This window comes from Gymnoscopelus braueri, assembly GCF_963280865.1.
Source record: "Gymnoscopelus braueri genome assembly, chromosome: 17".
Classification (NCBI taxonomy): Eukaryota; Metazoa; Chordata; class Actinopteri; order Myctophiformes; family Myctophidae; genus Gymnoscopelus; species Gymnoscopelus braueri.
The window spans coordinates 40,056,965-40,113,013 of NC_137617.1; the positions used below are offsets into that span (position 1 = coordinate 40,056,965).

Consider the following 56,049-nt stretch of genomic DNA (forward strand, 5'->3'; position numbering starts at 1 on the left):
AAACTATAAGTTAAGCTTCAAGCTGTAACTTTTACGTCCTGCTATCTGGTATTCTAAACTAGGTCTCCGGTATGAAAAGACACATTTCTATCACTTATCCCCAAAAGCAACACTTCCTCACAAGGAGCATGCATTAATTTATCAAAAAATCCTGTTAATGAATGGTGTAGTCACTATGACTCAACCAAAGTTAATACCGTATATCATTAGTTCCACACGTGGTGGGTTTGTAGATCTGCTTTTTTCAGTGGCTCCTATATGCCCAAGATGAGAGCTCATAGGCGGGTAGGAGTAGCGAGGAAATCGTGGTCTCATCCCGGGTATAGAAGCCACTGAAAAAGCAGATCTACAAACCCACCACATGTGGCACTTAAAGAGATATTTCACTTTCAAAAAAATGTTTGGTCATTTTATCGTCTACTCAGGCTTTTGTGAGCACCCCGGACAGTTTATAAGTTGCTTGATTCAGTATTTAGATATTTGATATTCATTTTATCAGACACGCCCCCTTCCTACAAACCCATTGTAACTTCAAACTTTTAACCATGTTAGATTAATCAGAAACACCCGTTCTTGGTTCTGGTGACTGATATTGTCCTTCTAATACGTGAGGAGAGTGTTTTTTCAATTACTTTTTCATTTTGTTTTAATATTTTGGTTTTTTCTTTTTTAATACAATAAAATAATAAAATAAAATAAATGAAAAAAGTTATTAAAAAAAACACGGCCCCTCACGTATTAGGATGGCAGGATGAGTCACCAGAACCAAGGACGGGTGTTTTTGATGAATCTAACATGTTAAAAATGGAGTTTGAAGTTTTAATGGGTTTGTATAGGAAGGGGGCGTGTCTGATGAATATCAAATATATAAATACTGAATCAAGCAACTTAAAAACTGTCTGGGGTCTCACATAAGCCTGAGTAGATGATAAAATGACCCAAATTTGTTTTGAAAGTGAAATATCCCTTAAACTAATGTAGTGACACCAATTAACAGGAATTAATGATGAATTCATGATAAAGTCATGATGAATTGATGAATGAATAGGCCTAAATCATGAATTCATCGTTAATTACGTGTATGAATTTGGAAGTGTTACCAACTTATTATTATTATTCATTTTTTGTGTCACCAACTTAAGAGCTTCAGGCATTAGGCCTATATATGTATTTATTTATTTACCAGGGAGTGGCAGGGACAGTGCACATTAATCAACCTGTCAGTTTTCACATCCATGTAAATGAGCCAGAGTTAGCCGGAAGCTACCAGAAGCTACTGTCAACCAGTAGGCTACTGTAGGTGTCCTACCCGACACATGGGTCTAATTTTCTCAATGGTTACTTTGATTGAATACTTTATTGACAGTTTGCAAAAAAAAAGCACAGAAATTACAGTTCTACACAAAAGGCTGCTAAAATGATTAAACACAAGAAAGAACTATAGGTTATTTCCATTGGGGACCTGTGTGCTCAATTCTTCGAAAAACAGTGTGACCATTGTGGGGGTCGAACCCACGACCTTGGCGTTATTAGCACCACGCTCTAACCAACTGAGCTAAACGGTCGTGAACAAACACGTAGCAAGACGAGGTAAAGTCTCGTCTGGTCTGCAGTAAATGAGTTCCGGATAGCGGCTTTAACTCATTGGTGACGAAACTAAATGTTTTGATTTGGTCGCCTCGTCATCAGGGTCGTGACGAATTGGGAAGTTATGCAAACGGTGGGCGGTGGACAGGCTGTATATAAAAGCCTGAGCGCTTTACCGGCGACATGGCACACTAAGGCACAGCTGCTCAAAAAACGACATCTATTTGTCACCACAAAAAAAAAGAGACATATAAATAGTAAATAAATAGTAAACATAGACTTTTAAAGGCTGCCGAGATGATGAACGGCCACTGCAACGGCAAGGGGAACGACATCGTGGCGGAGTTCCACTGCACCAACGGCGGCTTCGGCGAGCTGTCCATAGAGGCGAAGAAGGCTGCGCTCCTCCAGCAGCGGAAGCACCAGAGCGTGTCCCGCAAGGCGGCGGAGGACGCGAGCCGGCTGCCCGCGCTGGAGGCGGCGTACCGCAGCATCCTGGGGGACCTGGGGGAGGACACGGACCGACAGGGGCTGGTGCGCACGCCGCTGCGCGCCGCCAAGGCCATGCAGTTCCTGACCAAGGGCTACCACGAAAACATCGAGGGTAAATATTATAAACAACAACCTGCTACAACAACTCCATTTGGAACCTCTCCGCTATGTAGCTCCGAGATGAGGTCCCACTGTAGCGGGTGCCGGCAAAGGTAGAGTCCGTTCAAACGTAGTGTGGATCACCTTTTTCGCCACGTCGTATCCAAAAAGTAAAGGTAGTCCCAGACACCTACGGATGTTTGAGGCTTTTCCGGAAAGTGAACTTTTTAGGACGGGGTTGAAAAAAAACGTTTAAATCGCTTATTTAGTCAGCCTGTGCCATGTTTTCCCATTGTAGCCGAATCGGGAGGCAGTACTGGCACCTGGCGTAGGGGGTTGAATGGGAAAACATGGCACAGGCAAAAAAATGATCCTTAAAAACATAAAAGGTATTAGTATACAGGATTTTACAGTGTTTTTCCAAATCTCTCTCTCGCACACTCTCTCTTGCACACTCTCTCTCTCACGCACACACACACACACACACACACACACACACACACACACACACACACACACACACACACACACACACACACACACACACACACACACACACACACACACACATTATTATCAATTCTGTTTAGTACTTCTGGTAATAAATAATGTCACTCAAGTGTTGATTTCCCATGGTCTGATGGTCATGCACACTATACGCGTTGTTATGGGAAACTCAGGAAGAATGTTTTCCTCATGTCATTGCTGAAACAAACATTTACATCTCTTACTGTTAACAGCTTGCCAGACTGTGACTAATTCTCATGAAACCACATCTCTCACTGAAAATAACATACTACTTGTGAAAGCTGCAATAATCCTGGATTCGAACCCCCCTCTCTTGCATGTGAGACAAAACATCTGCCAGTCAAGAGGCAAACCCCCCCTCCCCTCCCAGGGGAGATATTACTCAACCAGGTGTCCAAACCAACACAAGGGTCTACATTTCTCAACGGAAGAGTAGGGAGACCACCTCCAACCACTGCAGATGAACTAGTTGTACCATATTAACATGAAATTGTATTGATTAAAATACGCCCAGGATTACAGCTTTAAGTGCAAAGTTTTCATTTGAAAATGGTCCTACAACAAAGTATTGGATTTAATGCCCCAAACTGAACAGAAATGGGCGTTGTCAGTGAACATGTGTTTATGTGTGTCCAATCCATAGACATCTTGAATGACGCCATATTCGACGAGGACCATGAGGAGATGGTAATAGTGAAGGACATAGATATGTTCTCTCTGTGTGAACATCACCTGGTGCCGTTTTTTGGCAGGGTAAGTGTGTGTGTGTGTGTGTGTGTGTGTGTGTGTGTGTGTGTGTGTGTGTGTGTGTGGCACTTCTACTAACTAATTGTTGCTTCTCCTAGGTCGATTAATTTAGATCACATTAAGCACACTGTATTTCATTGGGTTACTTTAAAGCTGAAAGGTAATTGCAACTGTAACATAGTTATATTGTATTAGCATACTCTACCATTATACAGATGTACTATATTGTATTAGCATAATCTACCATACAGATGTACTAGTTATATTGCATTAACATACTCTACCAAACAGATTCGTTAAAACATTTCATTCATTAAAATAAGTTACGGAATGCAGCTTTAACGTAGCTCGTGCGCACCGAAATGCATTTTCATGACGTCAGTGATGTCATTTTGTATTAGTAGCCTTTGTACATGCTGTGCGACCTTTGACTGAGTGTCCACTGTTATCGCTTCTAGGTACATATTGGGTATCTGCCAAACAAAAAGGTGGTCGGACTGAGCAAGCTGGCAAGGTAAACCACAAACACACACACAAACAAATACACACATACACATACACACACACTCGCACACACACACTCTCTCTCTCTCTCTCTCTCTCTCTCTCACTTCCTCTCTCTCGCTGTGAAAGTGTGAAAGTGGCCACAAATGTCTGGTTGTACGTTGGCGTTATTGCCGACTGGCTGCGTTCTTCTGTTATCTCAGCGCATTGACCTGGAGGCTTAAACTCTAAGCCCTGTGGCCAATATCACGTCCTCTCACCAGCCTGTCAGGCCATGAGAAAATCCTGTCAGACCTGTGGGAATCACTCCGATGTGATCACAGTCTCTGTCTGTCTCCTTCTTGTCCATTTCTAGATCCACAAACAGACAGACAGACAGACAGAGAGACAGACACATTGTCTTATCAAAGCACTGGGCTCTTATGCAAAAAATAAAGGAGGCGGGGTCGCATACAGTAAAAGACACACTGCTTCGTCAGCTTCAGGAACAAGCTGAACCCCTGGGCTCATTTGGGGTCAATGGGGTTCATTTCAGGACATTGGCGGATAGGATATGTCGAAAACAGTCGACCGATAGTGTACCTTTAGTTCTTGCCATTGGAGTGAATGATTTATAGATGTTAAGAGCCCCTGATGTTGTATGTCTGATCACAAACTAACTAGCTCTTTCATTCTGGTTGAAGGATTGTTGAGATCTACAGCCGAAGGCTTCAAGGTAAAACACACATTTTATTACGTTTCATAGACTACATGGTTAGGACATTGAGGTATCAATATTAATATTGCAATCTCCTGTGTGAGAAACCAGAAATCTACTGCTCATCCAAGAGGGAATCCCCACTTGTCAGGGGAGATATTGTTCTCATGAGCTTCAGGCAGTGCTGCATGTCAACCAGTTGGTGGTTGACATGCAGACAACCACGCCTCAGTGGAAGAGTACTAGGTAGACCACCTCCATGTCCAACCACTGCAGATGTACTAGTTATATTGCATTAACGTACTCATACTGATTGACATTTTAAAATGTCATCTCTTGCGTTTTGTCTTGATGGCTCACATTCTGTCTCCCTCAGTTCAAGAGCGACTCACGAAGCAGATTGCCACGGCAATATCAGAAGCTCTGCAGCCAAAGGGGGTTGCTGTGGTGGTCGAGGCAGCGTGAGTACACACAAGCACACACACACACACACACACACACACACACACACACACACACACACACACACACACACACCAGTGTTGACACATTTTGATTTAGTTTTAGTTGGTTGGTTTAGTTGGTGGTGCCTTGATGGCGTCGTAATGCCTGATTTTACACTTGGCACTACTGGATCTCTTCTCCACTAGTCACTCCATAACATACGTCTTTTTCAATTGTTGACGAAATTGTCAATATATTTGGTCTTAGTTTTAGTCATCATAGCTTAGTTTTTATTTAGTTTTTATTTAGTTTTCGTCAGTGAAATAGTTTTAGTCGACGAAATCAACACTGACACACACACACACACACACACACACACACACTCGCGCACCAACACCAGTGTTACAGTCAAAGATGGAATGCGACAAACATTCTAAAGCTGCTCAAAATATTTCAGCAGTACAGAAAGCACATGTTGACCCCATGAGCAGGTCACGCTTGACCCTAACCCGTGTTGAAAGACTTGTGTGTGTGTTTTGTGTGTTGCAGGCACATGTGCATGGTGATGCGTGGCGTCCAGAAGATTAATAGCCGTACAGTAACCAGCGCCATGTTAGGTTTTTTCAGAGAAGACCCCAAAACCAGGGAAGAGTTCCTCTCACTTATAAAGAGCGCTTAGCAACTGGCATGCGTGACTAACTCCTTTATTTATACTCACTGTGGTTGCGTGCCGGTGTGGTGCACTGAAGATAGCAGATCTACAAGGTCACAATGAGCTTGTAGATCGGATATTTTCAGTGTGTGACACGATGCACATTTAAGTATACAACAAGGCAGCTCCACAGCGCTTGTATTTATCATTTCCAGAGGTCAGGAGTTCTGATGGATCCGCATTTTAGCGGCAGATGACTTAAAAAAAGCTGCAATCCATAACTTTATTTTTAGTGAGTAAAATGTTATTTTGACCAATCTGTATGGTAGAATATGTTAATATTCATTTCTGCATTCTCGCTGCAGGGGACCCGAGTTTGAGTCCCGGGTAAGTTGTGAAAGTTGTGGATTGCAGGTTTAAAACCCATGACCAATAATATGCGGTATGAATCTGGATCTATGTAAGCGCTGCCCCTGGCTTATAGAAGGACACACACACACACACACACACACACACACACACACACACACACACACACACACACACACACACACACACACACACACACACACACACACACACACACACACACAATCAGAAAACGGTTTCCTGGATTTCCTCTTTATAGATCTGTTATGGTAATCATGGTCTATCTTGTTACTAGGATCACTGACAATCAGACAGAGACTGTAATCCATGGTGCCTTAAACTCGTCTCTGTTGGAGACCATGCCGTCTTATAGGAGAATATGGTTTTTAGTTAAGAAATTAAAGGGATAGATGACCCCCCCAAAAAAAAATCATCTAACGATTAGTCACCCCATGGAGACTTGAATTCATGGATTCTTTTTAGCTTTTGTCGCATTCCTAAGCCAATAATTTGATGACCAGCGGACCGGTAGGCAGCGGTTCCGGTAGGAGACACAAAGGAGACTCTTTGTGTCTCCTACCGGAACCGCTGCCGGTCATCAAATTGTTGGCTTAGGAATGCGACAAAATCCAAAAGATATCCATGAATTCAAGTCTCCATGGGGTGACTAATAGATAGAAAAAGTCATTTTGGGGGTTAACTATCCGTTTAAGTATAAAGATATAATGTTGCACATGCCTTAGATCGATGGGGATTTTTATATGGATTTCGTTTTTTTTTCTTCTGTTGGGAACATTTCCTATGGTGCTCTTTGTATTTAGTGGTCAGCTCATAGAAAGCGGTAGGCTTCCACACCTCCACAGTTCTTGCTGTATGAACGACCAACAAATGACAATAAGCACAGACTTGAAATACTTGATAGATCCATTTACATTTGTAAATATTTGTATTGTAACAAATTGTGTTTGTTAAACGATGCATTATATGTGGTAAATGTGTTTTATCTGGTTTGTCACCTTTTCAGACAATTTTGCCGCTCTTGTCTAGCATCATTTTAGTTGTATCAGTCAGCATTGTATAGTGTTGCTGTTGTATATTGTTCTCTGGCAAAATAAACTAATATAAATACAACAACGTGTGTGTGTATGTGAACATTACTTGACCTGTTAACCGAGGTAAAAGGTAAATAAAGGCCAGCTTGCTTAATGCTAATTTGGTGTGGAACCAGGCAACATAAGCATAAGTGATGGTGGTGCTATATCTGTCTCGTTCCCCGGCAACAGGGCTTTACCCTTGGTCGTATAACAAAGGTATTACTGGATAATATTGTAATGTAATCGTAACATTCTACTACCAAGGATTCTTGGAACCACAGGACATGAGATTAGCATATTCATCAAGCAGCCACAGTAGCTAGTGGCTTGATTCAGTGTTATGTATCATTATAACAGAATAATTATACACAACTTAACTACCTGTAGGAGTGCAACTGCTAATCAAACTCATTCATTTATATTAATCGATTATAGAAATAATATTTTTTTATCTAATAAATTATATATTTTTTAAACATGAGCAAGAATAGCAGCTCTACAAGCTCACAGCACATCGAACACGTCACATTGAGACGTATTGTGATCTTGTAGATATTTTCACTATTTGTTCGTGACACTGTTGTACAAGTAGGGTTAATCAGGCTATTAATAGATTTTTTTGATTATGTAAAAAATTGATTAGAATTTGTTCACATTGGTTCGTTGATGTATAACAAAATTACATATTAAAATAATCCGCTTCTCAATTATTAGCTTAATTGAAAGAGTGATCATTAGAATAATCACTACGAAAAGGATCCGATAGTTGCAGCCCCAATTAATTACCTGCCAAACATATACCAACATTTGGCTGGAGGCTGATGCCAACTTAACCACTTTAATATGCTTTGTCATAAGACAAATAGCGAAAATAGCCGATCTACAAGTTCACAACGTGTTACATTGCGACGCGAGATTGTAGATCTGCTATTTCTGAACATTACAGAAAATGTTCATTGCTCAAAATAGGGACGTGCATGCAACAATAATACATCATCATTACACACACTTATATTATAAGAACCGAGGCCCCGGGGGAGCGCAGGGCTTTTAAATGTCAGAAGGAGCTTGCTGCTAAGTGCCACCGACAGTCTCCGATCTACAACATCTGACCCCGAGGGAAGGCGGGGCACAACTGACGCTAAAGCCTGCTGCATGCATCATAATCATGGATAATCATCATAACAAGATTATGTAATGGGATCTATTTATCCTGTATGTACGGCCCCATCGTGACTGGTGTGGATTCTATACCAATCACGAAGGCCAAACAGAACAAATATGGATACTATACGGCAGCGTTTCTCTAACTTTCTTCACTAGTGTATCCCTGTTACAATATTTCTTCTGCACAGTACGGACAAAAAAATCTTCCCAATACCGATACATTTTTTTGTGTTTTCAAGGCAGAAGCAAACATTTTACAATGGAAAGTGACCATATTGAATGTTTTAATACACTTGCAATGTCAACACAATATATTACATACAGGTTTTAAAAGCTGAGAACCTGTGTAAGAACAGGCATTAAGTGTAAATGTCAGCCACCACTGTGGCCTAGGCAGGTGGACAATGAGTGATCTACATGAAGATAACAGTGTTGTCCTAAGTATTGTCAGAGATTACGGTGTGGCCACTAGGGTAGCAACAGTTAATCGGACTAATCGATTAAATCAATCGTAAAAAAATAGATTTGAATAGAATTATAGATTTTCAAAAATACAGAAAATAGCAAATACCAGCTCTCAATCAGTTGTGAGCTGGTAGATCGGCTATTCTCTATTTTTACGTGACACTCAGACTGTTGTACAACGAAGTATAAAATAGGGCTTCAGTAGTTAATCAGACTAATCGATTTAGTCAATTATTTAAAAAATCTATACGAATTAAAAATAAAATAATTGTAGATAAATAAATGTAAAAAACACGCTTCTTGATTATTCGAGTAATCTGAAGAGTAATCAAAAGAATGATAGCTACGGAAATAATCGATAGTTGCAGCTATCTAGTGGCCACACTGAAAGTCACTGAATGGTCATAAATGTGGCTGTTGCGGTCCATCGCAGTTTGGTTTAGAATTCTATCGACTTAACTTAACTAGTGTGTAGCCTATTCAAAACACAGCAACATTGATAGCAGCAAAAATACACTTTTAGCTTTTTAGACAGTTTCTGCTTTAATTTCATTAGGTAGGAGAGTGCAGAGAGACAGGAACCAGAGGGTGGAGAGAGGGAAAAGACATACAACATGTTACATCGGCAGGAATTGAACCGGAGACGGTGCAACCACAAGGACGGCACAGCACTACCCATTCCCCCAACAGTGCGGCCCAAAATTTTAGCTGTTTAACCACTGATTTATATTTCGTCATGCGACAGTGTCTCATTGCGAAAACAGACAACCTAAAAGCTCACAATACGTCGCACCACAACATGTTGTAAGCTTGTAGATCAGGTGTTTTTGCATGTGGCATAGGCTATTTTATATTTATTGTTTTGCCTATAAATAGGGACACCATGGTTTCTTGTGAGAGTGAGAAAAGAACCCAGGTTCAAATCAGACTCCTGTCTTGTCTCGCAAGTCTCTGAACTGTCTGCCCTTGGTTTCCTATCTCTCTACACACCATCATATCTGAAATAAAGCGCAATAAATGCCATAAAGAAGAAAAGGCCAGACAACAGATCATTGGGGCCTCACCCTTAAAGTCTATAATAGGAAAAAGCCATCCTCATTCCCAGTTTTATCTCCATCTCACGAGGAGATGATGCCTGGGAAAGAACTACTGCCTGAAGTAGTCTCGCATAGACGATCAGAGATCTCCACCTACCGATACATCTGGGGACATCTAAATTGAATGTAGGGGTTTAAAAAATAACGTTCGTCATAATAGACAAACTTTCAGTGAAAATAGGACACGTTGTGAGCTTGAAGAAATGGCCCTGAAATGGCCCCGAACGAATGTGACTCAAACTTCAAAAGAAATAGCAAATGTCTTAGTCTCGCCGCTGTTCTAGCTCCTACATTTTTTACGGGTTTAGGGAGGGAAAAGCATCCCCAGGATAAATCACAAACACACAAAAAAAATGCTTGTGTATGTGCACAACACACATACACACACCTGGAAAGAATGCATGGAGTTCCAGCTGGTTTTGTCACTGCTCTTATAATGTCAAAGGGGAGGAGTACACACATCTCCCATTCCTCCGTTCACCCGTTCCTTGCGTTCATCCTACTCTCCAAGATTTGTGTTCTTCTCAAACACTGTCAGACAGATGTTTGTTTGTAATTCTTGGTGTCCAGAACCTTCCTTCCACACATGGCGCAGATCCCTGGAACGATAGGTAGGGTAGCAAGAACAGCAGCAAAGTCAGTTCATGAGTAGAGAGAGAATATGGGTGAAAATATCATCATTGTCTAAAATGCGTACAAGCAAAGTTTTATTTTTGACTAATTATTTACTCTTCAAGACGCAAATAAATCTCTTTTTCACCCTGCACACTACAGTAGCCTCTCTCTAGTCTAGACATAACCTCTATTATATATTAAAAGAATTCCCCCTTCCCAGAGACTAGTAACTACATAAACGTAGGCATTTAGTGTCATCTTTATGTTCTTGATTGATTGATTGAATATTTTATTTCTGTGGTATCATGTTAATTACATAACGTAATGAACGTAATGCTTGGCAAAGGAGCCAGGTCTCCTGCATTCCCCTTCGAGTCCTTCAACTTCCTGGTCCAATCTGGTTGTTGTTCACCCTTGGCCTTATGATATCTGTCTGACAACCTGAATAATATAGAATCAAGACACCACTTGGTATTGCCTTTTAGTTATTGTTTTGAGTACAGCTTGGCTCTAGAACACAAGCTCCCCTGTTTTCTTTGTGTATAGCTATGCTCCTATCCCTGCTTTAACCCGAGAACGACTTAACCGCCGACCCCACTTTCAACCTGGCGTCCCTATTTTGGTCATTATAGTCACACAAAAAAAATCAGATCTACAAGCTCACAACGAGTCACAGTGCTGTTTAAAAAATGGACACATACTGTATATGTGTTCTATTGTAGATCAGCTATTTTTGCCGAACGTACGCCCCAGGAAAAGGAACGCCAAGGTTCAAGTGGTTAATCAATACATTATTAAAGTGTTTACCTTTCTTATAAGCACAGCCCTGGCAGTAGTGTGAGCCAGACTGGTGCACAGAGCTCTTACAGATCCTGCAGATGGAAAAACCAGTCTTGCTGTAAGGGTCAAACCTGAGGGGGACAAAATGCAGGGTCACTCAGAAACATTCCCAATTAGCGCACAGGTTTGATAATGATATTGCAGTGTATGAATTTATTCATTAAGTTACATGCATTTTTAAATGTTGTTCTGGCACTGGTCATGAAAATGGACATTGACTCATCTCATCTGAACCTGCAGGCCTGCATCCTTTTTGTATATGAGGAAAGCTGGGGATCAGGACGTTCAATGCCAACTACTGACCGGCAAATTATGCATATCTAGTTTCCATAATTCTCTTAAGCTGGGCCAGGAAACGTATGGGCAAACATGTTGTGCATCTATTCTACATAGCAAAATATTGTTTAGTCTTTAACCCTAACCCTCAAATAAAAGACAAATGGCCTCATTCACCACATGTTCACAATCTGTTTCTTCAATTGTTCTTACTTTCATTCTTATGAGAAGAGCCTACAAACAAACAATGTGGGATTCATGATGAAACAGGCCTGTCGTTTCATAGGAAAACTGTGGTTTGCCTGTGATTTGCATACCCTGTCAACACCGTAAAAAGTCATGCAGACAGACATGCAGGTTATATACAAAATAAACCATGGCAGAAAGCGTTTCATGCTGAGACGGAAATATTATTGTTGTGCATGGCAGAGAGAAAAACAAAACATAATTTAGTGGAGTGACAGGATATAAATGGCCTGAAATGGAATCATGTGTGTGTACTCCAATATATATTTCAATTAGCATTTTTGTCAGGTGTGTACATCTTTCCGCCTGCATGCAGTGTCCATAATCACAGACAACGGCCTTTCAGCGGCCCTATCCACAAGTTTCCAGCAGAGAGTGGGCGTCAGTTCCGGTTGTAGGCTATACATATGCGATGCCTCCGCCGGATATGTCTCCCACCAGGCCTGTGCACAGGGCCTGTGCCCCAGTAAATTCCCGCGGAAACAGGTGGATACATCTGCTGCTATGCTCACGCACCTTATCTCAGGTACTTGTGTAAATATGTAGATAACTTGTTTGGGGTTTTTTTGTTCTCTTGTTTGGCCTCCTTTCCCACTTGTCCCCCCCCCCCTCTTCTTCCCTTTATTTTTTTCTATGGAAATAACGATACGAACCATGCACGAAAACAAATTTCACCCACTTTTTTACTTCTGTAAACCTGTGATGTGACAATAAAGCTGATTCTGATTTCAGCATGCTCTATATGACAGAACACCCATGGCGCTCAAAAGAAGCGTATTAGGTCTAAATCTACTGAAACATTTTGTTGTCAATATGAAATGTGAGGCTCTGCACTACTGTAATTCAAATCGGTAACGACCTTTAAGGCAATCCAAGGGTAAAGGCGGTTACACACCGGCGAATATGCGATTGCGAATATACGCAAAATTCGGACTCGTTCCGAATAATTAAAATACGCTTTTTTCGCTCCGCGAAACTGGTGTGGAAGCTTGCATTGACTTTATAAGGTTTTTAAAAAAAACGTATTATTCGCATGACAAAAATCGCCCCGGTGTGTAAGGACCTTAAGGCCTGCACCCCTTACAGCCCACTTAGATCAGCAATACAGGTCTGTCACAACTCATAATACCGTATTACCGATGACTCCGCTACACAGGAGCGGGCATGGGTGTGATGTGATCTATGGCTGTATATATATGTACTGTAATACATGAAATGAATGTAATATCATAGCCATTCTAGGGCTATCCCTCCCTCATGTGTCCTTGGTATACAAATGAGACAGCAACATGTCTGTCTGTCTGTGCTCCTCACCTGGCTTTCTTGGATGTCAGCATCTTGTTCTCATTTATCTTCCGTCCACCACCCTCTATTTAGATACATGCAGAAAACACAGCATGATATAAGTTATTATGTAGCAATACCAAATCACAATGTCAACAATAATTTAATAAAATAATAAATACATAAAACAAAAATCGAAAATAATGAACAGGTTGTATGTGTCTAAAACACACACAATCCTCGATGGGATATGAACACAGTCAGTGGTGGGAAAAGCGTTGTTAATCTTTTTTCAAATACTTCTAGTAGAGTAAAAGTATAATATTTGCCTCCGAGATGTAGTGGGGTAGAAGTAAAAGTACTGAAAATTTGAAATACTCCAGTAAAGTAAAAAATAGCTAAAAATTGCACTTAAGTACAGCACTTGAGTAAATGTACTTAAATGTTACTTAACACCACTGCACAGACATGAATGTGTATTATAAATATAACGACTATTCCACCTTCATCTCAAACCAAGTGGATTTATTATTTACAAACCTGTGGTGTTTCTGGCTCCATCCTTCCAGGTATCAGGGGTGATGATTTTACCAAGCTTGCTCTCACCTGGAAAAACAAAGAAATAGCAGAACGTTTACATAAACAGAACAGCCCTGAGAGCATAGTTTACATGTTAGATATATCAATATGATGTCTAAAGCAGTGGTTCTCAAAGTTGATTCCAGGGACTCTTAGGGTTCCTTTTTGGGGGTCTCTAAATGTAGCCTTACAAAGCATTTGGTTTTGTACAAAGCCTTACAAACCAAATGGACCCGTTTCATTTGTACACTGTCAGAGTTAAGGTGAGACCTTGAAATATAGTAGTTTGAGAACCATTGGCTCTAAAGCCTGTTGTTTATGTATGTAGTTATGTATTCTAGCAGCAGCCACAGCCTCCTCTAACGTTAGTTAGTAAACTACGCAGATCAACATAAACACAGTGAAGTAAAAAACAACTCTCTTACATTTTTCGCAAACCATGTTTGTATTTGTCTTCTTTTTTCTCAAGCCTTTGTGTTTGTGGTTGTTTAGCGAAAACACTAGAACGTTAAAGCCACTAGTTTAACAATGTTGTAAACTTCCGGTAGCATCCGTCTTCCGCTTCCTTTCCGAACAAATCCTCACTACAGTGATTGGTCAGTTTAGTCCAGAAGCTCCGACATCTGATTGGACGGCACCACAGTCCGTCAGCGTAATTCTTGGTGTTGCACGGAAATTAGTGACCTATCAGAGTTTGTGTCTAGAGAGCTATGGTAGCCACGTAAGGCTGTTAAGTTGACGTCCTTTCCTTCAAATAATATAATTAAATCAATATTAAATTAAATACCTTATGTATCTAATATATTACCAACATACATATATATATATATATATATATATATATATATATATATATATATATATATATATATATATATATATATATATTAGATAAACTCCCATAATTGTTGTTTTATGGCCACTGCATCAAATCAGTTAATAGGATTTTTTGTATAAGTCAAAAGAGAAATTAAATCTTTTCAGCCATTTTGTAACGTGACATATTATCACAACTACTGACTTTAACAACAATAAACAGCCCCAACAACGACGTGACATTAATAATCAGTCGCAAAATGGTCACTAATTTCGGTGTAACACAGCAGATTCCGGTTTAGTCTCAGAGCTTTGATTGATTAATTGATTGAATACTTTATTAACAGTTTGCAAAGACAAGCACAAGGTAAGTACAGTTCAATACAAGGTCTGTTAAGAGGATTTTAAACCCAATAAAGCACTATGGCTTGTTTCCATTGGGGTCCTTTGTACTCAATTCATCGAATGTACTCAATTCATCGAAATATTCAGCAATATAGTCCTTTCAAAGATAATTGAACTTTAAATGCCTGTTAAATGCAAATGTATGTATCTAATCTGAGTCTGACATGAACTGGGATACCGTTCAACAACTGCGGTCGTATCAAGTAATTGAGTACATTATATAATGTATGCGTCAGCCCATTTGATACACTACAATGGCATTCTAATGTTCTATTTGAGTAATTAAACTTAGGAGCTGATTGCTCAACCGGTGGCAAACTTCTCTACAGAGAGTCCAGTAAAAACACAGAAATTTACGTCCGTTCAATGAAGATTTATTCACTTCACACCCACATCCACTTTTCACCACTACACCCTTTTCTGTACATGTGTGTGGTTCTGATGACAAGGAAATAAAAGCATTCACATATGACTTAACCAAACAATCAACAGTTTAGAATAATCAGAAATTAGGTTGCATGAAATATTAATACAAAACTCAAAACAACATTTGCATAAACAAATAGCAAAGTGATCAAAGACATGTAACACAAATACTTACAATTAGTTGCATGCACACTAGGTAACAAAAAATCACACCCTGTGTGAAGTGGGCGGTGTCTTGCTAGCTAATCACAATACTGAATGGAGTCAACCAATCGTGTACAAAAAATAAATAATTTATTGTTTTTTTTTTAGTTATGGTTTCTTATATAGGGCTATGCACATGTGTCATGTGACACTGGCCAATCACAGTCCTGAATAGACTGTGATTGGCCAATCACGGTGCAGGGTTAGGCGGGGTACATTTTTGGCCAATCACAGCGCAGAATTTGTTGTACAAATATCCAAACCTCACTTATAGGGGCGGTTTCACCGCCCAAAAATGTCCAAGGGGGAAAACAAACAGAACTTCAACAACAGAGATGCTTCTCCAACAGAGGACTAACATAGAATGATGCAACCTATTCATACAGCAGGCTCTAATCAGGCATCAGGCACTGATCAAACAGAAGGCCTAATTGACCACACCTGGTCTGTGGGTCATGCATGGTGACATGAGTAGGTCATGGTGACATCAGCCAATTAAGAATGCCTGAACATGCCACAACATAAAATAATTAACAAATACAGTCTGAGGGCAATGATTACTGGCCTTTTGTACACATTGTATTATATATGCCATTATATTTTGTCCTCCGTCTTTTACAATTCATATGCCTCATTCATTGATTTTGATTGCATTTCTGGATGGACTATCCTTAAGCCACTTCAGTAGGTACTGTTCCTGTAGAGACAGAGGCATAATTCACTATTAATTCAGAAACATAATTGTGTGTGTGTGTGTGTGTGTGTGTGTGTGTGTGTGTGTGTGTGTGTGCGTGTGCGTGTGCGTGTGTGTGTGTGTGTGTGTGTGTCTCTGTACACAGAAGGACAATACACAAAAGAAAATATGAAACACAGATCTCACAATTCATTAGTCAACAGCACTCACTTCAATAAATCTCTGTGTGTTTGGAAGGAATTTATGTTCCATATGCTCAGAAATCTGTCTGGCTGGGGCAAGCACATGGAGGTGGAGGTGATCTACTGATGTGTATGGGGGTTGGTGGAAGCCCAGCCTGTTGATACATTGATGACATTGTCACAACAACTAGTTATCAAAAAGCACAGAGAGACAATAAATATAACAGAGATATTACCGGATGATATTCAGAATAGGGTGTGCCATGCAGTGTTAATTTCATCGACTACAACTATGACGAAAAATGTTCGTCGACAACCTTTTTTCACGGATGAAAACTAAATGAAAACTAAATAAAAACTAATCTATGATGACTAAAACTGGCACCAAAAAAAACTGACTAAATATATTTCGTCAACAAATAAAAACTAAACTAAAATGTTAGCGAGGGACTAGTGGAGAAGAGAAGCAGTAGAACTAAGACAAGTCATTTTATGCTTGGTTGCGCTCAGATGTTGTTCTCTGAAAATAGCAGATCTACAGGCTGACAACGGGTCGCAGCACGGCTATTTTCAGCTACAACCAAGTGTAAAATCAGCCATTACGACGCCATCAAGGCCCGCCAAAATACATTTTAGTCGACTAAATCAACTGTAGATTCAGTCGACTGTAATTTTATGATATTTAGTCGACTAAAACTAGACTAACAGTAAAACATTTCAGATGGCTAAAATATGACTAAAACTAAATGTAATTTGATTCAAAAGACTCAAAATGTGCTGTCAAAATCAACACTAGTGCCACGATGAGCCAGAATCAAAATGCTGAATGTCACAGTTATGGTGAATGCAACTAAAATGTTTGAGTCATCAGGGTGCTTATACCTTATATCCTTCAGATCGGTGATCCCTTGCTCACGTAATGCACATTTTCCCATATCCGCCATCCTTTCAACTGTTGCATTAATGCATAAATTACTAATAAATAATTACGTAAAAAAGATATTGCTTTCCAACAGTGGTGACTTCTGTTTTGATGACATACTCACCCAGCCCAACATGTTCTTTGTCAAGTGACAAGCAGCTGAGTATGTGTTCTCTAGGTATAACCAGGTAGTGGTGGGGGGCAGCAGGGTCGATATCCCGGAAGCAGAGCAGCTTATCATTCTGATGGGAATGAGAAGTGGTGGAAACAGTACTCGCATTTTTTACTTAAGTAAAAGTATCAATACTGCAATGTAGAAATACTCTGTTACGTACAAGTAAAAGTCCAGAATAAAAAATTTACTTGACTAAAAGTGGACTTAAAGTACCAAAAGTAGAAAGTACTCATTATGCAGAATATCCCATTTCACAAGTTTTCAAATGTATACAAATCTTTGAAAATAGCAGATCTACAAGCTCACAATGTGTGGCATCGAGACGCATTGTGAGCTTGTAGATGGGCCATTTTTAAATGGCCGAAATGTATGTAGGGCTGAAGTGGTTAATGTATGTTTTGTAATAATAATCAAAATCTACAAAGTAACTAGTAACTAAATTTTTCAAATAATTGTAGTGGAGTAAAAGTAAAACATTTGCCTCTGTGATGTAGTGGAGTCGAAGTATGTGTAAGTGTGTGTGTGTGTGTGTGTGTGTGTGTGTGTGTGTGTGTGTGTGTGTGTGTGTGTCTGTGTTTAGGTAGGTATATTCAATTATAGTCAATCAACCATTAGATAAAGGCCAGCAGTGCGCCTGTGTAAATTGCTATATTCTTCTATAAGAATTTACTGGCAGTTCACTTTTAATTTAACTTTTAAGTCAAGACAGAACTTCTTTCTCGTTCACAATAGCTCATTTCATCATCATCATAGGGGACTAAATGGCAAACTGGAAGAAAATAATTTGCAAACCCAACCCTGATTCAAGGGTTTCTTTCAGGATAGTTTCTACAATTAACTTAATCAGCATCCAAATATTGATTATACAAAATAATACTGCCTTGAACAGTGAACTACCATATATTATGAACAGTAGTCTTCCCTGGCGGTAGCCTACCTGTAGAATGATTTCAGTGTCTTTGTCTTGATCGCTCGCTATCGTGCAGAAAACACAATTTTCTTCCATATTTACAAATGTTCCTACAGTATCGCCGGATGTTACCGTGTCTGTCTGTTACAAAAGGGTCTGTTATCGGCTCCTGGTTCGCGTCAGTGTTGCCAGATGTTGTGAGAGAAATATAGTAGGGTCATCTGTGGCACTTCCGTGACCGTGGAGAGCAAAGGTCCGTTTCTCAATGGATTTGTCATCTAGGAGGGTTAAAACAAATTTTGCCGGGGTGTATTTTTAAAAGGGGCGGGGAATATTTGTGAGAGACCAAAATCCAAAATGGCTGCCGTGAAAATGAACTTTTTAATGGTTTGACCTACAATGATGCATAATACATGGTTTCAGAGCTTATTTTGGTCAAGGAATACATATTTGGTGTTTATATAATGATTTGACCTATTGTTGACCTTCAAATGCAAGATGGCTGCCAATTATGAGATCCAAAAGTTTTTTTTTTCTAAATCGTCACAGAGCCTTTATTAGGCTCTAATGAAAGCTCTGCTCATGATGAGTTGAAAAATATGCAGTATAAGTACACAGACGTAATCTCTGAGGTCAATAAAGTCAATGTTTGTGTGTAAACAACAGTTACTGATGTGCGGTTTCCCATTAAATAGTGTAGGCTACTGAGAATATGGTGTCCAGTTCATCCCATCACATTTTCATAATGAACCAAAAAAATAAAAAAAATAGCACTATAGCCTAACATAACATAGTATTCTGTATGCAAAGCTAGAAAGGTTAGTTGCTTGAGGTGAATTTAAAGGTCAACTCATTTGTCACCCTTATTTTGTAGTATTGCTCCCAGTGTTTCCTGTCAGCCTACTTACTTTTACCTGCCTTGTCTAACCAGTCTTGTGATTGTGTCAGTGTTTCCACCTGTGTCCTCTTAGTCCCCCAGCCTATCCTAATGTTGATTGTCTGTTGAGTTCACCTGTGTCCTGTTAATCCTTGTCTATATGGGAATACCACTCATTTTCAACGTTGAAATATGTCTTTAATACACCTTAGCTGTTGTGTGGAAATAAGAAAAAAGTCCCCCCGCCCCCTTCTATGTTGCCTAGAACTGGATAATTGATTGAGATCATGTGATCAGTGACATACGCAAGGTGTACTTTTGGCTGAGGCCAAAAGTACACCTTGCGTATGTCACTGATCACATGACCTCAATCAATTATCCAGTTCTAGTCAAGTCAAGTCAAGTCAATTTTATTGACACCCCCCCCATGGAGGGGGGGGGGGGTGCAGGCTGGATGGAGAAAAATCTAGGGTGGATCAAAAGCTAGGGAGAAGAGGTGTGTTTTGAGTCGGGATTTGAAAGTGTCCAGGGAGGGGGCGAACCTAACAGTGGATGGAAGGCTGTTCCACAAATTTGGGCCAGCCACGGAAAAGGCTCGGTCGCCTTTTTGCCTCAACCGGGCGTTCGGAACCTTGAGAAGCCTCCGGTCAGAGGATCTCAATGGCCGGGTGCTGTCCGGGGGGCCCAGCAGTTCAGCGATGTAGGGTGATGCTAGTCCATTTAGTGCTTTAAAAACAAATAAAAGGATTTTTAAATCTATTCTAAATCTGACTGGCAGCCAGTGGAGGGAGACCAGTACAGGGGTGATATGGTCCCGCCTACGAGTGCCAGTCAGCAGTCTGGCAGCAGCATTTTGTACAAGCTGGAGTTCTAGGCAACATATTGAGGTATTCTCAATATGTTGCTGAACATAGAAGAACTGCCAGCCAGCAAATTGGTGCTGTGGGAACCAACGCACGGTCATCGGTCACGAGGACGTCCCACAATGACATACGTGGATGTACTCAAGAATGATGCAAAAAATCCTATAAATAAGAGGTTCCAATTTACTTTTATTAAATGGGTAACAACACTGAAGGTATAATGTTAAACGCATGAACCCATCCCAAATGTTTAAGGCATTTAGCAGTCCAAAGTAACTTGCAAGTGTGTAATCAGAGTTGTCATGAACCCTAATCAACAAACGACAGTGTAAATAGTCACATAAGTTAGAGTGCAAACTGCAAAGAGAACAATCTAGTGCTTCAAGGAACTTATACCACGTAAACATCAAACATAGCACCTTTCTAAATCACATGGCTTTCTAGATAACATTCTTAATATTTGTGGTCAAGCAAAAACAAATCAAAATTTCAGGTAGGAAGGAGTCAAACACCCAAAAAGCACTTTTTTCTAGTGTAATAAATATCCATGGGAGCAGTGTACAGACAATTTTTCTGTTTTCACGTGTTCTTCTGTCCAGCACCTGATCTGTTATCCTTCGCATAGTTCATGTGAGATACCATAAAAAACATAACCTGTTACCGGACATGGGCTATTCTTTTTCACATTATGCTTCTGCCTATATTTCTGTTTTATATACTACACCAATGCGGGATTTCATGACTTACAGTATGCGCAGGGGTGCAATGCTCACTGGACGGCCTTAAAGGGATATTTCACTTTCAAAAAAACTTTTGGTCATTTTATCATCTACTCAGGCCTTTGTGAACCCCCCAGACAGTTTTTAAGTTGCTTGATTATTTATTTAGATATTTGATATTCATTTTATCAGACACGCCCCCTTCCTATGCAAACCCATTGTAACTTCAAACTTCATTTTAACCATGTTAGATTAATCAAAAACACCCGTCCTTGGTTCTGGTGACTCATCCTGCCCTCCTAATGCGTGAGGGGGCCGTGTTTTTTCATTTAATTTTTTCATTTATTTTTAATATTTTTTTTGGAAAATGAAAAAAATAAAATACAATAAAAAATTTAAATAAAATAAATGAAAAAAGTAATCGGAAAAACACGGCCCCCTCACGCATTAGGAGGGAAGGGTGAGTCACCAGAACCAAGGACGGGTGTTTTTGATGAATCTAACATGGTTAAAATGGAGTTTGAAGTTACAATGGGTTTGTATAGGAAGGGGGCGTGTCTGATAAAATGAATATCAAATATCTAAATAATTAATCAAGCAACTTAAAAACTGTCTGGGGGGTTCACAAAGGCCTGAGTAGATGATAAAATGACCAAAAGTTTTTTTGAAAGTGAAATACCCCTTTAATTGCACGCCGTGCCGGAACCTATTTGACCAGGAGCACACGCAGGCACACGCATAGATTTAAAACTACTTTAAATTCGCACCTCAACAAAGTTTTCAAAGGCTCCCGACTCACACCTAGCGAATTAACATAGGAATAAACCTAGATGCATATCAATTGTCCATTGTGTTAAGCGACGTGCGCGTCACGTCATTGAAATAGAGTGCAAGAACATACCAAATGAGCATTGCATGCCTGATAATTACAACAAGGTTCCATAGTGTATACAGTGGTTATCAACAAAATGTTAAAAACAGTTATCATAATGAAACTTCCCCAGTTGATTACTTACATGAAGACAATGATTTATCGTATTACAAGTTTTCTGAAATTGTATATTTAAATATGCAAATTAGGCATTTAGTCCATGAGCCAGAGCCCCAAAATTGAGCCAGATATTGAATATTCCCTCGTTAAAAACCTTTGACTCCAACATCTTAACAAAATGAAATAAGAATGTTGACTCTGGCTTTGTCCAATGTTGATTCTGGAAAGTTATGCAAATTCGGGCATATTTTCCGAATGCCTAATTTGCATATTTATAGATACAATTTCAGAAAACTTGTAATACAATAAATCATTGTCTTCATGTAAGTAATCAACCGGGGAAGTTTCATTATGATAAGAATTTTTTAGATTTTGTAATTTTTTCACCTGTCATGTAGGCTACGTATGGGGAAAATAACAAAATGTGTGATAAATATGAAAAAGCTGCTCCTGTGGAAAGGTTATCATATATTTATTTAATTATATTGACCCTATAAACAATTTAATATAGGTATGGTTTTGCTTTTGCCCACTCTTTTGATAATGAAATCGTGTCTGGCTCATGGACTATAACGCGATATCCATTAAATGTTTTATTATGAAGTGCAAACGGAAACGGAAACAGTGTGTAACTTGACGCTGTTTCCGGTGGTGCTGGATGTTTGTTTACGGAAGTAGAGGTCGAATGAATGGTCTCTCCTCAGCTCTGCTCCATAGGCTCTGCTCACCCTGAGCTTTAAAACTATCAAATAAACCAATTTACCAAAAGGCTGCTATATTGTTAGTGTCTGGTAAACCGCCGGTGAGTGCTGTCTAGGTCTGTTACAGTTATTACAGAATCGCTATAATCGCAATTATTTGAGGTAATCGCAATCATTTTGCATACCGTAATCGTCATAATCGTTTCCATGTTGAAAAATGTTCATAACGTTTTCAAACATTTTCCAAAAATAGCAAAAATGGCGTCCTCGCACGCCATGGCTCTGATCTGTCATATTGATAAAGAGTCTACTAACCGTCGGTGTGTGTGTGTGTGTGTGTGTGTGTGTGTGTGTGTGTGTGTGTGTGTGTGTGTGTGTGTGTGTGTGTGTGTGTGTGTGTGTGTGTGCGTGTGTGCGTGCGTGCGTGCAGTGGTGGAAAGTAACTAAGTACATTTACTTAAGTACTGTACTTAAGTACAATTTTGAGGTATTTGTAGTATTTCCAATTTCCAATACTTTTACTTCTACTCCACTACATCTCAGAGGCAAATATTGTACTTTTACTCCACTACAATTATTTGAAAACTTTAGTTACTAGTTACTTTTCAGATATAAATTATTATATTATAAAACATACATTAACCACTTTAGCCATATTTTATACCTAGGCTGATTGAAAATAGCCGATCTACAAGCTACGAGCGTGTAGATCTGCTATTTTCAAATATTTTTGTACTTTTACTTTTGATACTTTAAGTACATTTTGATGCCAATACTTTTGTACTTTTACTCAAGTAAATTTTGAATTCTGGACTTTTACTTTTTTATATTGCAGTATTGGTACTTACTTAAGTAAAGAATTTGAGTACTTTTTCCACAACTGATAGAGTCTAGTAACCGTCTGTGTGTGTGTGTGTGTGTGTGTGTGTGTGTGTGTGTGTGTGTGTGTGTGTGTGTGTGTGTGTGTGTGTGTGTGTGTGTGTGTGTGTGTGTGTGTGTGTGTGTGTGTGTGTGTGTGTGTGTGTGTGTGTGTGTGTGCAGGTCGTCCTCCATCGTCATCATGTGGGACCAGGAGATCAGAGCCATGGCTTCCTCTCACGCCATCCTCGCCTCCACGGTGTTCATGGCAACCGTGGTGCCCGCGGTGCTGCTGCCGGGCTTCTCTGTGTACGGCACGCACCTGCTGTGGCTCTACTGCGTGGCCGGGGCGGTCACCGTGGTCAACGTGTCCGTCTTCTGGCTGCTGGGCATCAGCCCGCCCACCAAGAAACACACACTGGGCTACAAGGTACTAGAATTCGTTCCACACAATCATGCCTATTAGAGTGACTCTCAATGTTGGGTCAGGACCAGTGTTGCAATGCTGAATTGGAACGTGGTTGCACTGTATTTTAATGACCAGGGGTCCTTTAGGGCAGGGGTCTTCAATGCTTTTCAGGCCAAGGACCCCTTAGCTGAGAGAAAGAGATGAAGCTTGGCGGGACCCCCTGTAGTAACTCTTGAGGACCCCCTGTTGAAGGTTCTCTAGCATACAAGGATGTCTTTTGATCAAAGTTTCACTGTTATTATCTCTATTACCTACAGTAACAGTACATACAGTATAAGGAATTCTCCGGAGAAAATGACATATCGGACCAAATCATCATCTAACAATGGGGGTCCGTCCATGGCCTAATGTGTATCAAATTGGGGTCCTTGAGAATTAAATAAAAGGTTGAGAATCACTGATTTAAACCCTGTGGTTATGAAGTGAAACCCTGAGAGCAATGTAGTATTAAGGTAACCAAACTATATAAGTGTGTGTGTGTGTGTGTGTGTGTGTGTGTGTGTGTGTGTGTGTGTGTGTGTGTGTGTGTGTGTGTGTGTGTGTGTGTGTGTGTGTGTGTGTGTGTGTGTGTGTGTGTGTGTGTGTGTGTGTGTTAATTATTTTTTGGAGGGGGTGGGAAGTCGGTAGCCTGACACTCAGCCTGAATTTACATTTCGTTTCACTCCATTATTCCTGAATACGAGGATAGCGATTCAGGGGGTGGAGACAGGCTAGGAAGTCGGTGCTGTAAATAAAAATCGGACTTTTTTCATTCTGTGGCATATATTTACTTATTTCGGCAATAGGTTGTCTACAGACATCAACCATAATAATATACCAGACATAGTCACTCTCATAACTGGACGTAGATTTGAAGGAAATCATATCAATTTGACACAGTAATTAAGGTGAAGCTGTACAACTTTCCCCACTGAATGACTGGTGAAATTACCAAAGGTGTGAGGTCCCACCGAGATTTGAACTCGGATCTCTGGATTCAAAGTCCAATGTGCTAACCATTGCACCATGGGACCTGATGAAAGTAAAGTTGAAGTCACGTCTGTTTTATTGACAAGTCTGATGTAGTGTTAATTTTGTTCGCTAAGAGTAAGACTAAAATATTACGATTTTGATAGTTTGTCAACTAAGACTAGAATAAGACTAAACGATTTCAGATGACTAAAAGACTAAAACTAAATGGTGTTTTATTCAGAAATAAGACTAAGACTACATCAGAATTTGCTGTCAAAATTAACACTGATGTGAAACCCTTTTTAAGTGAAAGACAGAATTTGTCAAAAAAAGAAGAATTTACAAAACAAGTACCGGTATGTAATGCAATGTAATAAGCATTTCACAGCGTTTCCCTGAAAAGAATGGAGCTAAAGCTTTGTAGTTTTTCATAAATTACCAGCAATAAATATATCTAAGTGTATTTAGGTACTCGGTGTAAATTCATTAGTGTATGAATATATTTCCATTTAAATTATAACCAATTTTTTAACTAGGAATTGTGTCTAAAATTGCAGTTTAAAGCAATAGTTCACCCAAATAATTACCTATTTTCTATCAATTACACACGCCATGAAGCCTTGAATTCCTGGAGATTTTTTGTCGTGTTCCTAAGCCAATACTTTGATGACCGGCAGAGTCTCAATTGAGTTCTGAGTCTCCTACTGACCGATGACCCGGTCATCAAATTATTGGCTTCATGGGGTGTGTAATTGATAGAAAATAAGTATTTTTTTGGGGTGAACTACTCCTTTAACAATGGTTTAACCTGAACCTGATATAAGAACATTTCAGCCATGCCCCTGTATATTTTATTTCTCACACTACCTGAGAAAGGACAGGAACTGGAAAGGAAGAACTGCTTTAAAAACACACTCATCAGATTTTGTTCTGTGTAGCTGTCTAGGTTGGTTCGCTCCTGTCTCTACCTCTTCCTCTCCTGCCTGTTCTTCCATACTGTGGTGGTTCTCTACGGAGCGCCGCTTATTGAGTGAGTAAGCTGGTGTCACTGGTCTGGCGTGCGTGTGTGCGTGTGTGTGTGTGTGTGTGTCTGTGGGTGGGTTGACTACTGAGACAGAGAAACTTTCAACTCTTAGGTGTGTTGTGTTTAGGGATGGAACGATAATCGTTATTATAGTTTATCGTGATAAAAAAAAACACTCACAATAATGGTATCGCAGAGATTTTAACTTATCGTGAAATTGTCCTCCGTCATACACTAGGATGAATTAGCTTTTGTTGAGCTGCAAATTCAGTATCACTTAAACCCTCTGTACTTTATAAAACGGAGCTGTAAAGAGCGCATTTGGCGCGCTCTTATTTCACTCTGCACAAAACGATTCGCCAAAAATAGCCGATCTACAAGCTCACAACGTGTTGCAACGTAACGTGTTGTGAGCTTGTAGATCTGCTAGATCTGGAACGTTCCCCCCAGAGTAGGGATGCTGCTGGTAATTCAAGTGGTTAAACAAAAGTGGCATTTTAAGTTTTAAGCATATTTTGATTATCGCGACCAATTATTTTTGCCACAGTATTTGTGACACGTAATCTTCATATCGTCCCATCCCTGCATGTTTTATAGAACAGCCCTGGAGACGTTCTCCCTGGCCGTGCTGCTGACGTCTCTGACCACACTGCGGTGCCTGTGTGTCCTCGGTCCAAACGTCCAGGCCTGGATACGAGTCTTCAGTCGACATGGGTATGATGACCTGACGATCCGCCAGCACAATGTTCCATCATTTCCATTCACCACTTTCAATATGACATCCCTCTTCCAATACAAGAACGCTCGCCCCAAAACACACTCGTTTCGGGTGATAGTCGGCACATACAGTATATTCATTCATAAATAAATAAATAGACTACATATATTCATTCATATATGCACCAGAAGCAGGGCCAGCACTGGGCAACGCGGGCAGCTGCTCACCCAGTTGAGGCCTTGCCCCGCTGCTGGAAGATGGACCGAAAGATAATAATAATAACCTGACGTCTCTGCTTAGCGATAGATGGACGGGCACTCGGGCAGCAAGTCACACCTCCAAACATGTCCACTGTTGGAGCATCACAAACTGCATGTAAATGTCTGTTTAATGCCGCAGTGAGCCGGTGATTCATCGCTCATTGCTTAACAAAAGATGACTGGGGTGTGGGGTGGGCAAGTGGGCAATTCACGCACTCAACAACACCTCAGTAGGCTACACAAACAAAATGAGTCACCGCTATTTCTCAATAGACATATGATAGGCCTATTAGCCTGTGTTGAGATCTGCTATATTTGCTATAATTGAAAAAAATAAACAAAAGTAAAACATTCGGACAAAAGTGTTTTATTTTGTTATTTTATTTTATTTTATATAGCTTGAGGAACTGAATATAACATGGCGCTACTTCTCCATTGAACTCAATGCCATCATGTTCTTTTCTGTTGCCCTTTTACTTTGAATGGTGTGCACGTTCTATTTTATTTCTATTTTTGCCCAAAATATCAGACCAGGATGCTTAAACAAGCAATTTATTTCTCTCTGGTTTAGACTTCTTCAAAGTCTCTTAAATCACTCTTGGTTAAACATTAATGTTAATTGTTAAATATGAATGGTTCTGAAATAGGCCTTTACACTGTATACAAAAAGCCACGTTTACATTACAACGAATGTTATCAGGCATGTTACACACCCTCCTCCATTTTGTTACATAACTATACATTTCTCCTGGTGATACAATGACACAACGTTTACCAGTCTGTAGACATTAGAAGCAGTGATTAAAAACGGCATTAATAATACTAATGAGTAGCTTCTATGGCCCCACATCGCTGCTCCATATATATGTGACAATGGGAAGAACCATTGATCACACGGAAAGCTCTGTATGAATGCATAGCTATATGCTTAACTCAACTGTACATTCAATATCAGGCCAAGATATTTATCATCACAGACTACATTGTGAATATCTTTGTTCAGACTCACAGCTTCCACCACCACTCATGACCTTATATGGAATACAGAAAAACAACAATATAATACAAGCCACAGATAGCACAGAAATATAACCAAAATATAACCACACACAAAATAACCATACGGCTAGGGCTGTAACAATGCATTACTAAATACTCAACGTTTCTCTGTCTCTGTCTCTTTGTCTCTTCTATGTTCAGGGCTATGTCTGTATGGGACACCTCCCTCCAGATTACTGTGGCCACCACTGTGATTGGAGCTTGGCTTGGAGCCTTCCCAATACCCCTGGATTGGGACAGACCATGGCAGGTTAGTACACACACTAGGGCTGTCGGCCTTTGATAAATTCTTGCTTTATTGTTTTTATTATTCAAGTATATTAGCATTATTTAATGCTCAATTTAAGCCTATTATTACTTACCTATCAGCTTATAGCAACTAATTCCTACAGGCATACAGTATACTAAATTAGTATCAGCATGTGGTTGTTATGCATGTTCTGTCCACTAGAGGGCATTCCAACCAAAACTATTGTTTGGTTGTAACAACAGGTGATGCCTTTCTTGCCAAGTAATAGTTGAGGCTTAGGCACAAAATTAATAACATTAACTAGGATGGATTCACTGCCCATCATATTGTAATGAGAACAGGTTAGGTATTTTATGCATTGCATGAGAAGGCTATTTTATCACTGTCAAAAACAAACCGATCTAAAAAAATTCAATGAAATGACATACACAAAAACAAGTAAATCAGAGTGCACTAATAGTAACATAATCAGCTTGTCAAACAACATTGACAAACCAAAGGCTGTTGGCCAAAAACACAAGGCCTTCCATGTTTTACAGTGCTTTTTATTTACTGTAATCCCAGCCATGGAGAAAACCCTTTCTGCTCTAACCGGGTTGCCTGGGATGCTCAAATAGTGCTGTGCCAGCTGGGCAAGGTGGGAGTACTTGGATCTTGGCATCTTTCACTAGAAGAAATGTGTTACTGTCGATGGGTAATGGGGTCTCACTCTCATACATCAGCATTTATGGCTGTATCACGTCTCCAATTGCCATACCACCCGATGCATCTGCGCCTTGGCAATAAACATTCCGCAAAAAGGTCCCCCATCTCTGTCGCTGCGTCCCCGTAGGCACGGTTGTTCCCTTTTTCTTCCTCGTCTAACTCTTCCACAATCACCATCAGCCACCATTCACTTTCACTTTCTCACGTACCTCCTGCTTTTGGTCGCGTTCAAAATGAATCGGCTGATGGAAACGTGGGTTGAGGTACTAGCTAGGAGTAAGCTAAGCAGCATGAAGGCATCTTTGTTATAACTGTATCATTTATCCGTTTGAGATGTTTGTTGCTGCCAGATTGCCCGGTGGATGGCCGGAGTTGTGACTGAAATGAATCACAAACTTCAGGGAGAGAAGGACTGATGCTGTTTGGAATCGGGGACGGTTGATAAAGCCTCAGTGGCCACTTAAAAGGCTTAAGCACTGCTATATCACCTACTCCATCAGGGTCCACTCACTGCTACTCAACTAACTGCTCAGTTTCCCCCACACACCATATCGTAGGTGCTGTTCTACCGAGAGGCCCAGTCCGTTGAGCGTTGCAGGTTTCACTTCAAGCAGCTTCTGCTTAGATTCCAGGAGGGAGCTGTCAGTAGTGGACTTGTTGAAATGGACTGCTATGGCCTTTTAGTCTGCTGACCAGACGTTCGATAGCTCGCACTGTTCCCCACAGCCAGGTTAATTGTGTGGGCCATGCAGCGGACATGCAGGTGTCTCTCCATGGCGTTAATATGATTAACTGTGTTGTCCGTGGTGATGGAGAGAACTGGCTCATGACTCAAGTTGTGCACTGCAAGTATTTTACCGATGCACTCTCTGCAATGTTCTCCTGCAGTGTGCCTTTTCTGAGGGCCGGTCGTTTTGAGAATCATTATCTTTCTGTTTGAATTCCTCGCCTATAAATAATGTGCTGTGACTGTCCCATAGGCCCCCGTGGCTAGTGCCATCCACCATCTGGTCAGCGCCATCTTTTCTCTCCACTAATCATCTTTCTGAAATTGAGTTTCACAACTCTGTCAGCGATGGTTACGTGGCTGGAAACCATGTTGCCGTAATTTGAAATTTAAAAAAATTCTACTGGGAGCTACAGAACAGTGTGCGGACTTCCCTTCTTCTCTATTCTACCTTGGTTGAAGGCAGCTCATGAATGAAATCTTTAAAGCTGCAAGATTTGCAGCTTTTAAACCTATTCCCCTGCAAGATGCTAATCGGTCTCATATCTTTGCACATAAAACAGATAAAAGTGTCGATTTGTCTGTAATCGCTGTCTGGCGAGAGCAGCTGGTAAGCCTCGTGATGAGGAGGAGCGAGTCTAAAACGAGGTAATTCATGCCCGCTTTGAGCTGCGTTAACTCCATTAACTCTGTGAGCATAGCTGGGTAAAGTGTTTGCAGGTGTGCCCTCATGTTGTTAAGTGATGCTTAATTTGGACGTTGCATAGTTTTGGCTAATTACTGTCTTTGTTATTCTTCCGTTTGTTGATGGAAATCCCAAAAACGTCAGGAGTGGTGATCTCTAGTGCATTTGTTGACGTTAGAGCATATATGTACTTTACATTGGACATTTAACAAGAATGTAATTAACGTTATTGTTTATCACACGTGATGTGACAAAAGCATTGTGCTACAAAGTAACTAAGATAGCCGGTAGACTTATCTAAATAAAATACCTGGCATTCAGGGGACAAGAAAACAACAGTATCTATCTAAATAACATACCTGCAGCAGCAAACACAACATTAATTCCTATATATGGATAACATAACTAGCATCAATTCCTAATATGCTTTTTTGTTTAAGGTTGGGAATTTAATCTTTGAAAATGTCTATTTATTGGTGTATGTAACTGTTATTATCATTGTGACACCCTCCCCCCATGTTCTTGAAATGGGCTTCTGTATTTTGATGTTTAAGGTGAAGTTATGGTCCTCGGCTAATTTGTGACAATGACGGATTGTCCCATTCTTACTTCCTGTAGGTGTGGCCTGTTTCCTGTAGCCTGGGCTCCGTGATTGGATTCGTCAGCGGGCTGGTCGCCGCCCCCACATGGATCCACTATCATCGCAAACAGCTCACCTACAAGTGCAAGTGATGGAACTGCGTGTGTGTGTGTGTGTGTGTGTGTGTGTGTGTGTGTGTGTGTGTGTGTGTGTGTGTGTGTGTGTGTGTGTGTGTGTGTGTGTGTGTGTGTGTGTGTGTGTGTGTGTGTGTGTGTGTGTGTGTGTGTGTGTGCGCGCATGCGTATGTATGTCACATCAAGACTACGTCTTGTATTCCTGCTGTTCTTCCTTTGGCGTTTTAGTGGTTATTTATTGGGGTCAGTCCCTTTGCTTTCCAACAGGAAAGAAGATTTTGTAACTACGGACCTTTATGCAACATTGTTTTGTGTGCAAGAAGACTAAACATGTTCCTTTAACGTTTTTGACACAAATAAAATATTTGTTATGTAATCTGTATCTTTGGTTTTGGCATTTGTACATGTACTGACTGAACAACATTACCCAGCAATATTGAAACCTGTAGATGGCACTGTAATACTCTCCTTCTGATCTGTGTGTGTGTGTGTGTGTTTGTGCATGCCTGCATTCATGTGTGTGTGTGTGTCTGTTTAAATTAAAGAGATAGATCAAGCTTTCGCCTCATTTGCAAGTAATAGAAAGTAATCAGTAAGCCATATTAACAGTAACTCCATTTACTGATATACTGTCGGGGCAACAGAGCAGCAAGACACTGACAGAGACGTAAGAGAAACCATGAGGTGAATTCTCTCGCACACACACACACACACACACACACACACACACACACACACACACACACACACACACACACACACACACACACACACACACACACACACACACACACACACACACACACACACTACTTGTGAGGACATCAGCATTTTAGGATGCCGATTGCATGAATGTCATTTATTTATTATGTTATCAGGCTTAACTCCAAGCCTAACCCCTAAACTCTAAACCCAACCTCTAAAAGCCTAATCCTACCCATAAACGGAATCTTTTTGTAACTCTTTGTAAATCTCTATTTCTCAAATTCTGCTTTTGTCCCTCACAAGTATAGTAATATATGAACACACGCACGCATGCACGCACACACACACACACACACAGAGAGAGTCAGCCAGCACCTGAAGCTGACTAGTGATGAATACTGTTCCTGTTCAAACAACCATTAATCTCCCTCCTGCTCCATTTCAACGCCGTCCTTTTTCCTTCCTCTCGCCTCATTCCTTCTCTTCACCTCGGGCGTCCATATTGATTCGGTTTCATTTTAAGGGACATTAATTCTCTCCCCGTTCACAACCTCCCATAATCTTGTCTTCTTTGCAAGTCGAGCGAGTGCCGCCCAAAACTACCATGAGCTCTGCGTCAAAGTCAAAATAAGTGTGTGGGGACAGTTATTTATTAATTTTTTTGCCAACTCTGAAGATCCCCAGACCTTTCGAGACTTGAATTAATCTGCTAGATCGTTGGTTCTCAAAGTGGGGTCCGGGGACCCCCAGGGGTCCTTGAGGGAGTTCCAGGGGGTCCCCAGCTAAATGATAGATAGGAACCAAATTGACCTCACAGTTCCAGGGGGTCCCCAGCTAAATGATAGATAGGAACCAAATTGACCTTTATGGGTTTGTAACTCAGAGAGTGTACAAATGGAACCAAATGGACCCTAACGGGTCCATTTGGTTCCATTTGTACACTCTCAGAGTTAAATTAACATTGCTTTTACAATAGAAATTGGGGTCCCAGAGATATAAATGCCATTAAATGGGGGTCCGTAGCCTATAATGCAGGTCAAACTGGGGTCCTTGAAATTAAAATGGTTGAAAATCACTGCTAGAGCCGTAAAAATCTTCTCTTATGGGGGTCCTTGGCATATATTTTCAAATGGGGGTCCGCAGGCTAATAAGTGTCAATTTGGGGGTCCTTGACACGAAGAAGTTTGAGAACCACTGTGCTAGATCTCAAATTATTACATTGGGTGGGGGGAGGGCTGAGCAAAGTGGAAAAATAATCGAATTGCAATCATATTTCCAATTAGATTTTTCGCACAACTGTGTGGAGGTCAAGGTTGTGTTGATCAGCACTTATGTCCGGGCTGGACACGATTGCTGGGCTGTCGGAGGAACTGTCACCACAAGGCCAGGAGGGTTTGTCTTGTAAGAAAAGGTGAAAGACAGCACACACCCTCCCATTCACTTCCATTTTCATTTCCCTCGCCCTCCATGTGACCTCTTGTCATGACCTCCATTATGCCTCGGTCATATTTGTACTTCACTTTTAGTCTTCATTTCTTGAGCCATCGGGTGTAATGTTACTGAATTCACACAGGCCTCAAGGGCTCCACAGCATTTTACACTGCTGTTTTTCACTTAGTGGCAGAAGCACATCATTCTGGATAGACCCGAATCCCCCAGGGGTCTGTAGTGTACATGGTCGCCTACTTTTTTCCCTCTACACCAAATCTCTTCGCCAAAAATAGCCGATCTTGAGCTTGTCCTGATCGGCTATTTTCACAGAATGTTCACATACCTGTCGAAAATAGCCAATCTACTGTACAAGCTTGAGCTACAAGCTGACCTTCAGATCGGCTATTTTTCCCAGATGTTCACCTATTTTCTTTTAATGTCCGTTTGTTATGAAATGCCCAGAATATGGACGCTAGGGTTCATGTGGTTAAAGTACAAGCTGTTCTGCCTGTGTGTCTGTTGTTCGTCTAAGTCTGAATATGTTTCTACTGGGTTTGGTGTAATGGAAAACGTGTTTACACTCTATTGGTTTTGGTGGCAAATGGACATTTATGATCACAAATATCACCCAATTGCTGCCAGTCTGGAGCCCAAGGCTGCATTGACCTGGATTTGATTCCATGTTCAGCACACCTTTCATTGAGCGTAAATCAAAGAGACCCGATGTACTGTGAATGAATGGATGTCAAGTACAGTATGATTCATTCATACTTGACCTGAAGAAACACACATGTCGAGTAAGCTAGAAATTGGACCATCTGTTTTCTCCGTCCATAGTCCTGCCTCTGAATCCGTATACGTTGCCATGATACGTTTAGCTTAGTTTATAGTTTATGTGACATAGATATCACATTGGAGCAGCATAGAATTATACTGTACAGTACACAGCACTATAGATGCATTGTACTAAGTGTGAGATGCCAATTGAATTGGCATCTCAGCGTTGTGAATAATTCACAACACCTATCAAGAGACTTTTAAAACAAAAGGATATTATATAAAGATATACTGTATACATTATCTATGAGAGGGGCTAAAGGCCATTCACCCACACACACACGCACAGGCGCACGCACGCACGCACGTACACACACACACACACGTACACACAAAAGCAACATCTTCACAAATTGCCTGCCTGATTCAATCTCGGTGAACTTTATTTATTCATTATTTGTACTCGGGCTGTGCTATTGTGGCAGGGCATTGTGTTCATTGTGTTGAGAGGTAATTTGTCACCCTCTCCATATTTTTTTTCCCTGCAAGACGAGAGCAGCCTGCCTCGTGTTTGCAGAGCTTTGCTTTTGTTCCTGAGAGGAGAGTAAGAGCTTCACTAAGTGAGACAGAGAGGGAGAGACAGAGAGACAGAGAGAGTTGTGCTCAGAATTAAGCTGTGGCCACTGCTACAGTATCTTGTTTTTAAAATGGGAATTTATTAGTGGAGGATTGCTGGGTGGGGGTTCAATGACGGATGGAGTGACCTGTAACGCAAACCCGAGCATCTTTCTCCTGTCTCTGAAGGGGGAATATGTAAACACCAGCTGTAATAGACGGATTAAAATTTCATGACGATTTGTCTTGTGGCCAGCCATACGGTACGGAGCCGTCTCCCCGTCCTCATATATTCTCCTCCAACAAAGCAGCTCAATCTCATCACAGCCCAGTCCCCTCTCTGTTTCCACCACTACCACCACCACCCGCCTACTCCTTACAACAACCCCCCACCTCACTTCCTGTTTTTTTTCTCGCCTTTTGCTAATTTCCCCTGCTTCTTTTTTTCTTCTCACTTATCCTGTTTCCTTCAACCCCAACCCCCATTGCCCCCCACCCACCCACCCCTCGCTCTTTTGATTGCCCTCCATCCGGTGCGATCACACCCTCCCATTGCAGAGCCACGGGTGCCTTGTTAACAATGAGGTAAACATGTGAAGCTCTCCCTGTGCCTCTGAGAGACGAGCAAAAGGGCCCGTTTTTGTGCCAGCAGGAGCTCCAGGAGGAGGTTGTCGTGACTGACTGTTATTTACAGGGAGAGGTGGGGAGGGGGAGATGATAAAAAGGGCACAGGGGATCCCTTTTGAAAGCAGCAAAATTCATGAAAAACAAGATATTCATCCAATGCTCCCTCTGACGCTAATGACTGGGTGCCGTGCATGCACAAAAACACAAAATCTGGTATTCTACCAAGCCTATAATGACAAGCCCAAAATAGGAATGAGTTGCTATGACACACGCTATAAATGAGGGAAGGGTCGAGAACTCCTTGATGTATTAAGGATGTACAGTACTTTGTGTGTAACATAAATTGTGTGACATTAACGCTGGGAATATCCCTTGACTTGACACTTAAGGCAGAAGTGTGTTGTCCGTCCATGGCCTCCATCTCATACAGAACCCATTTACTTCTATAGGTCAGAGTGTGACGAAAGCCTGGAATAAAAATAGCATCCTATACTGCTTTTTCTATGTTATCTGATGACCGCAGGTGACGGAGAGCCCCCCCCGGAGATACTATATGTCAATCCAATCTGTGGCAGACAATCCTGATGACCGTTGAGGCATTCAACTGGGAGCTGGGGGTCTCGGCTCCACATTGACCCCCCACTGTGCTGTCATCTCTAGATTCTAGAGATGACTGCACAGTGGGGGCACAGGCACAGCGATTCCCTACTGTACATGTGGGCTGTGAGGCTATTGCAAGTGGGCCCTCAAATTGTTGTCAAAACACTACGATTTTAACCCATTAAGACCTGGGGCGATTCTTTAAAAAAATCTAAATCCTAACAGTTTTTTTAAAAAAAAATTTTAAAAAAATAAATCACGATTTTTCAAAAATAGCAGATCTACAAGCTTGTAGCGCGGCACTCGGTGCCGCACTATGAGCTTGTAGATCTGCTATTTTTGAATAGCCAAAGAAATCTAAAGTGACACAGATAATAATAATGTAACATTAATAAATAAAACCAATGTTAAAAAGAAAAAGGTCACGGTATTTTTTTCTTTAAAGCCTTGAAAAAACGATTTTCGTCGACACCAGTTGGAACAAAATTGAAAATGCAGGCGGCCCACCCATCTGACCACTTAAAACGGCAGCCATTCAGCTGCCGTGTCAAGTGGGCCCTGGTCCAGAGGAGGCTGGGGAACCACTGATCTAGAACTCAAACTCAACCACAGACGGAGCATGAATGCCAAGTAGACAACATAGGCTTAAGACAACAGACTCGACTACAATAACAGGCGGAGGAAACGCAACGATGGAGATGATCAATACGGCTCTTTCTGTCTTATCAACAGCTTAACTTGGGCTTGCCAGCAGGTCTCTCTTGAACGATTCGTCTCTCGCGCTCTCACACACACACACACACACACAGGATACAGGGAAGAGCATCTGATATCACACCGGAGCCCACACACACACAAATAAGACACTGAAACAGTATTATAGCCAATATGAGCAACAGCCACACTCCAGACGGGGCTGTTGCCACTGCTCTCTCTCTCTCTCTCTCTCTCTCTCTAACTGCATTAACACATACACACCCGCTGGCAGCACTGTGTTACAGAAGGCTGTCTGCATGCAACCTGTTCATATAGCTGTGGGTAATTGAAAATCCATACCGCTCACTTTCTATTTCAACATGTATAAGAGCTGAGAAAAAAAAGATAAAGCTCCTTCCCCTATAGGCGGTTTGACATGTTATGTTCATGACATGTGAGCACCGCCCTCCCTCCACCAGTCTCCTTGGCCAAGAGTATTTGACTGTATGGATGTTGCTTGCCAGCCAACGGCCTGAATCTCACTGCAATTGTTTTAGTAAAGGCACAGCGGCAGATGAATGCAAACAGGACAGTAAGGTTTGAGTTGAAGCACAGTTTCTTCTTCCAAATTCAGTTACATTTAATTTTCTCAACAAATAACATTAAGACAAACAGTTATTTCTGTGACTTCCTGGCATTGCATAGTATATTTATTCCACCATCATTATCATCAGTCAGCATAGCTTCGTCTTAAAGGATTAGTTCACCCAAAATAAAATGATATTTTCTATCAATTATACACCTCATGAAGCCATGGATATTTTTTTGTTTCCGTCGCATTCCTGAGCCAATAATTAGATGACCTGCAGAGTCATCGGTCTTGTCCCGGAGACATTAGCATCTCCATTAGCAGCCGGTCATCAAATTATTGGCTTAGGAATGCGACAAAAACTAAAAGTATCTCCATGAATTCAAGGCTTCATGAGGTTTGTAATTGATAGAAAATAAGACATTTTTTGGGTGAACTACTAAGCCCTATTTTAGACTTCGGCCATTGGAAAATAGCCCATCTACAAGCTCACAGCGCTGCGACACGATGTGAGCTTGTAGATCTGTTGTTTTCCAAAAATATGTCCGTTAATGTGGCAGAAAGGCTGGTTGGTAGGTTAATGTAATGGGTGATGCTTCTCATCTCTGGTCCTTGGGTACCCCTGCTGCTGGTGGTTCCTACCAGGTAGTTAATTGCATTCACCTGGCGTCCCAAATCTTAAAACCTAGTCCCCAATTAGGCAGCTAGAATGAAAAAGGACGCCACATAGATATAAAAGTATATATAATATACTTATAAATAGGTCACAAGCACCCTGCTTACAAGTTCATAGCCACCTACTGTGCTGAGGGGACACACTGCTATGGATACCATAACCAACACATCTTCATATCGAAACAAAGAACAGCATTTCTATGCATGGAAATATTATATACAGTTAATTCTAAGAGACGTCAGGTGAATAAATTTAACTTCCCGGCAGCGACAGAAAAGCGTCAGTACTTAATGGAAACCATTGGTGTGGTGTAATAATAAATAGTGTAAAGTCAGTTGATATTGCTGGTCTGGGCTGTTGTGCCCATGTGTCCACGGGGCTGTGGGGGGTGGGGGGGGGTCAGAGCTTGGGCAGGCCGAGGTCACTTTTTGCTGGGTTGGGCTGCAATGTAGAGGGCAACGAGGCAGTAGAGAGCGCCTCCTACAGTCAGTGCCATGGTGGTGCGGTACAGAAGCCTGTCTGGAACGCCTCGCTTCAAATGCACAGGGGTACCGTCTGAAAGCTGGAGACGGGAACAGGGATAGGAAGGACAGAGGAAGAGACATGGTGAGAAGAACCGAAAGACAATCAACAGGATACAGAATGTGAATAAAAAGCAGACTATTGAAAAGCATGATATTTATTCTGTTGGATTCTTTCTTTTTTTTATACATGTTTGTACTCTTGTGTATTTGTCTCCCCAGTTCACAGAAACCAAATCAAATTCAACCTCAATGTCTCATTGAAATGGTAATAACGTATTGAATCTAGAATGAATAGCCACAATGACAAAAGACGGCACTTGTGACGTTTTCAGACATTTTCAGAGCATGTTTGTTTGAATGACCAATCAATAGTTTGTGTTCTGGCTTGGATCAATGGAACTAACACAGTATTTATATTTATCGGTATCACAACGAAAATAAATTGTTTTAAGGTTTTAAATTTAAAAATATATATATTATTTCTTATATTCATGTCACCAAAATCTTGGGTTTTGCCAATTATTTGGGTTGAGAACCACTGGTTTAGAAGGTTGTGTACAGTAAGTTTACTTCTGTAAAGAAACAACATTGCGCAAAAAAATAAATAAAAAATGCACAAGTCAATATTGCAGTTGCCATTTGTTATTTGATTAATTGTGCACTCCAATTCCAGACTTTCTTATTACCCCCCCAAAGCCTCTTGCCTGTGATGGATTTTCAGAAGGGGAGTGGAATGCGATGTCGTTATGTAAAATGGGAAATAAACACCAGTCCCCATGCAGCCACATACCAATAAATAATTCTAACTGCCTGGTGAGCTTATGTCCCCTAGCCTACCGGCAGCCACTTTGGAAGGAGACCAGATATCATTACAAAGATGTTAATCCATTAAGACCGGGAACACATCTGTGTCATTTTAAGATTTCGCGGACCCCCATCTCAAAATGTTTTGTTCCAGGGACCCCCCAGAAGCAAAGATTTGAGTTACAAATGTTCGCTTTAAAAATATTTATATTCAAATATTTGCAAAAAAAAATCTAAAATAACAGATCTACAAGCTCATAGCGCGGCACTCTGTGCCACGCTATGAGCTTGTAGATCTGCCATTTTTGAATAGGCAAATAAATCTAAAAATGACAGATGTGTTCCCGGATTGAATGGGTTAAATTGGCTGTTGGAATACTAAAACAAATTTCAGATATTCTGTCCCCTTGTACTGTACATAGTTAGCTTCCTGCTAAGAATGATATTTACAGAAACACCATTTAATATTCACTCTCTCTCTCTCCGTACCTGGAATATTCTCTGTAGGTCGGGCACTCTGTTGGCTCCCAGGTACTCCACTGTGGCCCCGGCCTCTGACACCACCTTGGTGGGTGTGGCAAAGATCATGGCAGGGCCCTCTGCGGGCACACCCGGCCTCAGCCCCTGTGGCACACAGTGCATGAAACCATTAAAAATCTCATTAAAAACAGTTCTATCGGCCACTTCTTCACAACTGAGCCCAGAGAAGATACTGGGCCTTCAATTCACTCCAATGCTTTAACTGGGTGAAAACAAAGGACTTCACTAGAGCCAGACCAGGGCATCAGCCGGGCTCTACAAAAGGACTAATGTTTCGCCTGAAGAAGCTGTGGACCTGTGGTGCGTCGAAACCTTAGTCCTTTGTTTGTTTGTTTGCACCTTATTAAAGGGAGAAGACAAGATCTGCAGAGGCACATCTCATCCACCATCAGTGGTGTTCCAGCCAGGCAGCCACTGCCTTCTGGGTATAGATGCCCCGAAATGTTTGTTTGTTTTTGTTTGCACCTTATTAAAAGGGTGAAGACAAGATCTGCAGAGACAGATCTCATCCACCATCAGTGGTGTTCCAACCTCTGAGTATACATGCCCGGACAGCAAGGTCAAAACGTTGGATAATTGCTGCTGTGCTGTGAATAAAATTGGAGGATTTAAAAGCAATTTGCGAGCCCCCCCCCCCCCCCTCCGTGTTGTTTTTCCGAAATTAAAACGAACCAAGTAAAAATATGATTCATCCCCATGGCAATAACTCAACTAAACAAGATGCAGCAGCCATGGAGGAATTTATGGGTAGGGGATGTGGAATACATGGACACATAGGGGATGTACAATAGGCCTATTTTACATTTATTGGTAGACAGTTGACATGAACTTAAATGTTTGCCTGGTCTGTGATTATATTTATGATTGCTGATAGCAATAGATTATTTTGGAGTCACTGTTATTGTTGTTTTATGTTCTTTTAAGTGGTCTAATGTCTACAGCAGTATGTTCTGTGCTGTACGTCAAATTGCCTCTCGGAGGACATTAACGTTTTCCAAGTCTAAGCATTAAAGTGACTATCTTCTTTATCAAAATTCATTTGCAAAATGATTACAAAGTGGCCCACTGAACAGTTTTTTTTTATATTGTGTCCTTTCCGAGAGCACCGACCTCCGTTCGCAGAGTGGCTGAAGCGCAAGAAGAGACCTCCACGTCAACAATATAATCTCATCTCAATGACATACTGTACAATAATGAAACAAAACAATGCAATTACCCAGTTCAATGGGAGTCCATCAGGGAAGGAATGGAAGGAGTTGGCATGCACAGTAAATCGGACCTGATGAAGACCCGCTAGGGTCGAAACGTTGTTAAACTTGAATAATTATTTTCTACTGGGAGCTATTACACAGTGTGCGGACTTCCCTTCCTCTTCTAAATGTAAGCATTTTAGTTCAGCACCTGTACATTTTTGTTTGGATGTGAGTGCTTCCCTCTGGACTCTGTTAGTAAATCAAGGCTAACACTAAAGTTAAACCTTCACACCGTAGACCCCATTAAGTCCAGCTCAGGGGCTTTTCCATGGTGTTATTATAACTGAGAGCGAACAAATGTACCGAATAGGGATGGCCAACCGATAACCGTTAACCGCCATTAAATCGCCAACCGATTAACTCATTCACTGCCACAATTATTGCTGGCCGCGTTTGCCCACTGCCAGAGATTTTTCATCGAAAAAAAAAAGTACTCAGGAGCCGAGATACAGAATTTTTAAGTTTTAAGTTAACAAGGAAGTGGATGGGAGTCTAGATCTTTAAACAATCATATCTCCTTGGTCTTTGGGTCAAATTTGAAACAAAAACTATTAAAAAAAAATTAAATTTAAATTACGTTTTTTACGTCAGTGGCAAGATTGGTAAACGGGAAAAATTACGTTTTTTACGTCAGTGGCAGTGAATGAGTTGTTAATACTAAGGTTTTTTTTTTTTTTTTTACGGCCAAAGATGTTTTAAATTGTTTTTTGGCCAAAAAAACACCTGCAACCACACGTAACTTCCACTTTATTCTTCTTCTTCCTCGTCTTTGTATTGGTATTGTTTGTGTTGGAGCGCCTCAGTGCGGCTGCAGAGTTCATGTGCAACCTCTTCCAGAGAGAGATAGAGACGACTAGAAACTCTGCTGGAGACACAGAACAAACTGTGTAGACTTGGCCCTTTGAAATAAAATGTATTTTGGCCATTAAAAAAAAAAAAAAAATCTCCATTTGGCCATCCCTAGTACCGAACAGGATTTTTACTGTTTATATTTTCTCATCTCCAGTATAATTCAGAAACTTAAAAAGATCTCAAACAAGCGAGCAGCACACTGTATAGTGTGTGTATATAACTACATTATGCATTAGGCCAAAGGCAAAACTATTTATTCGATTGCTACATAATCATCAGCTGCCTCATATTTCAAATGAAGTGTTCAATTTCCAGTCTGTTCAAGTGTTTGATACTGTTCAATACTAGAGAAGCTATATTAATGTGCTATTTTTGCTAAGGCCCATTAACCACAATGATATCATTCATCAATGGCGACGTCAAATAACATTTACATAATTTAAAAGGGCCATGATTTAATAAGGTCCCCTGGTCTGCCACTGCCAAACCTTTCTCCTCACTACTAGGGCTGGGCGTTATGACTTCAAATCAATGCGATTTATTTCAAACATTTGCATTTTTCCCCCCTTTTTAATATAGTGAAAATAGCACATGTACAGTTCGCAAAGTGTTGTGTTGTGAGCTTATAGATCTTGCTATTCTGTTAGAAGTTTTTTTTGTGTTGACTTGTTTATATATTAAGAAAAAAAAGAAAGAAATAATTGGTTATAAATATAAATGTTTCAATATATTTTTGGTTAATTGCCCAGCCCTCTCTCTCTAGGTCGTCCTCAGACGAGCCCTCCATCGTCGCTTCCAGTCATCCCGGTTCTCCATACATCTGGCCAGTTCATTGCCAGATGAACCCTACTCACTACATTTAACATTTCACTCCTGGATCAAGAGACTCATAATACTGCATGTTTGCGCAAAGGCCAGACAGCTGTGTTAGTTTTAAATCAGCTTCTCCTGTCTGTACACTAGATCCTCTATAGCAGGGCTACTCAACTTAAGATGGCTCAGGGGCCACTCAACAAAATACCAAGAGTCCAAGGGCCGCAAGCTAAAGAATTCAGTCCTATTTTGGACCTTTTATTTTGTAACAGACTACATGACTACCATTCTAAAAATTAAGGAAACAAATTTCCATCTGTAGAAGCTAAAATGAAACTTTATTCACAAAATGTGAACAGAATGAACAGATTGATGTTCCAATAAATCAGAGGACAATTACCAGAGGTTAATAAGTAAGTTAATACTCAGCTGAAATTAGGCCATATTACACTCTTGGAACAAACAATAAAATACCTACAATCTTATGGTATGATTTTTATTAGTATGACCATGACGGGCCACAGAGACATGAAGCAGGGCCGCAGGTTGAGTAGCGCTGCTCTATAGTCTACTCTATACTCAGTAAAACGGACCCGAGTTGCACTGTCCTTGGTGGGTTCTTTCTCGATCTACACACCCATCTCTTCACCAAAAATAGCAGATCTACAAGCTCACAACGCGCCGCAGAGCATTGTGAGCTTGTCGATCTGCAAATTTTGTTACAATGTAACAAAAATGTTATAATGTTACCCCCAGAATGTGGATGCTGGGGTTCAATCGGTTCACGCTACTGTCCCTTAAAGGAACACTTCACCTATTTTCAACCATATCTTCATATAATTGGTCCTAATGCTCATTATAAGTTAGCACCATCAGTCCAGTCGCTCCCTGTCTCAGAGGTAGGCTGTAGATGGTTCAAAATTTGCCAACTCTAAAAACAAATGGCTGCTGAGGAAACACTTAAGAACCAATGTATATTTTTGTGTGTGGACCATTATTGGTGCCAATTCCAAGCTACTGGAAAATACAGCCTTTCTAGCCACAAGCAACTCAGATGCTATAATGCCATCTGGCATCTAGAGTTGCAATATCAACCCTTGACAGCCCATTCATCCAAACAGAAAAGTCCTATAATTTGGTTGTATTAAATGACGTTAAACTCACCAACATTGCAGCTGTATGGAAAGCTCTTTGTATCTGTCAAGTTTTTGTTTTGCACCTCCAATGTTGGTGAGTTTAACGTTGTTTAATAAAATGGGGTAGGACTGACTGTCAAGGGATGGTCCTGCAACTCTAGATGCCAATCTAAGTTGCTTGCGGCTACAGCCTTTCTATTCCTGGAAAGTTACTTTAGAACACTGAAACAGAAGCCATTTGTTATTGTATTTTTTTTTAAACAGAAGGGGGAAAAAAGTTTGATATCTTGTTTGAAGCTATGCTGTCATAAACAAACCATAGTGCACCTCTGAGACAAAGTCAGCGTGCAGACAGAAATGGCACGCTCCTTCTGTGAGCATTAGTAAGTAAGTTACTAATCTCCATATATGGGATGGGGGTTAATGATAGTAACTCTGAGTTAATAATAGTAACTCAGAACCCCCCCATGTATGGAGTTTAGATTATGTTGTAAAAAAAAGGTGAAACGTTCCTTTTTCATATCAAACTGGTGTCACTATAAAAAGGCACAGCAGCCGCAGTAAAGGTCACATCTGTCAAAAGGATGTGGGAACACACAATAGAATTTCTGATTAACCACAACGTTACAGTCAGTGAAGGTCAGATCAACGGGTGTGAAAGCCTTGCAGAACAATGGCATCATAAAAAACGTACATATATTAAAGATATAACACAAGTATAATGTATGATCCTCCTATTCCAGAGAAGCATAAAGGCCAGAGAAGCAGCATACGTCAATGAAGTCCACAACAACACCAGAGGAAGCTCCACTGATCACGTTCGGTTCAACCCAGATTTGGCACTAACAAGGGGTTGAATTCGTTCTCTTGCTATGCCACAGAAATGTGGAATGTCCTCCCAAAAGCCGTGAAGGAGTGTGAAACCCTACTCTCCTTCAAAACCACTCTAAAAGAGTACCTACTGTACAGGTGGCTGCAATTCGAAACTGGCCCCTGTAAAAGTCAAAGCCTGGCCCACCCCCGAACTGTTTACTGTACATATAAACAGTTTTTTAATGATGTTTTGCATAGTAGTGTATATCTGTCTGTCATTAAAATGTCTATAAATTGAATTAATTGAGTACAAAGGACCCCAATGGAAACAAGCCATAGGCTTTCTTGGGTTTTAAATCCTCTTAGCTGACCTTGTATTGAACTGTACTAGTTTCCTGTGCTTTTTTCTGCAAGCTGATAATAAAATATTCAATCAATCATACTAATGTTATCATAGTAAGTGACATGCAGTGGTGTAAAGTAACTTAGTACTGTACTTAAGTACAATTTTGAGCTATTTTTTACTTTAGTAGAGTATTTCCAAATTTCAATACTTTTACTTCTACTCCACTACATCTCAGAGGCAAATTGTGCTTTTTACTCCACTACAATTATTTGAAAACTTTAGTTACCATTACTTTGTAGATTTTGATTATTGTTACAAAACATATATTAACCACTTCAGCCCCATTTACATTTTGGCCATTTGAAATTAGCAGATCTACAAGCTCACAATGCGTCCCATTGTGAGCTTGTAGATCTGCCATTTTCAAAAGATTTTTATACATTTGAAATCTTGTGAAATAGGACATTCTGCAAAATGAGTACTTTTACTTTTGGTACTTTAAGTACATTTTGATACCAATACTTTTGTACTTTTTTACTCAAGTAAATTTTGAATTCCAGACTTTTATACTTGTATCAGAGTATTTCTACATTGCAGTATTGATACTTTGACTTAGTAAGTAAAACAGGTGAGTACTTCTTCCACCACTGTTATCTTATCATAGTGACATGAAGGTCATCAACAAACAGTAGTCCTTTAATGAATGATTATATCAAGTATCATGTCTTACCTGAGGGCTGTAGGCGGTGGATCCCACAGATCCGGTTAGTTTCTGCGTGAAGCCGCTGAATTTATAATACATTTTATGTGAATGATGATGGAATGAAGGGCCTGGCTGTAAATAAGTGTTAACTTAGTCCAACACCCTGGGTAAACAACAAACTTTGCTTTACTTTGCTTTGAAGGACAGACAGACAGACACGATGATGTATTTTATCCACATGAAAATCACCCGGCAAAAGGGCTTTCCTTCCAACTGAGACCGGTGGTCGCGGGGAAATGACGTATAGCAGCTGTCTCTGCCACTGCCTGATTAGAATGTTTTAGGTCAATTAAAGCTCAGTGATGGAATAAGTACTCACATTCTTTACTCAAGTAAAAAATATCAATACTGCAATTTAGAAATACTCTGTTACAAGTAAAAGTCCTGAATTAAAAAAATACTTTAGTAAAAGTACAAAAGTTATCAAAAGTGATTTAAAGTACCAAAAGTAGAAAGTAGCCTACTCATAATGCAGAATGTCCCATTTCACAAGTTCAAAACGTATACAAATCTTTTGAAAATAGCAAACATACAAGCTCACAATGCATCGACTGGTGATGCATTGTGAGCCTGTAGATCGGCTATTTTCAAATGGCCGAAATGTATATAGGGCTGAAGTTGATAATGTATGCTTTGTAATAATAATCAAAATCTACAAAGTAACTAGTAACTAAAGTTTTCAAATAATTGTATTGGAGAGCAATATTTGCCTCTGAGATGTAGTGGAGTAGAAGTAAAAGTACTGAGAATTGGAAATATTCCAGTAAAGTGCAGTACTTCCTGTCGATTTGATCCCTGATACCTGATCAAATCGACAGGAAGTGATGCCCACAACGCCCTAGGAAACTTGTGGGTAAAGTTTCACACGTCAAGTTGGTTTTGCTAACTTTTGAGGACATCTTATAGGCGTAGCACCCTATCCCTTTTTTGTCCCAACATGTGTCCCCATGTGGCCTATGTCAGACATGCACACACACACACACACACACACACACACACACACACACGGCACGCACGCACGCACGCACGCGCACACACACACACACACACACACACACACACACACACACACACACACACACACACACACACACACACACACACACACACACACACACACACACACACACACAAAAGGTATTTTTTATATATCTAGACAATATTTTTTACCATCACATAATGATGATAAATAACTCACAACATGATCAATAGACTGCCCTGACTGTCTGTCCACTCCACTCAGTGTGATGTATCACTTGTAGCCCACACACACATAACACTGGTTCTTAAAGTAGGATCCCTACCAACCATTGTTGTTTCAAATTTAATGTCATGTAATATTTAGGGATCGTTTATAATGAGGGTTCACCGGACGATTTTAAAGTGTTCTGAAATCAAAACGCCTCTCCCACAAAATAATGATGTTCCTTGTATTAATAATGTTCCTTTTAGGGAGAGCGGATGGGGGTTTTAAATTGTGGGCTGATAGGGGAGTGGGGCAAATGAGGGATGTTTTTGGTGCTAATAGGAGCATGCTGACTTTTGAAGAACTCGTCACGGAAAATAATATTCCTCTCATTCATTTTTTCAAATATCTGCAATTGAGGGACTTTATTAGAGCTACCCAGGATCACTCCATGCTGGCCCCTCCCTTATCTGTGTTGGAGAGAGTTTTGGTTAAAAATCCATTCGGAAGGGGAATAATATCAGAATTTTATGACCTGCTAATGTCATTTTCTCCGGAATCCTCTGAGCATAGGCTTAATGCCTGGAGAGCAGACTTACAGGAGGACCTAACAGTGGAGCAATGGAGTACAGCTTGTAAACTGGCTCAATCCCAGACTGGGAATACACGCCTAAAACTCCTTCAATATAATTGGCTCATGAGAGTGTACATCACACCTGTGAAGCTTAATAAGTTTAATAACAATATTCCGGACCTATGCACCAGATGCGGTGAAGATAGAGGCACATTGTTCCACTGTTTATGGTCATGCCCAAGATTGATGGACTTTTGGAGGGAGATTGGGCAGGAAATACAAACGATACTTTCAATTAACATTGTACCAGAACCTAAGTTCTTTCTGCTAGGCCTCTATCCAGTTGGACAAAGAATAAGGCGCAGCGATAGAATATTCATAGATATTTGTCTTTTACAAGCTAAAAGAGTAATTGCATTGACCTGGAAGAGGCCGGATAGACCAAGCATTGCACAGTGGTTCAGGGAATTGTCTTTATGCCTACCTCTAGAAGAAATCACATACATACTTAAGGACAAACAAAAGATGTTTCAGGAGGTGTGGGGTTGCTTCATTCAATATATGGAAAACAATAATCTGCCACATCTAATGGAAGAATCTGGAGAGGAGTAGTGTTGATGCCTATGTATGTTTTTCTTTTGTTTTTGTTTTTGTTTTTTTGTCATTTCAATGATTGTCTTGTATGATTTCATGTAAATGTCCATTTTTGTTTTCTGCTTTCTTTGTATTGTATTATTATGTTGATATATTTTGTGTAAAAGAAAAAAATAAATAAACACATTGTTGAAAAAAAATAATGTTCCTTTTTCTAAATAATTTCAAACTTCCTTAGTGACTTTTCTTTTCCGCAGAGAGGCTGCAGTGATTGTCCTTTTTGACAGGAAATTGTTGGGTTGCCCAAAACATTGTTAATTTCTTCCTAAAAACTATTTTTGATCAATGCAATTGTGACATTGAATGCTCTATTATGTTATTAATGTATGTTTACTTATTTATTTTGTAGGCTACATGTCATTTCTCAAAGTATTGCTCTAAATGTGTAATCTCTCTAAATGGCAGCTTGTGACCTTGGAATGGTCACACATGTATAAAACCACGCCACAAAAATGTCTTTACAGGCGTGTCAGTTTCTTTAATTGGGTAAGAAATGCAAACTTATAAACGCTCAAATATCTCAAAAGCTAATGTAGCTAGAGAATGAGATTATATTGTCAAGAGCACATTTTTTTGTTTTTTTCTCTTGTTTGACACAATACATTTCTGTTTTATTATTATAAAATTGTTTACCAGTCAAATGTTGATCAGGTGAATCACCAGAAGACAGAAAAACAACTTGAGAGAGGTTTTGTTGTCCTTAATCAGACTAGGCAACAAATGCCATAAGCAAGCATCATGAGTGTTGTTATCTTGAAAATATTTTATCTTACTAGGTTGTATAAATTAGGCTTTTAGGCTAAGTTATGACACATGGACTCATATTTCTGTTTTCAAATGTTAAAGATAAATGGAGAATTGTTCTTGTGCAGTAGGGACTTTTATATAAAAGAAAAACAGTCAATGCAACAACACAGAGATATGTACTGCCCGTAATAAAAAATAGTTTCTAAGGCCAAGCTCATAAAAAGTGATTGCTGATATCCCAAGGACGACTGCAGAGCACACAACAAATATAGACAATATAGAATCCGCTTCTTTAACCACATAAACCATAATGGGCATAGGCAAACATTCAGAAAATATACCAAAATCGCTATTTTCTTTGCACGAAACCTGTGTCACGTGACCAAGTATAAAACAGGGCTTAAGTGGTTAAATGCTCCAAACTCCCTGGCCATTTCTTTTTCTTTTCCTATCACAATCAGTATCACTGTTCTTTGTTGCGTTGAGTTGCTGTTAGCACAGTCTTGCGGAGTAGTTGCCACACTAGCATTTCGCTGCTTGTGCCTGTATGAGTGCTGACAAATAAACCCTCTTGAGTCTTGAGTCTTCATTCTTGATTCTTGACAAAAGACGCTGGCTTTGGTGTGTGTGTGTGAGAGTGTGTGGGCCAAGGAAGGACTGTTGTGTGGGAGACGTGCCGACTTATTTGCCTTCAATGATCACTTTCAAACAAATCAGATCACCAAGGCTACACTGTGTGAAGGCGACTGAATCACCAAATTCAGTATCATTGTGCCTGTGCCTGTGACACAAAATGTCAGTAAGGCTTGAGCTCAGTTCTCTAAAGATCTATACACACCCATTGTATGTAACTGCCGTGGCGAAAGTAGTCTTGTGCAACATGATATTGTGGAGAGAGTAGTCTGGACAATGTGTCTGCTTTCAGCGATCAGAGTTGCCCACAAACGATCGCTCCTAAGTGAATTCTGTTTATCCGTCACTGCTGCCATCTTACATGGATGCAACAGTGTTGGTTGCATTATGTACACATATGTAACTGATGGACTCGATATCTGTTACAAACAATACTATTTAGGTCCGTTGTATGCTTGTATTGATGTGGACATTAAAATGTGCCTGTGCATGTGCGTGCGCGCGTGTGCGCGTGCGTGTGTGTGCGTACGTACACTTGCCTGTTTGTGTAGGTGTGTGTTAACTTTGCATTGTTTCAAGAGCACGTGTTAAGAGTGGGAGCGCAACACGGCACACAAGCCATGATGCGCGTGGGTGAGTAGGCTATGTGTGCACACAAATCAACTGCCGTCATGTGGCTGATTGACATGTCAGTTAGAGGAATAGGTTGCCGTGGAGACACAGAAACACATCATTCCTCACATTCTGTCGACACTCCCAAGTGGAGAGCCGGCGCAGACACAATACTCCAAGCCTCATGATTATTTGTCTTTGCACACTCCGTTTTGTGCCGCTCGCGGCCTATTGTCAGTTGCCATCACCATCATTTTGTCCCGTCATCCCTTTGTTGCGCTCTACGCACTTCATCTCCAGTGTCATGTTCTTTGTCCCCCCAAATCTATTTTCTTCTCGCTCTCTTGTGTCTTGTGTCTCTGTATTCCATTATCACCAGTTTATTCCCTCACCTCGCCCCTCCGTGCTCTCCCTCTTTGTGCCCACTTTGCTCTCGCTCATTCAATTTGCCTGGGTTTAAAGGGCCTTGCTGCAACGGTGCATCTGGGGTGCACAATCACTCTCGTGTAAATTGTGCCATCTGGGTGCGAAGCTCGGGCAGACGGATTGAAAGACGGAGAGACGGGTAAACAGACAACGAGTCAGGCAGACAGGCACCGCATACAAACCACTCGTAGTTGGACGCAGGGGGAGTGAAATCATCCCTCCTCCAATGCAATCAACGGGGGAGTGCAATGTCAACAGCGGGTTGTGTGGACAGCCCGGTTTGACTGGACTGCCAGTGTGTGCTTATTCTAATTGTCATTTGTGCATTTTCACATGTCCTCTGTCATGATCTCCGCCCAGAGCATGCTGGGTAAAGGGGAGGATGGCTGGCTGGTGGTGAGCACTACAGGTAGGAACCAAACTGGCCAAAATACATAACAGCTCAGGCTCAGGCAAGGAAACAGTGCAGTGCAGAACTGTTTCACATGGGGGGGGGTTCACAGCGAGCCATCCGGCTCCACCGGTCTAGTAATATCCCTCTTTTTGTGTGCTTAAGCGGGCTCACTGCAGGGGAGGGCTGCTGCGTGCATCCCTGACGGAGCGGAGCTTCAGTTCCGCGTAGCACTGCACGAAGCTGTGGTAGATGAAGGTGATGGGCAGCGCCAGCAGGACGATGCCGCTCACCACGCACACGCCACCCAGCATCCGGCCCCCGATCGTCACCGGGTACACGTCCCCGTACCCGACCGTCGTCATGGAGATGATGACCCACCAGGAGGCGGCCGGGATGCTGGCGTAGTCAGGGTTGCGCATGCCCAGGTCCAGGCCGTACTCCAGAAGCTGGGCGAGGGCGCTGTATATCGCCATCGCGACGAAGACGAACACCAGCAGCATGACCATCTCCCGGTAGCAGCGGCGGAGCGTCATCCCCAGCGTCTGCAGGCCCAGGAAGTGCCTGGCCAGCTTCATCAGCCAGAACACGCGCATCATCCGCAGCACCCGCAGGGCCACTCCGGCGACGCCGAGGCCCGCGCCGGGCAGCCCCGCCTTGGCCAGCACCATGGTGATGTAGTAAGGGGTGATGGCGACCACGTCGATGATGTTCAGCGGCCGGCGGAGGAACTCCCACTTGTCTCTGGCGACCAAGAAGCGCATGGAGCACTCTGCGGTGAACCAGCCGATGCACACGGCCTCCACTATCCTGCAGGGGGGACAGTTTGGATAAACACTGGGATCAGGGATTAGGGTGGAGGCTAAAGAGAGATATGGATGGTATGAGAGACTGTATATCATTACTTGGAAAAAATAAACAGTGAATCAGTGGAAGAAAAGAGGGAAGAAAATAACGTTAACCACTTTCAGCCTGGCGTCCCTATTTTGGGCATGTCATTATAGGCTAAATCTTTTACAAACGTAGGTATTTTCTTTATCTTCGAGCGACACCATCGTACTATGAAGTATAATATGACTTACGTGCTTAGATAAAGTATATATTTGTGTCTACAGAGAGGGTTATCACATTGTAGATAGACAAGAACAAGCAACGGCAGGAGAAGAGATTGCAGGGGGTAGAAGCCAAATGAATAACAGGAAATGAACAGAGGGAGAGATGTTGAAACCCAGAGAGTTGTGAGTTATGACGCAAATGAGAAGCATGGTGATTAGCGCGGCCAGGGGTAATAAAGGGAAGAGAACCAAATTAGAGGGAGTTGATTTGACTGAGAAACGACCGGACCAAACAAACAGCGCGGAGCGCCTCGGGAGAGCCCTGCCCGCACAATTAAATATAAACAAATTATGGAAGAACAGAGAAAAATGACATCACCTGTTGGAATGGGACCACAAACAGGCCAAGTAAATAGGATTGCCTTTTGGCCCTAGGTATAAACAACGCATCATCAGTTTCCTAACAACAGTGACAGGTCCAATACTCTATGAAACTATGTACAGCCTCAGCGAACATAACCCAGCCATATATAGAGAAAGGCTACCAGAGGCAAACCACTTCCTTGGAAAATCGTCAGATGCTAGGGTTTTACTGCTTTGTACCCAGGGAGTAGGGCTTATGGACAAAATCAAATATCACTGTATTTTTGTTTTGTTTTTACCAAATCCTCAATATCGATATTGTGAGGATAATATGTGACAATATAAATGTATCTATTTTTCAAAATATTCCAAAAATAGCAAAGAAAATTGCAGATCTACAGTCTCACAATGCTAGACGCATGTGAGCTTGTCAATCAGAAATGTTTCGCCTTTTCTTTTTTGAAATAAAAAATAAGGTATGTGATTAAAATGATTAAAGCTAGGAAAAGACAACACTTATGTACGTATAGTGTTTCGTATTTGTTGTTGATATATATATTATTGTGTTATTTTTATGCTATATTGATGAATTGAATGCATAGGACCACAATGGAAACAAGTCCCCAGGACTTTTTTGTGATATCCTTTTAGCCAAAAATGTCTGACTGTACCTTGTGCTGTTTACATTTCTGATTAATAAAGTATTCAATCAATCAATCAATCACTCAATCAATGCCATATCACTATATTATGATATGCCAAATCTCAAATGATATCTATAGTCTCATACCATGATATCGATATAGATATTGGTTATATTTGCCCAGTCATACAGGGAGGACAGGCAATGGCCGGTGCATCCACAAAATGGGAAAGGCAAGAGTTATTTTTCACTTGCAGTGGCCCAAAAAGTCAGCCAACCAATTTTCTTTTTCCAATTTCCTTTCAATCAAATTGGTTGTTGAGAGCTTTGATGTCAAGCAAGCAATCCTCCCAAAATGATGCGAACAACATGGTAACAGGCAGGTTTGTATTCTTTCCCCCACACACCAGCAGACAGCATCAAGTGTTTTGAAACTCCCAACAAGCATGAAGAATAAATCAATTTTAAATGATACATCAAGAGAGAAAGTGAGAGTGCTAATGACTAGCTCTCAAAGACAATGATCAGCTGCACGCTTGTTTTATTGGTAATGTTGATTGGTTATCGATCCAATCGGGTGACAGGTCCTGATTGTCTTGTGTGTGAAGTGTGTGCAGGTCCTAAGCTTGTGGTCAATATCAACACTCACCGGGCAAATCAATGCATGGTGCCAAATGGATTTGGTCTTTCCTCCGAGATGGAAAGACTTGTGATGCGAGGTTAGATGTGGTCGGAGTCCCCAACGCAGGAAATCCTCAATTAATGGGAATTGGAAAATAATCCTGAGAGTCATGTCCAAATTGGAACTGAATCACTCTTACGTGCACCAGAGTTACGCACGGTTCAAACATGTGGCTTTCATTACCCTGTGGTTCTCAAAAGTGGGTTCCGGGGACCCCCCCAGGCCCCAGGGGTCCTTGAGGGGGTTCCAGGAGGTCCCCCCAGGCTCCAGCTGATAAATGATTGATAGTTAGGCCCCAAATGGACCCTTACAGGTCTGTAACTCTGATGGAACCAAATGGACCCGTAACGGGGTCCGTGGACTAATGCATGCATCGTTGGTTCTCAAAGTGGGGTTCGGGGACCCCCAGGGGTCCTTGGGGGGTACCAGGGGGTCCCCAGCAAAATTAGTTCACAATCATTTTAGCCACTTTAACCATAATCTATACTTTCGTGGCTAATCATATAGCAGATCATCACTTTGTGGCCCATGAGCTTGTAGATCTGCTATTTTTGAAAATCTTTTTTGTGCAAATCTTTGAATAAATAAATAAGTGAACATTTTAAACTCAAATCTTTGCTTCTGGAGATCCTAATAATTTTGAGCTGGGGCCTGGGGGTCAGTCCTCAGCCAAAATAATACATATCATTTTGGTGGTCCTTGACACGAAAAGGTTTGAGAACCACGTAGGCTACTGGCATATACATAAGGGGTCCTCGCTTGCATGAAAAAGTTTGGGAACCACTGTAAATAAACATAGCCTATACTATAGCCATACCTGTGTTCCTCCACGGTGTTGCGCTTGGCCGTGTCCCAGTCCGGCAGGGTGCTGACGCACAGCATCACCATGGAGACGATGACAAAGATCACGGACACCGTCGCCAGAAGCTGCGCCACGACGGACGAGTTGGGCTCCTCGAAGGTCTTGCGCAACCTCTCCATCCACCGGGCGCGCCTCGCGGCGGCCACCGTGGCCGCCGTGGTGGTGCCACCGTTCTCGGCGAGCACCACGACGTCGGTGCCGCCGCCGGTGGTCCTGGCGTTTATTTGGGATTCATCGGCCCCGGCGGAGACCCGGAGGTCCAGGTCCTCCTCGGAGAGCCCGTCCAGGTCCAGCTCCTCCAGGCCGACCTCCGACATGCGGTCGTCCAGGCGCTTCTGGCAGCAGAAGTCCAGGTGCGCGCTCTCCAGCCCCCAGTAGAGCATCTCCGTGTAGAAGGAGAGCTCGCACACGCCGGGCACGAAGCGCAGCTTGCCGGAGCGCACGTACAGCATGATGAAGACGAAGGCCTGCGCGTGGCGGTCGAAGAAGAACTCGTTGCGGCCGGCGTCGTAGTCGTCGCACAGCTCCAGCGCCTCCTTCTCCGAGGCGCACGCGTGCAGGCGGCTGACGCGCCGCAGAGGGAAGTCCCGGATCACGTCGCGGGTGAAGGCGTAGCGGGTTCCCCCGACGTTCAGCACACAGATGCTCTTACCGAACTTCATATCTTTCTCCCTTTGTTGTGTGTGTAAACCTTAAAAACTCCGCTCCAAACTCCTTCCTCCGGGCCTGGTACCCACCGCGTCCATAACGGCTTTGACGCAGAACTTTGAAGCAGCTCGTTGCAGGGTATAGCAGCCTATATGTGATGGATCCGTCTGTCCGTCTATCTCTCCTCCTCTCTTCTCACTCTTCACTTCTCTTCTCTTCTCTTTCTCTCCTCTCCCTCCTCTTCTCTTCTTTTTGATTGATTGAATACTTTATTAGACAGAAACGCAAACAGCACGAGTGCAGTCAAACACTTGGTCTAAAAGGATAACAGCAAAAAAAAGTCCTTGCGGTCTTGTTTCCATTGGGGTCCTGTATTCAATTCACATACATAACATAAAAAATAACACCAAAAATTATGATGGATCTGGAATACTGTCCGTCTCTCTCTCTCTCTCTCTCTCTCTTTCTCTCCTCTTCTCTCCTCTTCTCTCCTCTTCTCTCCTCTTCTCTTCTCTTCTCTTGCACTGCACGGTCCGATGAAACTCTCTCTCCTCTCCTCTCCTCTTCTCTCCTCTCCTCTCCTCTCCTCTCCTCTCCTCTCCTCTCCTCTCCTCTCCTCTCCTCTCCTCTCCTCTCCTCTCCTCTCCTCTCCTCTCCTTTCTGTTCTCTCCTCTTCTCTCCTCTTCTCTCCTCTTCTCTTCTCTTCTCTTCTCTTCTCTCCTCTCCTCTCCTCTCCTCTTCTCTCCTCTCCTCTCCTCTTCTCTTCTCTTCTCTTCTCTCCTCTCCTCTTGCAGTACACGGTCCGATGAAACTCTCTCTCCTCTCCTCTCCTTTCTGTTCTCTCCTCTTCTCTCCTCTCCTCTTACAGTACACGGTCAGACGAAACTCTCTCTCTCCCTCCCTCCACCCCGACCGAGAGGGGAAGC

The 56,049-nt window shown here is 41.4% G+C and overlaps 6 protein-coding genes across 7 annotated transcripts; 2 read left to right on the forward strand and 4 right to left on the reverse strand.

The window, feature by feature from the left end:
• The first annotated feature begins 1,774 nt into the window (after positions 1 to 1,774).
• Positions 1,775 to 6,344, forward strand: gch2 (GTP cyclohydrolase 2). The gene is made up of 6 exons (XM_080454652.1): positions 1,775 to 2,191; positions 3,350 to 3,459; positions 3,912 to 3,967; positions 4,641 to 4,672; positions 5,031 to 5,115; positions 5,648 to 6,344. The coding sequence occupies exons 1-6, from the start codon at positions 1,885 to 1,887 to the stop codon at positions 5,775 to 5,777; spliced, it is 720 nt and encodes a 239-aa protein (XP_080310778.1). The 5' UTR covers positions 1,775 to 1,884; the 3' UTR covers positions 5,778 to 6,344.
• Positions 6,345 to 8,651: 2,307 nt separating this feature from the next.
• cript (cysteine-rich PDZ-binding protein) lies at positions 8,652 to 14,343 on the reverse strand. Its single transcript, XM_080454915.1, has 5 exons — positions 14,208 to 14,343; positions 13,744 to 13,809; positions 13,234 to 13,288; positions 11,365 to 11,468; positions 8,652 to 10,541 (listed from the first exon to the last, which is right to left on the reverse strand). Exons 1-5 carry the CDS (start codon positions 14,221 to 14,223, stop codon positions 10,477 to 10,479), a joined length of 306 nt encoding a protein of 101 aa, XP_080311041.1. The 5' UTR covers positions 14,224 to 14,343; the 3' UTR covers positions 8,652 to 10,476.
• A 1,921-nt stretch (positions 14,344 to 16,264) lies between these two features.
• LOC308105141 (adenosine 5'-monophosphoramidase HINT3-like) lies at positions 16,265 to 18,679 on the reverse strand (the record flags this gene model as incomplete). Its single annotated transcript, XM_080455774.1, has 5 exons — positions 18,544 to 18,679; positions 17,556 to 17,673; positions 17,392 to 17,461; positions 16,538 to 16,664; positions 16,265 to 16,330 (listed from the first exon to the last, which is right to left on the reverse strand). The coding sequence occupies exons 1-5, from the start codon at positions 18,610 to 18,612 to the stop codon at positions 16,265 to 16,267; spliced, it is 450 nt and encodes a 149-aa protein (XP_080311900.1). The 5' UTR covers positions 18,613 to 18,679.
• Positions 18,680 to 22,635: 3,956 nt separating this feature from the next.
• Positions 22,636 to 31,463, forward strand: pigf (phosphatidylinositol glycan anchor biosynthesis, class F). Of its 2 annotated transcripts, none has more exons than XM_080455118.1 (6): positions 22,636 to 22,768; positions 23,709 to 23,955; positions 25,884 to 25,975; positions 26,567 to 26,683; positions 28,148 to 28,256; positions 30,992 to 31,463. In XM_080455118.1, the coding sequence occupies exons 2-6, from the start codon at positions 23,728 to 23,730 to the stop codon at positions 31,103 to 31,105; spliced, it is 660 nt and encodes a 219-aa protein (XP_080311244.1). In that variant the 5' UTR covers positions 22,636 to 22,768; positions 23,709 to 23,727; the 3' UTR covers positions 31,106 to 31,463. The 2 variants fall into 2 exon arrangements, with proteins under 2 accessions (XP_080311244.1, XP_080311245.1); XM_080455119.1 differs by having other exon boundaries at positions 22,686 to 22,783.
• Positions 31,464 to 37,153: 5,690 nt separating this feature from the next.
• On the reverse strand, positions 37,154 to 45,871 carry cox7a2l (cytochrome c oxidase subunit 7A2 like). The gene is made up of 4 exons (XM_080455968.1): positions 45,793 to 45,871; positions 45,615 to 45,715; positions 39,621 to 39,755; positions 37,154 to 38,365 (listed from the first exon to the last, which is right to left on the reverse strand). Exons 2-4 carry the CDS (start codon positions 45,684 to 45,686, stop codon positions 38,225 to 38,227), a joined length of 348 nt encoding a protein of 115 aa, XP_080312094.1. The 5' UTR covers positions 45,687 to 45,715; positions 45,793 to 45,871; the 3' UTR covers positions 37,154 to 38,224.
• Positions 45,872 to 50,830: 4,959 nt separating this feature from the next.
• kcng3 (potassium voltage-gated channel, subfamily G, member 3) lies at positions 50,831 to 55,353 on the reverse strand. The gene is made up of 2 exons (XM_080454987.1): positions 54,431 to 55,353; positions 50,831 to 51,680 (listed from the first exon to the last, which is right to left on the reverse strand). The coding sequence occupies exons 1-2, from the start codon at positions 55,135 to 55,137 to the stop codon at positions 51,041 to 51,043; spliced, it is 1,347 nt and encodes a 448-aa protein (XP_080311113.1). The 5' UTR covers positions 55,138 to 55,353; the 3' UTR covers positions 50,831 to 51,040.
• Positions 55,354 to 56,049: the final 696 nt, after the last annotated feature.

What these genes read in the sequence shown, in the direction of transcription:
- cox7a2l (XM_080455968.1), bottom strand. Translation starts at nt 45,686, where the DNA reads ATGTATTATAAATTCAGCGGCTTCACGCAGAAACTAACCGGATCTGTG. An exon ending in CCACCGCCTACAGCCCTCAG is followed by an intron (nt 39,756 to 45,614) that starts GTAAGACATGAT and finishes TGTGTGCCACAG; the next exon opens with GGGCTGAGGCCGGGTGTGCC. An exon ending in ACCTACAGAGAATATTCCAG is followed by an intron (nt 38,366 to 39,620) that starts GTACGGAGAGAG and finishes TCCCGTCTCCAG; the next exon opens with CTTTCAGACGGTACCCCTGT.
- kcng3 (XM_080454987.1), bottom strand. Translation starts at nt 55,137, where the DNA reads ATGAAGTTCGGTAAGAGCATCTGTGTGCTGAACGTCGGGGGAACCCGC. An exon ending in AACACCGTGGAGGAACACAG is followed by an intron (nt 51,681 to 54,430) that starts GTATGGCTATAG and finishes TCCCCCCTGCAG; the next exon opens with GATAGTGGAGGCCGTGTGCA.
- gch2 (XM_080454652.1), top strand. Translation starts at nt 1,885, where the DNA reads ATGATGAACGGCCACTGCAACGGCAAGGGGAACGACATCGTGGCGGAG. An exon ending in CTACAGCCGAAGGCTTCAAG is followed by an intron (nt 4,673 to 5,030) that starts GTAAAACACACA and finishes TGTCTCCCTCAG; the next exon opens with TTCAAGAGCGACTCACGAAG. An exon ending in GCTGTGGTGGTCGAGGCAGC is followed by an intron (nt 5,116 to 5,647) that starts GTGAGTACACAC and finishes TGTGTGTTGCAG; the next exon opens with GCACATGTGCATGGTGATGC.
- pigf (XM_080455118.1), top strand. Translation starts at nt 23,728, where the DNA reads ATGTGGGACCAGGAGATCAGAGCCATGGCTTCCTCTCACGCCATCCTC. An exon ending in AACACACACTGGGCTACAAG is followed by an intron (nt 23,956 to 25,883) that starts GTACTAGAATTC and finishes TGTTCTGTGTAG; the next exon opens with CTGTCTAGGTTGGTTCGCTC. An exon ending in CGAGTCTTCAGTCGACATGG is followed by an intron (nt 26,684 to 28,147) that starts GTATGATGACCT and finishes TTCTATGTTCAG; the next exon opens with GGCTATGTCTGTATGGGACA.
- cript (XM_080454915.1), bottom strand. An exon ending in TGGAGCCAGAAACACCACAG is followed by an intron (nt 13,289 to 13,743) that starts GTTTGTAAATAA and finishes GTATCTAAATAG; the next exon opens with AGGGTGGTGGACGGAAGATA. An exon ending in CTGACATCCAAGAAAGCCAG is followed by an intron (nt 11,469 to 13,233) that starts GTGAGGAGCACA and finishes TGTCCCCCTCAG; the next exon opens with GTTTGACCCTTACAGCAAGA.